This window comes from Hordeum vulgare, chromosome 6H (assembly GCF_904849725.1).
Source record: "Hordeum vulgare subsp. vulgare chromosome 6H, MorexV3_pseudomolecules_assembly, whole genome shotgun sequence".
Classification (NCBI taxonomy): Eukaryota; Viridiplantae; Streptophyta; class Magnoliopsida; order Poales; family Poaceae; genus Hordeum; species Hordeum vulgare.
Genome location: NC_058523.1, coordinates 4,306,010 through 4,377,882, shown reverse-complemented (window position 1 = coordinate 4,377,882; position 71,873 = coordinate 4,306,010). Strand labels below are relative to the sequence as shown.

Here is a 71,873-nt window from a genome sequence, read left to right as displayed (position 1 = left end):
TCGGTCTTGCTTTGCACCACTTGATCTTCATCTGGACTGTCGTCGGAGAGAATGTTCTTCATTTCTTGGTCGCAAATCTCAAAGCCATGGGGTGTCACCTCTCTCTCGAGTCGGCTCTCCCCCATGACTAGGTAGTTACATGTCCGCATGATGTTGGCTCCCAGAGCGTATTGGTTGTTGTCGCTGAACACTTGCCGGCGCGCGCGGACGAGTTGCGCCATGTAGCCGGAGACGAGGGCGGCGTTCTTGGCGAGATCGAAGGATCGCTTTGCAAGGTGGATGCAGATGGCACGCTTGCACATCTTGGCGACGCTGAAGATCCAGAGGATGATGAAGAAGGGCTTGACACCGTCGTGGACGTAGGCGTAGACGAGATAGCCGATCCACGCCATGCTCGCGGCCTCCTCTACTGCGTCGAAGGAGCTATAGCGGGCGACGCCGCGTGTGAAGGCGGGGCCGGCGGGGGCGACCATGGCGTAGACCTTCTTGCGGAGGAGCTCGGCGATGAGCATCCAGAGGAGGATGAGTTGCGCACGGGGCTGGTTGCCCTTGCTCTTTGCTTGGGAGAACATGTAGGACATGAAGGGGAGGAAGAGCGCGAAGGAGGCACGGAAGAAGATGCGGGTGGCGGCCGAGTGGCCACGGCCCCGGCCAGAGAGGCGGCCGGAGACGCCGAGGAAGAAGAGGGCGGCGCCGAGGAGGGTCATGAGGACCGTGGTGGTGACCATGAGCCGCTCGGTGGTGCGCATGTCGGGTGACACAGTGAAGCTTTCCACCATCACGACGCCCGGGGTGGCACACCCCACGGTAATGTTGAAGACGATGCTTAATGGCCGCCCCGGCGAAGCGGCGCTGGAGTTGTACATGGCCGCGGCAGCCCGGCTCACCGGCACCAGCATGCTGCCTTTGCACCCCTTGCCCTGTGTGAGATGCTGATGAATGACACTGGCTGGTTCCACTCAGAAAAAGGAACCACACTGGCTGGTAGTACACATGTGTTTGCATTGCACTTAGATATGTTGTACTACCACTTATATTTATACTTGAGCCCAGGCTAGGGCTAGTGTAGTTTTGGGTATGACGTGTGTGTGTCACAACGGGAAACACAGAATCTGATTAATTTGTCAGCCAGAGTAAACGGCACGGATCGATGCTCTGCTCGTGTGCGCGTGCAAACCCTGCTGCGGCAGCAGCTGCTAAAATAACGACCAGCAATGCTACACGTACATAAATTTACATAGATTTTATAAACAGATGAATTTTAATTGAAGATTAAGAGGAACGAGGGCTCCACCATCCTTGAAAATCAGGGGTGGTTAGTCAGAAAGAAAGTAACGTTATATAACTTTCTGTATGTATAACATTCTTCAATAATGACCAAACACGACCAGCAAAGGCTAGGTTGTATTACTTCCTTTCCGGTTTGCGTGTATCCCTAGATCTAATATAATTTAACTAACATAAAATGAACTGCATAGTCTTAAAATTGTATCATCAGAAAGTAGAAGATTTAAAGTTTCTAATGATATATATTCTATAATATATAATTTGTACTACATTCGTCTATTAGTTATATGTACATGCAAACCTTATAGGCAAGAAAGGAGGTAGTAGTACTGCTTAATTCGTACCAAGCGTACTACACCATGCTGAACAAGATACTTCGTTTCCCATGTGATTAAACTTTCTTTTTTGCGGCAGACATGTGATTAAACTTTGATCATCCATATAACTTGACTAGATGATGCCCTAGGTGTTGCCGTGGAAACCGTGTTAAAACAAATGCGTAAATAGATGCAAATGTCAGATTCACTTTATATTTTAAAAACAATAAAACCTATGAGTCCACTTTCAATGAATTGGTGTTAAGATGGGGTGTTAAGCACATTAAATAGTTTAGCAACTAAAGTTCCCAATGCATAGGGGGTGTTTCTTTACAGGGATTTTTTGCTGTAGGGACTAAAAAAAGTCCCTTTTAGTCCCATGTGGAAGAAATAGGAGGAACTTTTAGGGACTAAAAGGGGGTATTTGGGACTAAAGGAAGAAGTCCCTATGGAAGAGACTTTTTTGACACTTTTTACAACAGTGCCCTTACTTTTAGCATGTCATTTAATGACTTCTAATACATTACTAGGGGTAACATGGTATTTTTACATGTCATTTAATGACCTATAGTCCCTGGAAAAAAACGGGTAGGGACTAGAGACTTTTTAGTTGGGACTAAAAAAAGTCCTAGGACTTCTTAAAGAAACAGGGTCATAGTTGCTTAGCTTATTATAGCTAAGCCTCCTTATTTAATGCTTTTCCAACTAAAGTTGTACAAGCATTGGTCCATTTCTTTCATTTAATTGTTTTACCTAGATTCACGCGTTTAGCATTATTTTTTTTGAGATCATCACACTCATCTCTTTTCTATTAATTAGCTTGTCACATCATATTTTTCGTCTCTGTAGCATCTTTAGCATCTGTACAAGGTGGAGCATTGGGAGTAGCCTGATAAAATCTCATGTAGGAGTTCGAAAAGAGGAGAAGCATTCACTTGCCATGACCACACAAAAACTAGAGCAAAGAATGTAAGATATGCAACGGATTATTTAGATATAATAGGTACCAATTAGTGGTATAATCATATGTATGACACGTAGTCTATGTTTTGTTTATCAAAAATGATACACCTACGTAAATTGCTACTTAATCTTACGTAAAAGTGATATTTCCTTTCTTAATCCTAACCACTCCCCCCTGATTTTTAGGATGAAAGGGCATGCCAGCCAATTAAACAAGCCACACCAGCATGTACGTAACTTTTCATAGAAAATTCACGTAAGTGTAGCATTGCTCTTTGTTTATTAATGAAAGCTAAACAGGAAAAGAGGAGGAGCCATCTTTTCGGATGAGACGACAAACAAATTTGAGCCTGGATGAAATTTAAAGAGAAAAGGCTAATGGGTAAGCGCAACAAGCAAAGGCTAGGAACAGCATCCTATCCTATCATGCATTTGGAGGAGGATGCTGACGTCGGCCGTGCTTACGTCGCTGCTGCTCGCTCGTGCGTGCAGCTTGACGTGCCCACGGCAACGGTGGATGCTCTGTCCATCGTGTGTGCGCCGGCCACGCAACTTTGTCAGATGTGCCGGATCTTTTACAACAACTTTTATCGAACGATCTAAACTGAAGCGCGGTTTATCCGTATTTTTTCATTTTAAGTTGACATGTACGTCCCTTTTTTTTGTTCAGACTGGTCATGCGTATAACACGTCGATCCACTTTTCGTCCATGCGACAGGCTTGCGATTATTATTAATTCTTTCGTTACATATGTTTAAATAAAAATACATGCTAAACGTTAAATTTTTCTAAATACAATTAAAAGTTTAAGTCAAATAAATATCTCATAGTTTACAAGTCAAATAAACATTAAATTGTGTCAAATACATCTAGAAGGAAATGTTGGCGATACATCTATTGGTTGCCGACATAAATTCACATATGCTCAATCAAATTGTTTTGTAGCTGCGTGTGAATTTTCCAATCACGCATCTTATGATGAAACTCAACGAACTATGCAAATGTTGCCCCTTGAACATGCTCAGATACAAACATTGTCTTCCTGAAACTGAAACCTTTGGTCAAACTGACGTTCCGGACGCTCATCTTCTATGATCATGTTGTGCATGATCACGCAAGCTGTCATCACCACTCATAACTTTTTGATGCTCCAAGTTCTGGCGGGATACCGAATGATGCCCCATCGAGATTGAATAACACCAAAAGCACGCTCTACATCCTTGCGAACACTCTGTTGCTCATGGACAGATCTCTTTCTCTTCTCTCCTACAGGATTGGAGATTGTCTTCATAAGAGTAGACCGCTCTGGATAGATACCGCCAGCTAGATATTGGTGGCCATTGATCTCAACATTGACATCTGGGCTATTGCGTTCTGCCATCCTAGTAAACACCGGAGAGCGCTGGAGCACATTGATGTCGTTGTGACTCCATGCCAAAGAAAGAGTGCCAAATTCAAAGATCTTAGGAAGCCACGGTCTCAATTATGATAGTGCAAACTCGGACATGGCCCTTATACTGACCCTGTCAGGTAGAAGGGCAGTTCTTTTACTTCCAGGGCATACAATCTTTGCTACCAAGCATTCCCTAGAACCCCCTGTTAGCATTCAATGCCAGCAACCGTGCTGTATCAGCAGAATTTGGCTCTCTCAAGTACTCCGGCCCAAACACAGCTATGGCAGCTTTGCAAAACCTATACATGGACTCAAGGCATGTGGACTCACTCATTCGGACGTACTCATCAATGAGATCATCGGGAAATCCGTATGCAAGCATCAAAATGGCAGTAGTGCATTTTTGATAAGAGGAGAAGTCAATATTTCCAAGGCCATCCCTCTTGAACTCAAAATAGTTATCTTACTCGACCACCCCCTCCCGAATACGGTTTAATACATGCCTAGCCATACGAAAATGGCGTCGAAACATGTGTTGTTTGAAGAGCGGGTTTGGAGTCTCGAAGTAGTCCTTCCGGAGTAGGAAATGGCCACTCTCCTGGTTGTGATTCATCGTCGGCATGTGCCCCAGTATGGATCCCCTAAACTATGGCCGCTATATACTAAGGTGGTCCTGGACGACCAATCAGTCGTCGCAATCTCCTCATCGTCGGATGAAGAATCATCAGAATCACAGATAACATTGTAGAAGAAAAACTCATCGTCGGAGTCTGATACCTGTGATCTGTGTTGTGTTTTGCGTGAAGAGGAACGGGTGATGCAACACAATGTAGGTAAGTATTTCCCTCAGTGGAGAATCAAAGTTTATCGAACCAATAGAAGTAACAACCAACCCCCGTCTTCAGCGACTGCACACAAAAGCACCAAACACTTGCACCCAACGCAGGTAAGATGGTTGTCAATCCCCTTGTCTTGTTATTTGCAAGCAAGTAAGTAGTGTGGTTGGAAGTTACAAAGTGAAAAGTAAATAAAGGAAGCGAGGTATTGTAGCTTTTTGTAAACTTACAAGTGAATATACCTGAGGGTCATAGTTTTTTCTAGTGGCATCTCATGAAACCAAGCATACGGTGGGTAAACAAATTACTGTTGGATAATTTATAGAAAAGCACATAGTTTTGTGATATTCACGACAATGATCATGTGTATATAGGCATCATGTCCATAAGAAAATAAGCCAACTCATGCCTGCACCTATTACTATTACTCCACCCATCGACCGCTATCCAGCACGCATCTAGAGTATTAAGTAAAACAAAGTAATGTTTGGGGAACGAAAACATGATGTAGACAAAGAAAATTAAATTAATATGAACTAACCCCATTGTTTTATCCTTAGTGGAAACATTACACACGTATCTTGTCCCCCTCTGTCACTCAGATATAAAAATCCGTTAGATTGAACCCACTAAAAAACACCCCTCTGACTTAAGAAAGATAAATTTACTTGGCCAAAGAAAATCAATAGATCCTAAATATTTATGAAGCTATGATGATCACACACATAAGAATCATACTTAGAATTTAGAGATGATTCAAATATTTATCATGAATAATCTGAACATAAACCAACAATTAATCGTATCCCAACAAACAAATCGCAAAAAAGAATTACATTGGATAGATCTAAGCGAAGATGCGATGATCATTGTATTGAAGATCAAGAGAGAGAGATAGTCATCTAGGTACTAACTACGGACCCGTAGGTCTCTGGTGAACTACTCACATATCACCATGGGAGTAGCAAGGATGATGTCGAGGTCCTCCGTGATCGATTCCCCCTACGGCATGTCACCAAGAAAGGGCTCCAGATGGGCACACAGCGATACAGAGACTTGCGGCGGCAAATAGTGTGTGTGTTTTAAAAAAGAATTCATAAAAAACTTGCATTTGAATAAAATATATACAAAAAAGTAAATGAATATGAAGGTTCATATTTTTGAAAAAGTTAATAGATTTTGAAAATAATGTTCTCACATTTGAAAGAAGAACATTTATTGTAAAACAAAAGATTCAAAAATTTGAAAGCTCACAATATTCTCAAATCTGGAAAGCTCCCTAAATTCACTTTTCTCAAAAAATAAAGGTGTTGGGGAACATTGCATGGGAAATAAAAAATTCCATATGCACACGAAGACCTATCATGGTGATGTCCATCTACGAGAGGAGATTAGATCTACATACCCTTGTAGATCGCTAAGCGGGAAGCGTTAAGAAACACGGTTGATGTAGTGGTACATCTTCGTGATTCAAATCACTGTCGTCCTATGATCCGTTCCGATCTAGCGTCGAACGGACGGCACCTCCGCGTTCAGCACACGTACAGCTCGATGACGATCTCGGCCGTCTTGATCCAGCAAGCAAGACGGAGAAGTAGATGAGTTCTCCGCAGCGTGACGGCGCTCCGGTGGTGGTGATGATCTACTCCTACAGGGCTCCGCCCGAGCTCCGCAGAAATCTGACCTAGAGATTAAACTATGTTGAATAGGCTAGAGTTGCACATGGCAAAGTTGTGTCTCAAAGAGCCCTAAACCACCAATATATATAGGAGGAGGGGAGGGGCTAGCCTTGGGGCACAAGGGCCCCAAGGGTGCACCTGCCGAAGGGGTGGAGGAGGACTCCTCCTCCAATTCGGTTTGGGAAGGAGGAGTCCTGCTCTTCCTTCCCACCTCCCTCTTTCCTTTTTTTTCTTTTCTTTGGTATTTTTAGTTGTGGCGCCATAGCCCTCTTGGGCTGATGATACGTCTCCAACGTATTTATAATTTTTGATGGTTCCATGCTATAATACCGGCCGGCTGGAATAATACCACTATCGTTCTTATCCAGAAGGTGGAGAATCCTGAGAGCATAACCCAATTCAGGCCCATCAGCCTTTGCAATGTTCTTTATAAAATTATCTGGAAGGTTCTTGCGGGAAGATTAAAGTTTCTGTTGTCGGAAATCATCTCCCCTAACCAGAGCGCCTTTGTGCCGGGAAGATTGATCACGGATAACTTCCTGGTGGCCTTTGAATCATACCATGCTATTAAGAAGAAGAACTCTGGGTATGGTACCTGTGTTGTAAAGTTGGATATGCATAAAGCTTATGACCGTGTCGAATGGAGGTTCCTAGCATAGATGATGATCGGGTTGGGATTCTCACAGGAATGGGTTGACCTGATTATGGAGTGTGTGTCCTCGGTGCGATACCAAGTGAGTATTAACAATGAGCTGTCAGATTACTTTGTACCGTATCGGGGACTTCGACAAGGGGATCCCTTGTCCCCCTACTTGTTCCTACTCTGTGCAGAAGGTCCCTCGGCTCTATTATCACATGAGGAGAATGCAGGTAATATATCCGGGGTGAAGGTGTGCCGGTCGGCCCGGCCCGTTTGTCACCTTCTCTTTGCGGATGACTCTCTTATCTTGATGAGAGCAGATCAGGCGAATGCGGTGAGCCTACGCAGAGCCCTGCAAGACTATTGCACAGCCTCAGGCCAGATGGTAAGCGAGGCTAAGTCGGCTATCTTCTTCAGCCCCTGCACTCCAGTCCAGGTTCGCGTAGAGGTGTGTACAACTTTGAATATCATGGCCGAGGCTGTTTCTGAAAAGTATCTTGGGCTCCCACCTATTGTGGGGGTGGACAGATCCGAGTGTTTTCAACATCTCGTGGAAAGGGTTCTAAGTAGAATCATAGGTTGGAAAGAGAAACTTCTGTCGGTAGGAGGGAGGGAGATTCTTCTCAAAGCTGTGATTCAAGCCATCCCCTCCTATGCAATGTCCGTTTTCAAGTTACCAAAAGAGATATGCAATGACATAACCTCTGTGATGTCGAAATATTGGTGGGGTGATGATGATCACAAAAAACACATGCACTGGTTTGCCTGGTGGAAGATGTGTGTGCCTAAAGAGCAAGGAGGGATGGGCTTTCGAGATATACATTGCTTTAATCTGGCCCTCCTGGCGAAGCAATCTTGGAGGCTCCTGAGTGAACCTGAATCTTTGTGTGCCCGGGTGCTCAGGGCAAAGTACTTTCATGATGGTGATCTTTTGAACTGCTCGCTAAAGAACGGGAGCTCTTACACATGGCAAATCATCTGGAGTGGTCTTCAATCATTTAAGAAAGGTATTATCTGGAGAGTAGGCGATGGAGCATCAATCAATATTTGGGATGACCCTTGGATCCCTAGTAGTCTGAACAAACGCCTGCTTACGCCAAGGAATAATATTGTTCTCACAAAAGTTTCTGAACTTATCGATGAGGTTACTAGATCCTGGGACGAGGATCTTATCAGGCAGTTGTTTTGGTCAGTTGATGTTGAACGTATACTGAACATCCCATTGGCGATGGGGATGATGGCAGATTTTGTTTCTTGGCACCCGGACAAGCACGGCGTTTTCTCTGTGAGATCGCTTACCACGGAGAATGGGAATTCCAACATGAGCGAAACTTGAGGAGGACGAACAACCACCAAACCTCAGGTAATAACCCAATCTGGAAAACCTTATGGAAGCTGCGGATCCCGGCGAAAGTTAAAATTCATATTGCTTGGTGCAATTCCATGCTATGGCGTCTTGGCGAACCAGCACATTAGGTCCAGCTCGCAGTGCCCTCTTTGTACATCAGATTGTGAAAGCATCAAACATGCTATGTTCCCGTGCCCACGCGTGCAAGAAATTTGGAGAATCCTGGGTCTGTCCAGCCTCCTCCAAGATATCTGCACGATCGAACGGGATGGGAGTGTGGTCCTTCAAGATCTGTTGCTATCTAAAAGTAACGCCCAGTCGCATATCGCTGATGTTGGGAGGGGGGGGAACTTATAGCAACAACTGTCTGGTATGTTTTGTGGGAGAGAAGACATTTCGCCAATGGCGAGAAAGTCTTTGAACCACCCAGGTCTGCACATGCGATATCAGCACTAGCCAAGAACTTCTTCAGGGCCAGGGGAAAGAAACTAGCCGTTCTTCGACAAGGTTGGAAATTACCAGCAGTTGGACTATACAAGCTCAACGTTGATGCTTGCTTCAACATTGACTCTGGGACAGGGAGCACTGGGGCGGTAATTCGCGATGATAAAGGTATCTTCCTGGCGGGCTTATGCAGTGATATCCCCTTTGCTGACGATGCAGGCTCGGCGGAAGCCAGAGGGCTTAGAGACGGTCTCATATTAGCGAATGATTTGGGGTTGGAGAGGATTGTTGTTGAGTCCGATTGCATGGAGGATATCATGCTCAACAGTGGGAAATCGCTTGGACCAGACGCTGCGATATACGAAGAATGTTTCTTCCTGGCTAATAATTTCAGCTCTATTCAATTCCAATTTTGCCCTAGAGAGGCCAATATGGCTGCAAATACTCTTGCTAGATATGCTTAACCCACTAGAACTATAAAGTTGTTGGAGGAACCTCCTGGTTTCCTCGTTGATGTACTAGCCAACGATGTAACTCTCCTTTCACATGAAATATAAAAGGCCATCTGGCCTTCCCCGTTCAAAAAAAAAGAAATCTTTGAAACGGGCATCTTCGTTCAAACATGTAATAAATAATTAAGAGATTAACCTATTGGTAATTATTTAGCATTCTAAGTGTAATAAATATGTCATCCTCTTCTTCCACTCCACCAAACCATATGTCCCGGTCTCTAAGGTTTTGCATGATGGCTTACTCGCGACCCTGCGGAATCGCCAAACTAATGCAGCTTCCGCTCAGCTTGCTACTGTTCTATATCTATTGCAGGACGTCACACCCTCGGTTCTACCCGATGATAGGTTCCTCATCCACGGTGTCACGTTCTCCGCTCGGTGCGCATACTCGCTGCTCTCCTCCGCCCACGAGATCTACACTCACGCCGACTGCATCTGGAGTTTCAAGGCCACCATCAAGGTCAAGATCTTTGCTTGGCTGCTTTTCAAAGATAGGCTAAATACCAAGGCAAACCTACTCCGCAAGACCATCACACATGACTTCTCCTGCCCGAGGTATGCTCACCCCCTCGAGAATGCGTCACATCTGGCCATTCGTTGCCCTAGGGCTCGCCAGGTGTGGGATCTGCTCGGGCTACTACCGACATCTGACCTCAGTCTCATCTGGACCACCGCCACTCCGATTGGCCTCGACATCAACATATGGCCCACAGTGGCCCTCACCATCCTTTGGAAGTTATGGGACTCTCGCGATGCCGAGGTGTTTCATAATGAGATTCCACTATGGACACTATCCGCAATGTAATACCAGACTTCACTCTTTAAGGCTTTAGGTTTAAAGACCCTGTTAATAGGGATGTTGTCATGGCCTGGCGCAGCATTCTCTCATCTCGATGTAACTTCTGATGTAACTATCTGGCGGCGGCGTCTTGCTTTTGAGTAATATTCAGGTGGGAAAACTCCCTCATGATTGTTCAAAAAGAATACCCAGATGTGCTTCGTTTCGTAAGCTTCACATCCTCGACTCTCCGTCGTATTGTCCCGTCAGCCGGCCGGCCATTCCCTCTTACCCGTCTACATATATACTCACTGCCCACAATGCCTCCCTGCTTGCGCGCAGGTTGACCCGTCCCCTTCAACCGGCCGCCATCTTTGTAAATACTCCCTCCGTTTCTAAATATAAGTCTTGTAAAAGATTTCACTAGAGGTCTACATACGGAGTAAAATGAGTGAATCTACACTTTATAGTATGTCCATATACTTTCGTATGTAGTCTACTAGTGAAACCTCTAGAAAGACTTATATTTAAGAACGGATGGAGTAATCAATAAATTAGTTACATGCATCGTTCAGATGCAAAGGTTGAAGGTAATCTTTTTTAAGAGAAAAACATTGGTGAAAGTAATTTGATGCTTCAGCCAGTTGGGTACGTAATCCTGCATGAGGTCCTTCTCCTCCTCACAGGTAGTAGCAGTAGGTGACAAGCGGAGAGACAGCCCACCGCATGCCCTCCTCCTTACACCTCCTGAGTTGACCAGCGGAACCCCCTACGGGCCGGATGATTAAGTGTACGACGCACACAGACTCAAATAGGTCATATCTTTCTTTTTTTTGGCTAGCCATTCAACTACAGGTTGGTTTGTAGTCATACATTTTATTTTATTTTTGAAAATTAGGACACACATGCAGATTTTAATAGAATTATGATAAAAAAAATAGTTTTTTATAGGATTAGACTTGACTTATTGTTTTTAATGTCCATCATGTCCTTAGCCATGAAGAGGTACGGAACGATCCTGGACATCGATGTGTTTGGGGGTACATGAAGCAGAAGCGTTACTCCAGTAACACACCAGAGTAACACACCAGCTCTGACCAAAATCTTTGGGGATACATTGAAATTGAATCAAATTCTCACCGATGGCCCGCCCCCCATGGTGTTGTACGGCTGATACTTTGCCTGCATAAGATGTTCTTCGTGTGAAAAGGCTGGAAGCGTATGCATCTTAGCAGGGACGCGTGCGTGTTTATATAGGCATAATGCCGAAGAGATATACATCAAAGAGAGGTTAGGATCAATCTCCTCTTATCTATAGTTTAAACACAATGAGATAGAAAGAGATCCTAACCAACACAACACGCACTCACACCCTATAACATGTTATACAAGTCACATATTATACAGGAGATATATTGTCTAACACCCCCCTCCATCACAACTGCCTAAGTTGAGATTGCGACAAAAACTTCCAATTGCCGAGCTGTCAAAGGTTTAGTGAACCCATCTGCCACTTGATCACCTGTAGGGATGAACCTGATATTCAACAATTTATTGGCTACCCTTTCTCGAACAAAGTGATAATCGATCTCAATATGTTTGGTGCGAGCATGACATATGGGATTGGCAAACAAGTAGGTAGCACCCAGGTTATCACACCAAAGAGAGGCTGCTCTGGGATGATGCACACCCAATTCTATCAACATAGTTTGGACCCAAATAACTTCGGCAGTGGCATTGGCAAGTGATTTATATTCAGCCTCAGTACTGGAGGGAGACACAGTAGGTTGCTTACGAGCAATCCAAGAGACTAGATTGCTGCCAAGAAAAACTGCAAAGCCTCCTGTCGATCGCCGATCATCTGGACAACCAGCCCAATCTGCATCTGAAAAAGCACTAACCAGCATAGAGGCTGACTTATTGATACGAAGACCATGATTTAGGGTTCCTTGCAAATTGCGAAGAATGCGCTTGACCAGAGACCAATGGACAGTTGTAGGAGCATGCAAAAACTGACAAACTTTGTTGACCGAAAAAGAAATATTAGGGCGAATTAAGGTCACATATTGCAAGGCACCAACAATACTTCTGTATTTGGTAGAGTCCTCATCACAAAGGGGCTCACCATCATAAAGAGACAATTTTTCTGTTGTTGGCAGAGGAGTTTGTACAGGTTTACAGCCTTTCATGCTCACACATGTAAGTAAGTCGAGCAAATACTTGCCTTGTGACAAGATAATGCCATCTTGAGTAGGGGTTACCTCAATGTCAAGGAAGTAGTGTAGAACACCAAGATCCTTGAGTGCAAAGTCCATGCAAAGGTCCTTCAAGAGAGCATCAACTGCTTGAGCAGAAGAACTAGTGACAATTATATCATCAACATAGATAAGCATAATTTTTTTGACTCCATGCCGAGAGTAAAAGAACAATGAGGTATCTGCCTGTGAAGGGTGAAAGCCAAGTGACTGAAGTTTGGATGACAAACGAGAATACCATGCCCGAGGTGCTTGTTTCAAACCATATAGTGCTTTGTCAAGTTTGCAAACAAAAGTGGGTGACCGTGGATCTTTATACCCAGGGGGTTGTCTCATAAAGACATCCTCTTCCAGAAGACCATATCAGAATGCGTTCTTGACATCGAGCTATCGCATAGACCAATTACGGGACACAACAATAGACAGAATTAAGCGAATGGTTGCAGCCTTGACAACTAGACTAAAGGTATCCTCATAATCAATGCCATAACGTTGTTTAAATCCTTTTGCAACTAGACAGGATTTATACCTATCAATGGTACCATCAGAGTTCCGTTTTACCTTATAAACCCACTTGCAGTCAATGATATTATGTCCTTGACTGGGCGGAACCAAGTGCCATGTTTTATTTGACAAGAGTGCACCAAATTCTTCATCCATAGCAGCTTTCCACTTAGGATCACCAAGTGCCTCCTTGAGATTTTTCTGGTTCACCTGTAGCACAGAAAGAGCCCCAACGAATGCAACCATCGGTATGAACTTTGGGTTTTCAAATACCACTTTGTGACCGAGTGCGAGCACGTGTAGGAGGAGGAGCTGCCGGAGCTGGTTGCATGTGCTTATGAAGGCGTTGCACCAACACAGAGTCGGACGATTCACCGGTTGACGAAGCAGCAACCCTTGCATGGAGATCAAAAGCATGCAGTGAACCAGAGTCGACCACGTGGTCGTCCTGGGAATCATCAGAAGCAGCAGACGGCGCGTCAGGCATGGGAGAATCCACCTCGTTGTGGGAGGACGACGCGACAGGAGACAGGGAGGGCCCCGTAGGAGATTCCGCCGCATCAGCCAGCGAGGGCGCGCCACGTCCAGGAGACCGCACCGGTCCTGAAGTAGGAGACAGGGAAGGCGCGCCACGTCCAGGGGACCGCACCAGGCCCAAAGCGGGAGACAGGACAAGGCCCGTTGCTGCAGTGCCCGGGGAGCGCACCGAGGCCGCGTCCTGACGCGAGGACCGCGTGTGGTGCTGATCGGCAGGTGCGCCTGATTGGCGCACAGATCCCGGGACAGTGCACGCCGACCCAGGTGCTGGATCAGCCGATCCCGAGGCCTGCAGCACAGGATCTTCTGCGGCCACGGAATCTGGAGTAGAATTAGGGTGCATAAAATCATGATTACCTGTAGCGGATTCCTGCACACTGTTAGTAGAGGTGGGAGCAGAGGTATGGGAAATTGCTATGTGATCATTCTGGACTGCTGCAGGGTTAGTGACACTGGAAGAATTTAGGAGGGTGGGTGAAAGAAGTACGAGCTCTGCACGAAGTTGGGCACCGGCATTAGGATGCAAAGAAGCAAAGGGAAAAATATGCTCATCAAAGATAAGATCACGAGAAACATAAACCCGCCCCGTGGAGACATCAAGGCATTTATATCCTTTGTGAAGTGCACTATAGCCAATGAATACACACTGTTTGAAACGGTACTCAAGTTTATGTTTGTTGAAAGGACGCAAATTAGGCCAAACAACACTGCCAAAAATACGAAGAAAATTGTAGTTTGGTGTGATGCCAAAAAGTCGTTCTAATGGAGTTTGATTGTGAATGACACGATTAAAAAGGTAGACGGCCGTAGAAAATGCCTCATCCCAAAACTTGAGAGGCATGGATGCATGAGCTAGGAGGGAAAGGCCAACTTCAACAATGTGGCGATGCTTACGTTTGGCAGAACCATTTTGTTGGTGAGCATGAGGGCATGATACATGGTGAGTGATGCCAAGGCGTTCAAAGAATTGATTCAACTTTTGATATTCGCCACCCAAGTCTGTTTGCATAGCAATAATTTTTCGTTCAAACAAACGTTCAACAAGTGCTTGAAAAAGATGAAATTTCTGGAAGAAATCTGATTTATTTTTTTATAAGATAACGCCAACTAAATTTGTTGAAATCGTCGATGAAGCTGACATAGTATTTTTGTCTACCAACTAAAAGAGGCCCAGGGCCCAGACATCAGAAAAATGAGCTCTAAAGGAGCTTGAGATACACTAGTTGAACGAGAGTAAGGTAATTGATGGCTTTTAGCATTTGACATGCATCACACACAAGATGATGATATGCTTTATTTGACACTGGAAGACTATTTTTGCGAAGAATTTGCTGCACCACTGGTAAGGAGGGATGGCCTAGACGTCTATGCCACCTAGATGTAGATGGCTTGATTACTCCAAGGATGTGCCATCCATGAGCAACCGGTTGGCCAGCAACAGGATACAACCCATCCTTACTCGGCCCGTGAAGAATTGTGCCCCGCGTTTGCTGATGGTGAATAGAAAAGAACTCCGGGTAAACAACAAGATATGCATCATTATCTTTAGTGAGTTGATAATCAGAGAGAAGATTTTTGGATTTGGGAACCTGGAGAATGTTGTTCAACTCTAAGGATTTGTGCGGAGTAGGAAGCAGAGAATGACCAACATGTTTAATTTCCATACCTTGACCACTTGCGGTGTGGATTTGTTCCGGTCCAGTGTAGCGGTCATGAACAATGAGTTTCTCCAACTCGCCAGTCACATGATCGGTGGCTCCAGTCTCGAGATACCAGTTGGTATCGACACCATAGGCAGTAGAAACGGTGTTGGCAGATTTCTTGCTACCGCCGCCGCTATTTCCACCACCGTCGCCTTGTCGCTTGGGGGGAGGATTGAAGGTCTTGTCATAGCGTTTGAAGCAGCACCAAGCAGCATGCCCCTCACGTTTGCAGATCTGGCACTTCTCATCCCCCTTCCTCCTGAAGATGGGGCGCCACCATTGTTGGAGAAGAAGCCGCTACTGCCGTCCCCCACCATAGGTAGCACCAGGGTTGTTTCCTCCCCCGTAGCCAGCAGCAGGAGGGCGCCCTGAGTTGTTGTTGCGGGAGCCGCCCTTGGAGGCAACGTTGATGGAGAAGTCGTTGCTGCCACTGCCGTTCTGCGCGTGGATGCGTGCCTCCGCAGTGTTCAGCAGCAAAAAAATTTCCGTAAGACCGATCTTTTGATCAGCTTCGGGACGAGAGGAGAGGGCTGCGACATACGGATTGTAGTCCGAGTCCAGTCGTTCCAAGATGTAGGAGACCAGTTCGTCGTCGTCGATGGGCTTCCCTGCCGCCGCCATCTCATCCGCAAAGCCCTTCATCTTGGTGAAGTAGAGGGCAACAGGTGAGTCTCCTTTCTTGGTGTTGCCGAGTTGCCCACGTAGCTGGATGTGGCGTGCCCTGGAGTGGGACGCAAACATCTGTTGGATCGTAGTCCAGATGCCGGTGGCAAAGACGAGGGAGTGCACCTGAAGAAGAACATCGCAGGACAGAGAAGCAAGAAGGAAATTGAGGACCTGCTGATCCTGCGTGTACCAGAGAGCATGGGCAGGGTTTGGAGTCGAAGAGAGCTCCTTCTTCCCTGAAACCTCTGTCTCGATGATCAAAACAGTGGGCGGCTCGGCCATGATGCCATCGAGATAGCCCATGAGACCAGCAGCGCGCACATGTGGGAGGACTTGCGCCTTCCACACCAAAAAATTGTCCCGAGCTAGCGTTTCGGTAATGGTATGACCTAGCGCAGCAAGGGAGGAAGCCATGGTGGAGCTTGAGGAGGAAAATGACATGTCGATGTGGAAGAGGTAGGCTCTTATACCATATGAAAAGGCTGGAAGAGTATGCATCTTAGCATGGACGCGTGCGTGTTTATATAGGCATAATGCCGAAGAGATATACATCAAAGAGAGGTTATGATCAATCTCCTCTTATCTACAGTTTAAACACAATGAGATAGAGAGAGATCCTAACCAACACAACACGCACACACACCCTATAACGTGTTATACAAGTCACGTATTATACAGGAGATATATTGTCTAACACTTCGATGATGCGTTTTCCATTGTGCCTCATCCTCATCATCGTCATTGTCGTTCTCGTCGTCATCATCATCCTCTCATTACTTAGCACAACTGATGTAACTATGTTATGGACTATGCTATCTGGACCCATGTTGTGGTAGAAGGTCGTAGCATTATGCCAACTAGCTACTATCATTCATCATTGTAAATTTCTTCAAACAAAAGGGGGAACAGCAGCAAAAAGCATTACATTGACAGAAAATTTAAGCCACTCTTTTGAAAAACAGTTACAATCAAGCCACTCTTTTGAAAAACAGTTACAATCAAGCCACTCTTTTGGAAAACAAGAACAAATAAGCAATTGGGTTTTATTGAAATCGCTTGTGATGGGCATGGCTTTGCTGGTGAGCCTTGTGATCAAACTTGATGAGCCTGGTCCTCCTGGTGGCGCTTGGGATCCTGGATGCCGGCATGGGTGAGCATGGTCCATATATGGGTGATGAACTCGCCGCCATTGGCAAGAGCTCGTGCGTGCGCCTCTGGCCCCGCCATCGGCCTACGCGCCACAAACACGAGCAGCTCCGCCCAGAACTCGAGTAGCATCCCCCAGGCCTTCTCGTCCTCGCGCATGTTGTCATCGGCGATGTTGTCCGGCCGCTCTCTGCCCTCCAGCTGCTTCCCCAATTTGACACCCTTGGCTATGACCGACTTCTCCTCCTCCTCCCCAGCTGGGGAGAAGCTCATCAGGGCCTCGCGGCGGTGCACGGTGGTGGAGCAGCTCCGGAAGGAGTTGTTGAGCTCCATCGCCATGTCATTGTACACTTTCTCTGTCCATGCCTCGTCGTCCGGGAGGAGCCCGGGCTCGTAGGCCACCAGGTACGCACAGTACCTCGACAGCGTCAGTGCAGCCTGGCCATATGGTGGTAGCGGGTGCTTCTGCCGGTCCCTTGTCTCAAACAGCGCCGTCGCGACGTGCCACACCATGATCACCGTGGCGCCACCCATCTTGTTCTCGCACGCCCACTCCAAGTGACGGAAGTCGTGCCTTCTCAAAGCAGTTATGCCGTTGCTGAAGCGTGCGTCGGAGCTGGGCGCAAGGACATCCTTTATGGCCCTGACGATGACCAGCTTGGCGTCGTCGGTGACAATGGCGTCGGGCAGCCCGACGACGCGCTTCTTGAGCATGCTGGAGACGAGCACCCACACTCGGCGTGGGTGAAGCTGGCGGATCTTGAGCATGGTCACCTGGTGGACCTTGATTACGGGCCGCGAGCGGTACTTGACCGACAGGGTGCCCTTGACGAGCTGCTTCCGGATGGCCCGTTGCTTCCGGGAGTAGTCACAGATCAAGGAGGCGATGAACCAGTCAGAGAGCAGGTACTGCAAGAACTCGTACGCCTCGACGGAGAGCAGGGTGAGCGTGAGGAGGAAGGTGACGATGAGGTCCGAGGAATCGCACACCATGTCGACGATTGTGCCCACCTTGTCTTTGAAGTGATGGTACTGCGCCGTGTCGAAGGATAGGCCGACGAGTCCCCGGAAAAGGGATCCCAACACTTTGAAGATGTCGCCATGACCGGTGACCAGAAGCACGGTGATACAGTATATCAGGACGAAGACGATGGAGAAGGCAAAGTTGGCTATGAATAGCCCCGGCCTGGGCAACGCCAGCGGGATGATGGCCTGGTAGTACTCGTCCAGGAACCTCAGCTCCAGCTCAACCACCTGGAACGCTCGCTCCGCATCGGCGGGACCTCCCTCGAGGGCGAGGAGGCCACGGAGCACGAGGTCGCGCGCCTGTGGGGTGCTGGCCTCCGCCATGTCCAGGCGCTCCATCTTTCGCCGGAGCAGCTTGAAGAGGGCGAGGGCGAGGCAAATGTCCTCCATCTTGCGCCTCCTGCTCTCGTTGTACCGGAAGATTGGGTCACTCTCAGAGAGATCCCAAATGTTGCACACTCTGACCAGCTTGGACTTCTTGCCTGGCGGATCGCCATCGCCGTGGCCGTCGCCGGCGAGAATGTTCTTCACTGCTTGGTCGCAGATCTCGAAGCCATGGGGCGTCGCCTCTCTCTTGAGCCGGCCCTCCCCCATGACCACGTAGTTGCAAGTCCTCATGACGTTGGCGCCGAGGGCGTCAGCGTCCCCGTGGTGTGAGTGTGACAGTTGTTGTTGTTTGTCGACGAGCTGGGCCATGTAGCCGGAGACGAGGGCGGCATTCCTGGCGAGGTCGAAGGAGCCCTGGGCGCGGCGGATGCAGATAGCGCGCTTGCACATCCTGATGACGCCGAAGATCCAGAGGATGATGAAGAAGGATTGGATGCCGGGGCCATGGACGTAGGCGAAGATGAGGTACCCGATCCATACCATGCGCGCGGCCTCCTCGACGGCGTCGAAGGTGCTGTAGCGGCCGACGCCGCGCGAGAAGGCGTTGGCGGCAGGGGCGACCATGGCGTAGACCTTGCTGCGGAGGAGCTCGACGAGGAGCATCCAGAGGAGGATGAGCTGCGCGCGGTAGTTGTTGCACGCCTCGGCCTTGGCCTGGGAGAAGGCGTAGGACATGAATGGGAGGAAGAGCGAGAAGGTGGCCCGGAAGAAGATGCAGGTGATTGGCGAGTGGCCGCGGTGGCGGCCGGTGAAGCGGCCGAGGACGCCGAGGAGGAAGAGCGCGATGCCGAGGAATGTCATGAGGGCCGTGGTTGTGACCATGAGCCGCTCGGTGTAGCGCTGTCGGGTGTCGGACATGGCCCGGATCCCCAGCTGCGTCATGGCCGTGGTCTTGCACATGCCTGGCGCCGGCGCCGGCGCCGGGGCGCTGGAGTTGTGCATGGCCACAACAGCCCGGCTCACCAGGGACGTGCGCACCATTGCCGAGCTTGATGATGCTGATGATGGTGGTGCATGTGTTTTTGTTGTATTTATACTAGTTTTGGGCATACGCCACGGGTATAGAATCCCGCTGGCGAAGTGAGAGGCACACGCCATGGATCGATGCTCGTGTCCGACCATTGGCAGCAGCAGCCAGCATGAGATGATGACAGGATAATTGAGGGGCCAGAAACATTTTTTTCAAACACACAGCCCAACCGCGTGGTGCATATATATATATATATATATATATATCAAAAACAGAGCCAAGTCCCTTCTATCATACTAGTTTAGTTTGATTTGGTGGGCAAAGCACAGATGGTAGAAGCAAAAGGCTTGCTAGGATGAGCATCATTTGATTTCGTTTCTAAAACAAGCGGTACGAAATGCTGCTTTGAACTTGCCTTTTGATTACATAACGTCCAATCCAATGGGAATTGCATCGCCCATATCTTCACCATGTACCCTCCTTGGGATCATGTAATGCTTTTGTGTTTCTTCAGCATCCTTTCTTTACACGCAAATATATTCATGTGGGGCCACCTTGGTTCAAAGAAAAAGGTGGCTGGAATCATAAGAATAGGGAAATTTTATATGATGGTACTATTAATATGCCTTTGGTTGGGCTCAGCTGTGCTTACAATCCTCTATTTTACTCACGCATTTTCTATCTTAATAAAGCCTTTTTCATATTCTTACATTTTTAAAATCATGCAAACTAAAGGAGCCCGTATTTTATGTACATTTTGCCACAGACCTAGCCTACCATACATGAGTCTCCCTCTAATGTCCTGGCTCCCTGTCCTGAACCAAATATATTGATCTATCTCCCATGTATTCCTCAATACCCCTTATTGTTACCCTTCTCCCGCACACCATGTTGTTATTTCCTCCGCGGTGCTTCTCAAAATGTGAAAAAAAATCAAGAATTTTATTTGTGCTTCGACGAGAAGCACAGCTGAGCCTCCCGGGAAAGAAGTGATTGTGTGATTTATTTTTTTCAAACACACAGCTCAACCGCGTGGTGCATATCTGAAAAACAGAGCCAAGTCCCTTTTTATCAAAATTTAGTTTGATTTGGTGGGCAAAGCACAGATGCTGATGGCTGGGCGACGGTAGAAGCGAAAGGCTTGCTAAGATGAGCATCATTTGATTTCGTTTCTAAAACAAGCAGTACGAAACGCTGCTTTGAACTTGTCTTTTGATTAAATAATGTCCAATCCAATGGGAATTGCATCGCCCATATCTTCACCATGTACCCTCCTTGGGATCATGTAATGCTTTTGTGTTTCTTCAGCATCCTTTCTTTACACACAAATATATTCATGTGGGGCCACTTTGGTTCAAAGAAAAAGTGGATGAAATCATAAGAATAGGGAAATTTGTTATGATGGTACCATTAATTTGCCTTTGATTGGCATGAATGTGGCAAATGAAAATGGAGGAAATATTCCTTTGATCTCAACTTCAAAGGACAAACATATGAATTCTAACATCCAGTTGCACCTCCTTTCCAAATTTATATGGACCAAGAACAATACTAAGATCTTTTGTGCCAAAATAATATTCCAACTATACGTTTTTAAGCGGTTAGACTCTAATTTGACAGTGTCTACTAGAAATTCATGTGTTTGCCGGTTCCTATGAGCCAACCACAACTCAAGTTGATGACAGAACTAATGTGCTTACCAATCCTCTATTTTACTCACGCGTTTTCTATCTTAACAATTTCTTTTTTCATATCCTTACATTTTTTAAATCGTGCAAACTAAAGGAGCCTGTATTTTATGTACATGTTGCCCCAGACCTAGCCTACCATGCATTAGTCCCCCTCTAGTGTCCTGGCTCCCAACTGTCCTGAACCAAATATACTGATCTTCTCCCATGTATTCCTCAATAACCCATATTGTTACTCCTCTCCCACAAACCATATTGTTACTTCTTCCCCGGTGCTTCTCAGAATGTGAAAAAAATAATCAAGAATTTTCTTTTGCGTGAATTTTTTTTGTGATTTGACAAGAAAGCACAGCTGAGCCTCCCAGGAAGGGAGTGATTGTGCGATTTATTTTGCTGGAAAGATAGGGTTTTTTCTTGTGGAGGCACATTTTTGTTCCCCAGAGAAGCAAAATTATGCCTCTTGAAAAGGGAAAAAAGATCATGATATTGTTTGCGTGATTTTTTGCTGCTCTCATGAGAATCCTAAATTTGCTTCTTGTTGAGGCACACAGATTGCTTCCACAAGAAGTACAGTTGCGCCTCTCTGAAATATAAAAAAAGAATCAAGGAATTGTTGGAACTAATCTTGTTATTAGTGCTAAAAGTAGTTGATTAGATCATGCATGCATGTAATTGAGACGTGACACTAAAAGCTGCGGCTGTGTACGAACGTAGAGACGTGATCACGTGTACATAGAAAGCTACTAGTGGTTGTTAGTGCATGCAAGATTGGTCAAGTCGTGGAGTTAGTTAGTAGCCTAGATAAAAGGTCCTAGTAGATTGGGTCCTGAGTGCATGGCGAGATTTGCTGGCCGTTGGAGGAAGTGCTAGTCGTGGGCATGCATATAGCTAGGAATTAGGTAGTGGGTAGGTCAGGTTGTTAGTGGCCGGAGTCTTGTACTCCTATATAAGTTGAACAACTAAATATAAGGAGAGGCTGTGAGGACCAAGAAGAAAAGGTGTAGCCAGCGTGTGCTCACCAGGGAGTCTCTTTGGCAAAGCCAATGCATTCCTCATCCTTGGTGCATGAGTGTGTGTATGTGTGTTTCCAAGTCTTGTGAGATGAGAGTGAAACCACAAAAGAGTTGTAAGAGGAACAAGAAGCGACACGGCAACGAGGGTGACGCCAACAGGAATATCAATATGCACTGGTTTTTTGTCACTCACATGATATGCGTAAATTCTTAAAGCAACTTTTGTGTTTGTTTTTCCCTTTTCTTTCATGCACCGTGCTGGTATGGGATAGTCCTTAGTTGATTTATTTAGTGAGTTAACATGAATTGGTTATTTACATGGTTTGTCATAAAATCTTGCATAAATTTTAGATCACTCAATATGACAAGTTTGATTCTCTGCAATAGTTTTATTATATTGAGGTGATAATATGGGGAAATGCTAGTAAAATAATTAAAGTTGAGTATTAATAATGGTGTGAAGGGAAATAAGTCTTAACGCAAGTAAATACTCACGCATGTAAGGTGGTGACCGTTGACATTAGCGGTGAGGTCCAAGCATAATTTTATCATTGATTGAGTCTTTGTAATTAACGCAAGTAAATACTCATGCAACCAGCTAACCCGCACCACCACGCCGCCCTGCCGCCAAGGAGTAGCGCCGCCACCTCACCCGTCGTCGGCCACCACCAACGGGTCGCCGGACCGCAGGCCGCCGAGCTGCACCGCCGCCGTCCCCTGCCCCGGGAAGGGGGGACGTGTGCGCGGGAAAGGAGGACCCGCCATCGCGGCGGCGGAGGAGACGAAGGAGAAGGAGCCCACGGAAGTGGAGCTCGCGTGCCGCCCCGCAGGCCCGGTCCTGAGGGTGGGGAGGGGCGGTCGCCCCGGGCCCCTGGGCGCAAGGGGGCCCCCAACACACCAGGAAGTCGTCGTGCTAAGGCCTCATAGGATTAACACACCAGAACATCAACTGTCGCAGATGAAGAGTGTAGATCGAAATTATCCAACCTAAAAACATACGAACAAAGAAGAACATCGAGCAGATCCGAGAAAATCCATCAAAGACAGACCCGCGAGAGAACACACCTCCACACGCCCACTGATTATGCTAGACGCATCACCGGAATGGGGGCTAGGCAGGGAGACCTTTATTCCATCTCACAGAGCCGCCACCATCTCGCCTTCCTGAACAGAACACAAATCCTAATATAACTCGATGAAAGATCTAAAAACGGATCCCTCCCACCAGCAAGGGCCGAGATCCACTCTGCCTCCATGGCCCTAAGGCCAACGGAGACAGGGCGGACTACCGACAGCCCCGGCGGGAGGCGGTGGAGCCCTAGCTTTCTTGGGGCGATTTCTTCCCCTAGTTTGCTTCCGGTCTCATCTTTACCGCTAAATAAAAAATGATGTTCAACTTTGTCCCTCTTTTGTTAAGTATTTTTATAGAAATGACCTTGTACACATTTTCCGTCCGATAAAAGGCCTTTCATCGTGAATTGTGCTTATAGAAAAATCTCACGGTCAAAGGCCTTTGAATGGACGAAAGGACATACACTTATCAAGAAGAGGTTTTAGCACTTTTTATTTAGCGATAAAGATGAGGTCAGACACAAATTTTTTTTGGGGGTGGGGGGGATGTAAATGTCCCACTAGAAAAAGGCTATAGTTGTGCTGGAGAAGAAAACTGTACGTAGAGGATACATGCATACATCACACTCTAACGAACAGAAGATAAACTAAAGGATAGATGAGTACATCACACTCTAGGACCTGGTCTATAATAAGACAATACTGTGTCGTCTTAAGTAAAAATGAGATATTAATTGTCCTCATCAATCTGGCTGCTGGCCGGCCGTCCCCCCATCGATCTATTTTGGTACCATTCGCATCGTTATGCACTATCATCCCGACTCTTAATCTTTAAAAAAAAGATGAATATTGGTGTGAGTGCTGGCCGGACTCGTCCTCATCGCATGCTGGTCAATTTTAGTACCATTTGCAACATGGTTGTTGTGTAATGTCAGCATCAGCAATTAGCTAGCTAGTATTGTAAGTATGATAGCTAAGCTGTTTGTTAATGTAAGAGGAAAATCAACCCTCGGTTTTCTCATTGATTGATATGCATAACCATAAATTATTGATTACTAACGAATGTGTCCGAGCGTTGTTGCTACGAGAAAACGCAATGATCATATGATACAATCAATTAGCAACACCCAATCATACTTGTGGTCGCATGATACTTGTGGTCGCTGCTGACTCCACCTTCACGGTGGCCACTGAATTATCAGGTCTCCTCGCGCACGCCTCGCTCGGACACAAAAATATGTCTCCTTCTTATCTTCTCATCGTAGTTTACTTCTCCTCGTCGAGTCATAACAAACTTTTGCTTGGTTGGCAGGGTCAACGATCTAGATTCCATGATAAGGCTCATGACTCGGTGGATCAACACGAGTGTAAGGGAGAACTCAACACTTAGGTCTTTGCAATGATTGGTACGTACAACCATATACTATTTATTATTCAAGAATGTTAAGCAAATGAAGCCCGTTCTCTTCTTCTGCTTGTCGTTGTTGTTGTTGTTCCTTAAGGCGCAAGTTGCGCTCGACAACTAGAAGCTCGGAGAAGCGCCGGAGCTCTGCATCATTGGTGGGTGCATTCTCGTCCTCGACGGTCTCGTACTTCCCCGTGGTCAAGTCCACCATAGCCACCTTCTCTGCCAACAACTTGTCGCCAATGTTGAGTAGGTCAGCCATGTTCTCCGAGGTCGCGTTGTCCATTGGCAAAATGGCCTCCCAGAACAGTGGTGCCTACATACACATGTTTTAGTTTGCAGGGACTACTAGAACGCAATGGGGGATAAGGTGGTTGATCACTTCTACCTGAGCCTGGATGTAGAGGTAGTTCTGCTTCCGCACGTGGTTGCCATTGTGTAAGAGCATGCGAACCTGCCAGTCGGCCAACACGGCGCTGGCATGCGAGAAGGTGCCGGTGACCGGGCTGCGGCTATTGCGCCTGCTGTGAAACCAGTTGAAGCCGCCCCACTTGGCCGGCACAGTCCGTCGTGATTTCATGCATAGCCCCTTTTCGTGCACTGATGCACACCCTGCGCCTACCGAGATGACGAGGTATTTCATGTAATCCACGCCGTTGGAGTGGAACTCCGGGTTCTTGACAAGTTGCTCCCTGGTGATCTTGGATATGGCAGCCATTGTGGGGTTGTTACCGCCGTCGATGAGGTGGTGTTTTGACTGCTCCATGTCACTGACCCAGATATCGAAGTAGTGCGCCGGGAAGTAGGTTGACGTGGCCGTCGACGGCGGGCCAATGCAGACATCCGGCGGCTCTGGTTTGGCCTCTTCAACTAGTTTTTGCACGGCATCATCCTGGAACGAGGAGAAGATGAGAGGCTCGATAATATTGGCGTCGAACGTGTGCTCATCCTTGACTTCCTTGATCTTCTTTTTCTGGAGGAACGTGCCGTCGTACTTGAGCCCCCGCGATGCGCTTAGCAGGTCCAGAGGCCATCGCCACCACCTGTGAATGTGAAACAAATAGTGAACTAATTACATACATATTATCTACGGACGATAAAGATGAAAACTTTATTTCTCGAATACCTACCTCTTGGGAGGGAAGATTTTAGGTCCGTTGTTGACATAGAAATCCTGGATTTCCTGAGGGGTGTACTTTGTCCGTTTGTTCGTGTTCGGCACCGCCAACATTGCCGCGATGGTGGCGCCCGCGCTCGTGCCCGCGATCACGTCAAAGTAGTCCGCTATCCGGGCATCTTCCCCGTCAATAGCCTAAACACATCAGCGGAGATGGATCGGCTTACTTCGTCTAACAACATAACATAACAATTCAAGAGAGATGTGGTTCGTCTAACAACATAACATATCATTTCAAGAGAGAAGTGGTTGACATACCTGGAGCTTTTCCTCGAGGCATTTGAGGACGACCGTCGGGATGAGCCCGTGTATCCCGCAACCGTCGATGCTCAACACCGAGATGAGCTCCCCAAACTTCGGTGGCGGGAGCCGTGGACGTGGTGTCGGCTCCAGTGATCCTTGGTCCAGCAACGGGGCTGTTGGTCCTTCCTCCTCCGGCATGAGAAGTGGTGTCTCCAGCTCGGCATCCTTGTTGCTCGCCATGCCTTAACTAGCCTGCGTGGCAAAGCTGTGGTTGGGAGAAAGAACGGATGGCCGTACAGAAGAAACTTGTTGCTCCAGCTCCTTCTCTTCCCCCAAAGGCCCTAACATCTCTGTATGGATCTGCACAAGGGATCGCCACGGATTAAACAACAGAAAACACAAGGGAGAGATGGCCAACCTCACTTGGCTGCCTAGCTCGGAGGAGATCGGGCTAAGGAAGGCTAGTGCCGGATGACCTTACACTCTCCCTCCTTCCCTACCCCCCTCTCATAGAGCTGTGTTGAATCAATCAAGGATTTATATAATAAAATAAGCGGCATGCTACGCGTTCGTCGGGTGATTTAAAAAAAAAACAGCCGGGCGCGTTAGATTGGACGCATTGAGAGGCCAAGAGCATTGCCATCCATCATTGCAACACATGTCTTCTTGCAAAAGTTTCTTACAACGCATATTGTTGCAGAATTTTTTACAATAGATGTCTTGTTGCAATTTTTTGGTAACAGACATCTTGTTGCATATATTTTTAGATTTTTTTCTCCAACAGCCGTCTTATTGTGATTTTTTTTTCTAACTGGGAACTTGTTGTAGGATTATATCTACAAAATGAAGCTACGTTACATCACAGTAATCATTTGCCGTCAAGATTTACAACAACTCCATTGTTATTCAAATAGATGCTTGCACTTGTTTTTATGCTGAGGATGCATGGCACGCAACGGAGGCGATGGACACACTATGATTATCAGCCCGCTGAGGGAAATCGTTTCCCAGTAAATAAATAAAAATGAAGGAAGGCAAACGTCGGGCCAAGGTTGCGAGAGAGCGACTGACCACCCGCCGGTAACTAACCCTGCTTCTGCTTGGAGGAAGAGAAATGGCATCTGATTGAGAAAAACTCTTTCTTGGCCAGCTGATGTCACACCGTTTGTTTCATTCGATTTTCCTTTGCCGATGGTTGTTGACTGTTTTTTTTTCATTAAACACCTATAACTTTACTAATAACCACAACCATCATGGCTACATTGCTTTAGATCCAAGACGCAAGAAATTATAAAGTACCTCACACAACAAAGAATTACGATAAAAAAATTTGAAGACACCTTCTCCTTGGTATCGGTCTTTGCAAGATGAAACATCGCCAACACTTTAGTAAAGACCCTGCAATTGTGTTGGAGCAGTGCTACTGCTACTCATTCACCTCCATCCCGACGGTATCCGCACATCCGGCGCAGTGGGGATGCCGAAGTGGGCAAGCTCCTCCGCCTCCTCAAGCGTCAGGTTGGGGCACGCCATCGTTGGAGACAGAGGGAGACGGGGCGAGAGAGGGGCGAAAGAGGCGACGAGGGCGTCAGAGAGAGGGGCGAGCGAGTGTGGGAGTCAGGTGTTGGGGGCGTTTATATAGGGCGAGCGGAAGGAGTCGAACGGCGGTGGAGGTTGGAGGCATTGATGGCCGTCAGCGGCGGCCGAAGGCGGGCGGATCGTGGCGAAGGGGGTAGACTGAGGCGACGTGTGAATCAACGCCATGCGCAAATGCACGCGCCACCGTGGCGGTAGACGGGACGCTTCGGCAGTCTGCGCCGGAGTAATGGACACGGCAATCCGCGCCGAAGGAATGGCGACGTTGACGCAGTTTATGGACCTTCTGCGCCACAGTAATGTGGGCGCGGGCGGGGTAGGGTTACCGCGCAGGTTCTGCTGTACATGCGGGACGTATAGGCGGATCCACCTTCGTACGGGGCGCGTACGGCGCGGTGGGGCACGCTACGGCGCGCTAGGGCGCAGACATTTTATTCTCATCCTACCCATTTTACGAAGGGGTATGAGTTAATCTGGACCGTCAACGTGTGTAAGGAGGTTGTACCAAAGCACACGATCAAATATCTGGCAGTGACAATTTTTGGATGAAAATTGCACTAAAATTAGACAACTGTCATGTATTTTGCAGAAATGCCATCCCAAAATCACTAAAACTGCCAGCCATGCAGTTCGCAAATGCTACCACTAGCTGTCGAATGGTCACTAGCTGGAGGGGTCCATAACACATTTTATCCAAGGTTGAACTAGCTAGGGAACTTGAACTCTTATCTATGGAAATAAAAAGTTGTTGGATTCTAACCATTTATCGAGTGGTGGAATTAAGAAATTTGAAATATTACGGGATTCTAAAAAAATTGAAATATCCAGTGGTGAAATTGTTGATCAGTTACAAATTAAACATAAGACCGCTGTCATTGGAAATGGATTATCTCTTGTGAAGCTTACCGCTACTTAATACAGTATATGAGTTAAACCATGCATGTCTAGCATCTTCCTGCTCCATGGTAGGAGTAGGGAATATCTTTGCTTGCGAATCAGTAGGGGGCCCTTTGATACAAAGGAATTTCATTGGATTTTTGGAGGATTTGGATCTTTAGGATTTTTTTTCTATGATGATAGTTTGATTCGTAGAATTGAAATCCTTTGGAATTTTTTCATAGGATTCATTTGTACTATATTTTGGAGGAAAATTTCCATCCACTCAAATCTCTTTGTAGAATTCCTTTGTTTTTTCTATGCTATCAAACACACTTTTAAATCCTGTAGTGTAGAAAAGGACATGCCACTCTATTCCTACGTTTTTCCTATTCCTGCATTTTGAGAATCCTACAAATCAAAGAGGCCCTAGATGGTATCATCATGCGGCCTATGGTTGTAGGGTTGATACTTTGCATATGTAAGATTTCTGCTGATTACTTAGCACATGTGCCAAGAATTGCAGCATTGTGCCAACGGGCTACATATTTATGTAAATAAATCATAAAACGAAAAATCTACAAGGAAAACAACAACAAGAAGAAGTATTACATCACATTACATTACATTGACAGAACAATTAAGCCAGTCTTTTGGAAAACTCTTTTTCAAAAGCATGATCGGCCGGCCACCCTTTCGGAAATAAAGAAGAGATAGGGATTTATGGAAACTGGTTGGGACGAGCATTGCTTTGCTGCTGGTAAGCCTTGTGATCAGACTCCATAGCACGCCTGCTCCTCCCGGCGCCTCTTGGGGACCTGGATGCCGGCATGGGTGAGCATGGTCCATATGTGGGTGATGAACTCACCGCCATTGGCCAGTGCTCGCGCGTGCGCCTCTGGCCCTGCCGTCGGCCTGCACGCAGCAAACACGAGCAGCTCCGCCCAGAACTCGAGCAGCATCCTCCACACCTTCTCGTCCTCGCGCATGTTGTCATCGGCGATGTTGCTGGTGCTGGGTCCATACTCCGTTCGCTCTATGCCCACCAGCTGCTTCGCCAATTTGACACCCTTGGCTATGACCGACTTTTCCTCCTCCTCCCCAGCCGGTGAGAAGTTCATCAGGGCCTCGCGGCGTATCATCAGGGCCTCGCGGCGGTGCACGGCGGTGGAGCAGCTGCGGAATAAGCTATTGAGCTCCGTCACCGTGTCCTTGTACACCTTCTTCGCCCATGCCTCGTCGTCCGGTAGGAGCCCCGGCTCGTAGGCCACAAGGTACACGCAGTACCTCGACAGCGTCAGGGCAGCCTGGCCGTATGGTGGTAGCGGGTGCTTCTGCTGCCGGTAACTTGTCTCAAACAGCGCGGTCGCGACATGCCACACCATGATCACCGTGGCGGCGCCATCCCTGTAAACATCGTACGCCCACTCGAGGTGACATAAACCTTGCCTGCGCAACGCAGCTGTGCCGCTGGTGAAGCGGTAATACTCATCCCCACTATATGGATATGTATATGCGAGGGCTTCCTTCAAGGCCCTAAAGACGGCCACCTTGGCGTCGGTGGTGACGATGGCATCTGGGAGCCAGATGAGGCGCCTCTTCAGCAGGTTGGAGACGAGCATCCACACCCAAGGAAGCATCTGAAGCTTGACTATGTTTAGCTGGTGGACTTTGATGATGGCTCCCGAGCGGTGGTTCAGCCGCAAGATGCCTCAAAAGATTTTACGGGCGAGGACATATCTCGCACCCCGAGCATAGTGGCACACCAAGGACATGACAAACCAGTCAGAGAGCACGTAGTGTACCAACTGGTACGATTGGAAGAGGATGCGCCTCACGATGGAGCGCCGCCGATGGCGCTTGGAGATGCGCCTGAGCATGCATTGTACGAAGAGCCCGGCGACGACCAACACGAGCCCGGTCGCAGCTGTGTTTTGCATGGCTGCTGCCTGCCACCACCCTCTTCCCAGGCAGGCAGTAATTAAGGCACTAGGTTCCCCTAGGCACGCATCTCTTTCCGCTAAATTCTAGCCCGGTTCCATGTGCTTCGACGGAGGGAGTAGTATACATGAGTGATAAGGTCATGCAGTGCCGAGCACGGCAGGAATCCATGCTTAACTACTTTGCCATTTTTCTTGTGGAAGATTAATCCAAGGACTTGTTTAAATATGCTCGAAACTTGTTTGTTGGTTTAGGCAAAGAATTGGTTCGTTTTGTAACTTTCATGCATGCATGGTTTGGTCCTCCTTTGGCAAAAGAATTGATTCGTTTCCTAACTTCCATGCAAGGTTTGTTTGTTCCCTCCATTTCCTTTTGTTCTTCATATAAGATTTGTCTCAAATCAAACTTTGTAAATTTTGATACCAAAAAATAACATCTACTCCCTCTGGTCTTAAATATAAGTCTTTCTACATATTCTACTACGGACTACAGCGGAGTAAAATAAATAAATCCACACTTTAAAGTATGTCTATGTACGTCCGTATGTAGTTTATAGTAAAATCTCTACAACAACTTCTATTTAGAAACGATGAGGGTACAATACTATGGTATTATGCCGACACCATTCTCAGTCAGGACCTGACACGTGTTGTCTCATGTTATCATTAAATGAATGAACAAAATAAAGGTTTGCTCACTAAGTTGAAATGTTTCAAGTCCGGGAAGATAATCGTGTGCAGCCACAACTGATAGTATGTGGAACCCATTTGTGTGCTAGTACAAAATTAAGGAGGCCTTTGGTTACCCGTATTGTTTTTTAGCACTTTGTAAACTTGTCCCACTTGAGCCTGGTTAAGCTAATGCACATAAAAAGTCATCATCTGCATTTAGTTTGGTTGTTTGCATATACTTCCTCCATTTAGTTTGGTTGTTTGCATATACTTCCTCTGTATCGAAATATACGTAGCTGGCGAACACGTCCTGACCAGGTGAAATGGCGCAGAATGACTATAATACTCATGCTTAAATTTGAATTGTGTCAAGACTCCGTGCTCATCGTGTCGGTGCTGCGGTCACCATCCATCGCAATCGCGAGGCACAATATATGTGTTAATTGTATACAACCAGTGTAGTCCCGTGAGCCAATTCAATGCAAGCAATCAAACATCTTTGATTACACATAGATAGAGTAGACCTGTGATTTTCCAAAATAACTGACATGGTATATGAAATCGTAGAATTCCCCCAAAGTCAGGCGACCGGCTGACCACACAGTAGGCCAGTTTACAGAGAAACTTAGGCCAAAAAGAACAAAACAAGCTTTGAAATAGACACAACAATAGATTACTTTAGACCCTTAAAACAAGTGATTCCAAACAAACCAATCAGATACACAATATTTGTCCAGCAATAAAGTAAATGAATATTCAACAACTTAATAATGTTTACAAACGATGTTCCTTGAGAGAGATGGATATTCCAATCTTAGACCACTGCAGCCTGCTCACCAATGTACCAGAACACCGTGTAAACTGCAGCAGCAACTCCAGGACCTCACGGCGGCACCGTGTTTATTCTTGCATATACACATACCATACCAGCATCAGCCTGCTTTGACTTACGTAGCTAGGAACGATGGATTTCATGATAACAAACAAGCACTCAAAACCAAAGGATGGGCAGATTCTCCTGCGCGTAAACCACTTTTCACTAGTTCGACGAGCTGAAGGAAGCTTCGCCGCCCGAGTCGCTCTCGTCCTGCATGCGCTTCATCTCATACGCCCACTCCAGCCCAGAGCAGTAATGGAGGGGTGGGTTGAACCTGTGGTCGTTCAGGTCAGGGGGCAGGAATGCGCCGTTCTCAATCAGAAACCTGACCACCCTCTTGTTCCTTTCCTTGGCGGCAATGTGCAGAGGAGTCCCTGGATCAAGACAGGACAATCATTTTTATACTCCCAGGGTCAAGTAAGTTATGTTGGGTAGTAGACAGGTAATAAATGGGTTGAACCTAGATAAGCTAGGTAGCACCAAACATCACTGCAGACATGTTCAATCCAGATAATAGTACAGTTTTCTGCTATGTAGCTTACATAGGTTACATTTATTGTTTTGGGTTGCTGGTGTTAATCGTGTATATATCTATCTCGTGACATCCAAACATAATTTTGTTTTCCATTCTATGAGAGCTCCATGTTCCATTACTAGGTATGTAGGTGCGGTTACATGTAACTGACCAGTAGAGTGCAATCTTGCACTGTTTTAAAGTATGCAGATGGCGTACGTTGCTCCATGTAACTGACCAGCAAGTAAGTTATGTACTACACAAGGTTCAATCCAAATAATAATAAATGAAGCCATGCACAACATTTAGCTACTTTATTACACCCTCCGTCCCAAAATAAGTGACTCAAAAATGACTCAGTTTTGTAATAAGTGACTCAAAAATGACTCAGTTTTGTAATAGTACAAAACTGAGTCATTTTTTAGTCACTTATTTTGGGACGGAGGGAGTACATAGCAAGATTACAATCTGCAGGCCAGCTACAGCATACAAGTAAACAAAGCTTCATGTCTACCAATGAAACATGGAGCTCACAAGGAATGGTAACAAATTATGCGTGGATGTATGAACTTCCACAGCTTGGCCATATATGTATCATAGTTAAAAAAGGCACGCCTAAGCAGCACCTAAGTGCGTCTAGGCTCTAGGCGATAGCAAAACGACTAGCGCATAAGCATGAGCTTTGATCAGAAAAGCGCAAAGCGGTAGCAAAACGGACAATTAACACCTAGCGCTTTTTTCAAGTATGATATGTACAGACAACTAAGCAGATGCATTGCTACTAAGGGCATGTACAATGGTTGATAAGACAGTTTTATCTTAAGTCTTGCATGTAATTTAGAGATGACAAAATATCATGTCTACAATGGGTTATCTATTGGCCGTATCTTCAAAAATTAGCTATTCCTAAAAACATGATGAGACATAGTGTGCTAAGAGATAATCTCTTAAATAAGAGAAGACAAGTCCTACATGGCACTCTTAAGATAACACCATTGTACATGCCCTAAGGGAGGCAACCGAAAACAATACATGCACAACAATAAAAACAGTAAAAATCTCAACATCTAGAAAGGTAGAACTGATGGAAGAACAATCAAAAATAAAATAATACCACTGGTATTACAGGCATGGACTAAAAGAACAAGTGAACTTACAGCCACAAGCTCCTTTTGTACGGGCATCAATATTTGCACCGCGCTCCAGTAGTTCATCCATGATTTTCACGTGCCCGCCCTGAGCAGCAAGATGCAGGGGAGTAGCGCCAGGGGACTTTGGTCCCCATGCAGGTGCATTGACATCCATCCCTTCATTAAGGAGACGTCTCACCTGAGGAGCAGAGATTACGGTATGGATTATTTCATTTCACGAGGATTACTAAGAAAAAATAAAAAATCTTTCAGGTAAGAAGTGGTATGGGCTTAATTAGTCACCGTACCAATAGGTTTACACTAATAAAACTGTGTTCCTGCTTAAACAGTCAATCATTTATTCATTCATCCAGGTTTGGTTTATGGTGATTCAACACGGTAAAATAATTTTAAATGCTTGGTACTTTAAAGTTTAAAACACTGACAGAAGAAGTGCGGGGTCCTATGAACGGGAACTGAAACAATCAGCATATCTAACTAGTCACTAGCCTGACATACATGTTCTGAACCGCACGACATTCTGGCAGATCAGTATGCAAAGTTTGGCATTGACATGCCCTGAATGACATAAAAAAAGCGATAATTTATTTGTCTTGATCAGCTAAATAGGGCATGGCAGATGCCAAAGAATCTTGTCCACGCAAGGTGACATCATGATACCACAGTATTGGTCGTTTCTCCTTAAAGGTCGGATGTGTAACTCGTTCATGTACTTGATTTGCAGTCTGTTCCAAAGTTGTACACAAAAGTTTTTCTCACAGACATGTTTAAAGTTCCAGGACATTCAGGACACAGGCTGGACCCAACGTGCTAACCTTTGTTTGGAATTCCCAACTAAAACTGGCACGGTATATGCAAAAATAACATCTTCCGTTATCTACCAACAGGAAGGATGCCAGCCAGAGTAGGTGCTAGTTATAACTGAAGCAGGCAGGCCACATGCCAAAACAATCCATCTTGAATTATCCACGCAAGGTGACACAAGATGGTACCACAATTTTGGCCTCTTGTCCCTCCTAATCGGTCGCATCTCACATGTAAACACACGTACGGGTTCACCCCCCAAGTTGCGGTCTTTTCTCAGAAAAAGGGATGCAATCCATTCGTGCGGTCGCGTGACAGAACACATCCTTTCATGGCTGACTAGTTATGCGGCAACGTATAGCGAGGCAAAAGAAGAATTGAAATACGAGAGAAGAGTAGGAGAAAGCGTACCTCCTTGAGGTTGCCCTTGCGGGCGGCGACGTGGAGCTGGTTCCATCCGCGGTCGTCGGCGTCCGAGTCGGCGCGGGCGCGCACGCGGGTCATGCTGAGCGAGCTGCGGAGCTGCACCATGGCCCCTTCCTTAATCTTGCAAGCAGATGCAAACCAAACCAGCCAAGCAAGCAGAGAGAGGAGCAATCCAATCCAATCCAATCAAGAAGGAGAAGGGGAGGGGGGAAGAAATTTCAGAAAGAAACCGAGCAGAGGAGAGGGGGGGAGGGGAAAGGAGGGGGGATTAGCGGGAGTAGTTGCCCATGCCGAAGGGGGCGAACGGATTGAGGCCGGGGCCGAGCGCGCGGAGGTTCTTGTGGAGCATCGGCGACGACGAGGAGGAGGACGGGCGGCGGCGCACCATAGTATGTGGAATCTGGTTGTGGGATTTGCTGGCGGGGGGGAGAGACGGATCTGATCAGAGGAAGGTGTCGACGGAGTTGGGGATCATATCGAAATCCAAGGCGGCGGAAATCAGTCAGAAATCACGAATTCGACGACGAGCAAACCCTAGAAATCGAAATCGAAATCGAAATCGAAATCGAATCCAATCTGTTGGGACGGCTTCTCTCTGCAACCCCCACCGCAGCCTCTTCCTGCCTTATATATATTCGCCAGCCTCCTCTACAGAGCAGGGCCGGGCCGGGCCGTAGCCGCGTATAGATAGAAACCAGGTAAAGGCCGCGTCTGGTTGGGCCGTGGATTTATGAGAAAACACATGCAAATCAGTAAACTTTTGTTTTCCTATTTTATTTTATTTATCTTTTCCTGAAAAGTCAACTGTCGACGGGTCAACTGAAAAACCACAAAATTATAGGTCAACTGAAGATTAATGTGTCAAACGCCCCTAAGAGTTGTAAAACTAGAGGATGCACCGGCGCGTTGCTGCGGAAACCTTGCTAAAAAACGCGTAAAAGTTGCTAAAGAATATCTATAACTAATGGCAAGCAAATCTAAGCTTAAAACTGAATAAAATACAAAGAGTATAAAAAGAAAAAACTTAATTACTATTAAAAGAATGTTATTTCTAATAAAAATGTGAATGTAAACTACATAGGAATGGTGGAAGGGACGAACACATATATTTTCAATAAAAAATCTAATGCAAGAAATCACTTATGAACAACATGCATAAATTAATGATGTGGTGTTTGCATGCATAAAGTAATGCAAAAAATAATGTAATTTATGACTTGCATGCTTGACTTGCTCTTGTGACATAGTTGCATGTCTAGGAAAAATAGCTAGTTGATAGTAGCTATTTAACAATAGAAGATTGGTTGCACGTTGTTTAATGATAATAACATCATCACCGGTAGATTTAGAGCACTAATAAAACTTTATTAAATAGTTATACAGGTCTTATAATTGACATTATATTTTGACATGGCATGAGAGTACCATCCTTTTATCAGGAATAAATACATATCACACAATATAAATAGCAAACAACTTATCATAGGGTTAATTAGCAATTGAACCCAAATATTTCTTTTTTGATCAATACATTAGAATGCTTACATCGTCTATGAGTGAAAGCCCAACAACTAGATTAGTAGGAGCAGCCCAACTTATTCAATACACTTCTACACATATCACAAATATAATAGTAGTTCGTCCATGAGCATATGACAGGACTGAACGACTAATTAGAGTTTATCAAGGAGTTAGCAATTCTATCACGGAATTTGTCCATGTCGATGATATCAAGTATTGCCGAAGCACTATCTTCTTTGAGCGGGGGTAATTTTAAGTCCTCGTTAGAAACATAATCATGATCTTCATCACATTTGTCAAACTCCTCACCGTGCAATTTGATATCACGGATGTAGTTTTGTGGACAGTTTAGGTGGAACCAGTGTGGGGGTTGTGGCTAGGATTTCCTTCGATGAAGTCATTCTCTCATCATGGGTTTATAGGACGATGATTGTGTGCCATTCAAGCTGCGTACTTGGTTGGTCCTCTACATTGGTATAACACAATTAATCGCCTCGCCAACAGGGTGGCGCATGAGGTTGTGAAGCATAGTTTTGACACTAGATCGGATGCCGATCTTTGTGACAGTTTTTCACCCTGCCCTCACATATGTTGTAACGAATGATGATCGGTAACATCTTAATAAGTAATTAACATATGCGTTATTTTTCAAAACTAAATGTCAAACTTTTTCTAGACACAAAACAAAAGGTCAATTTTTTTAGAGAAATAAATCTCAGCTAGAAAAATATAACGTAAAGCTCGCAAAGATCGAGATTTCACAAGGCCGAACAAGGCCCAACAAGGTGGTTCAGCCACCCCAGACATAGATCCAACCGCCGACCCACCCACTCCCACTCAGCCCCTCCGCGCCGCCGTCCCAACCATCCCCGCAACACTGTACAACCGTCCAGCCCCGTTGCAGGCCCCACCCCAGCTCCCAGCTCCTCGGCTAGACGTCGTCGATCCACTTTTGTCCTGGTTGCTCGCGTGCAGTGGAGGGTCCAGCAACTCGCTCGCGGCCTCACCTGCACCCGCTCCCCTCCCACACCTGCAGATATATTTAGTTTTTTCTTTAAATCTTGAATTTATTTGTAAAGAAGAAGAAACTGAAACAAAAAAAGGCAGAAAAAATAATTACTAAAAAGTGGGCATCCAACCCGGCTCATGAGCCAGCTCAATAGGGCGTGCCGGAGGGGAGCGGGTGCACGCTAGCTTTGTTCGCCAGTGCGTCGCGCCCTTTTTAGGAGCTCTCGTGGAGCAGTAGTGTGCACCCCTCGCTCCCTCAACGTGCTCGTTTGGGGTCGGCTAATGTCCGGGTGTTCTATTCTTTATATCATTTTATTTGGTTCTTGTGTTTTCCTATTTAAATATCCGTGATTACATTTTTTTTAAATTCTAAAAAAATGAAATTTTGAACAAAATAATCAAGAAATCAGTAAAATATTTGCAAATTCATTTTTTCGTGATTTCAAAATTTTATCATGAATTCAAAAAATGTTCAAGTTTTCAAAAATATCTCCAGAATTTGAAAAATAATGTTAACAAAATTTTAGAAATGTTCATAGTTTAAAAAGAAAATGTTCATGATTTAAAAAAACCGTTTGTGAATGTAAAACAAATTCAAGGTTCAAGAGAATATTCACGAATTTTAAAAATGTTCACTATTTTTAAAAAATAGTTCATGAATTACGAAAAATGCTCATGATTACAAAGGCATGATGTTAAAAATATTCATAAATTTTTTAAAAATAGTTTCATAATTAAAAACATTTGTGAATTTTAAAAATATTCATTTACATTGGCCTTTTACATCGGATGTGCCCGAATTATCTTTTTCCTAGCTAATTATTAAGGAGGAGAAGCCCGACAAAAGAAAAAGCAGGTCCGGTGTAGGAGCATTGGTAAACTTGGTAGAAAGAATAGAAAGCCTTGGTCCCTTCTTTAGGGTCAATTTCTTTTGATGGTTTTTTTAGACTTTTAGTATGAGTTGTTCCAGCTTATTAGCTAAAAAAATTAGGAGCCTATTTGGTCCTGTTTGGAACCATAATAAATTATAATAATCTGGATTATGAAGATAGATTATATAATCTGGTTTATAAAAATAATCTAGGTGGGCATGTTTGGAGGCCAGATTACATAAACTGTAATTGAGGTTTTATATTGTACAATGACATGTCTGCCCTCTGTATTTTAGCTATAAAGGTAATAATCTAGGTGGGCATGTTTGGAGAACGGTGGCGGTGGCAGTAGGTAATTATCTCAAAGTTTTCAAGGGTAATAGGTCATTAGTAATCCATAATCTGATTTTAGCTGGTATATAGAGTAGATTATGAGTTTTTAATAATCTGGTCATCTAGGTTTTATAAACTGCAATATAATCTGTCATGTTTGGAGACATAATAGATTATAAAAACCGGATTATATAATCTGAATGGTTTCCACAATAGATTATGATAATCTGGATTGTGAAGATAAATTATATAATCTGGTTTATAAAAATAATCTACATGGGCATGTTTGGAGGCCAAATTATATAAACTATAATCCAGGTTTTACATTGCATAATGACATGTCCGCCCTCTCTTGTTTTTTAAAAGAGGAGGGTGGCGGTGCTAGGGATGTAATTATCTCCAACTTTACAAGGGTAATGGATCATTAGCAATCCATAATCTGATTTTAGCTGGTGTAGAGTAGATTATGAGTTTTTAATAATTTATCCGTCTAGTTTTTATAATCTACACCATAATCTATCGCGTTTGGAGACAAAATAGATTATAAAAACTGGATTATATAATTTGGATGGTTCCAAACAGGGCCTTAGTCAGGTCTTAATTAATGCGCTTTCAAAATAATAATTTTATTTGATCTTCTGAAATAAGGTGGATATGGGCAGCTTATTATAGAAGTCAGCAAAAAACTGACCCTTATTCGCAAGAAAGCACAAACACCAATAACTTGGTTAATTACCCCAAAAATCTTGGTTAATTGGTACAGATTTTTTTTAATCTTATTAATAAACTACAGGTATTGTTATCCCAACTAACGAGTAGCTAATTGTCCGAGGATCAACCAAGCAGAGAAATAACAACCAAAACTAGAGCTAGTATAAACTAGCATAACACACACGCATACACATCTCCTCGTACTATCTTTATATATGTAGCTGAGTTTGCTTCTTGCCTTGTATTGATTGGAATGGAATGAGTTTAGAACGATGGAGGTGCAGCCCTTAGATAGGATCTAGTGAATCGACCTAAGCCAAAATATCTACTGAGATACATGCATGCACCTGCACACATGCCTAGTAAATTTCTCAGCTGCCGACATGCAGTCTTCACTCTTCAGAGACAAGTTTGACTCAACAGATATTTCAGAAATCAGAGTGTTTGATTAGACCCTTACAAATTAACCAAACGGAAATAAAATGAACATACAAAAATGCCTTCTTAACACCATCCTTGCGTACAACAATAGTATTACTTGCCGAACTGAAAACACCCAAATGCTTGGTATCCAAACAATTGCTAGCAACTTCAACTGCTACGTTTTCGACAAATATAGCTGAGGTAAAGGCACAGATCCTGGAAGCTTCAAGTAGGATGCAATATAATAAAAGAACTTGTCATAGCTACGCTCATGATCTTGTTCAGTGTCATTGATCTCATGAAGTTTCCCAGTGCTGATGGCGTATGAACGAAGCTTGTTTTCTTGGTCGAAGAGGAACATGACGTCACTCTCCAAGTCGAGAGCGGCAATCCTGTAAGCACAATTGCGGCTCTGTTGAGTGGAGTCATAGTGATCAAGGTCATCTCTTCCAAACACATCTCTCATACTAAGACGATGCTTCATACTCCACTTGTAAGGTTTGGAAACATCGAGACTCCAGATCCGAATCGCGCGCCCGTCCACCTCTGGCAATGCAAAGTGCAAGGCCCCTAGAGAGTGTCCAAAGAAACCTTGAGTGTACATACCAACGGTATGGCCATTTGGAGACTCAACAGAAGGGTCGTTCAGCAACTTGATAGTCCGGCGATTAGGCGGTATGCAGGAACTCATTGCCTCAAAGCCATTCAACACCAAGATCCTTCTCCTTGAATTCCTCCGCAGACTAAACAGATAAAGTGAACCATCTATGAACAAGTGTGGGTATCCAATAACATTGGGCATCCCAGAATTCCACCATGTATCATACACAAGCCATGTGGAAAGGTTGGATGAAAACACCTCGAGCCCGCTCAAGAACGAAGCTAAAGGATCCCGTTTAAAGTTGAGGACATAGAACTGTGGGGAACATGATGGGTTGAAAACCAGCATAGCTTCACAAATACCATGTTCTTGGTAAGGACGGGTATCAGGTAGCTTCGTCCACTCTCGCGTTGCGGGGTTGCACACGATGAAGTGGTAGATAATTGTACGATTGCTCCAATCCATGCTCCTACGCATGCAGAGGACAAGTCCATTGCAAGAATCCATAAGCTTCAGCTGTGGATACTGTGGCAAGAAACTAAGTGCTCCATCAATTTGCTCCACGTTTCGTGGCTGGCCAATAAGCTTGGTAGCTTTCTTATTAAGGTCTTGGTATTGGCAGAAAAGGCCGGTGGGGATTTTCGGCAGGTTCTCATGGTAGTTTGGATTCGATGAGAAGGCGAGCCAGGTCTTGCAGACACATTTGAAGCGGCAAAAAGACTTGAACGGCAGCCGGGAGAGGATTTCCACCACCAGATCATCAGGCAGCGTAGCGGCAACCGTCAGGTCCATCCCCCTATTTTGATAGTAGTAGTTCACTGAAAAGTCCAAACTGGTAATATCAGCAACAACCTTCTTTGAACTTTGATAGAAAGGAATCTGTAGTGAGATCCAATCATTTGATCTAACAAATCGAATTGCAGGTAAGAAAAAGAAGACATACGGCGATGTTGCTGGTAGAGGTTAATTTTAGGTAACAAAACCGCGCTGCAGTATGTAATATCCATTCAATCTGCTTTACCAAGTGAAATGGTGCAAGGAGGAGAGAAATTACCTACCTTAACTGCAGACCCAAATCGATGCAGCAGGAGTAGGGTAGTCAGGCGGCCAGAAGGTACTCAAGTGCACGTGAAGAGGCAGGGCTGTGTAGAATAGAAGGAGAACCTTGGTGTGCTCTTCAATGGAGGAGCACCAGAAGCAAAACGTGAAGGGTGAGAGCAGCGGCTTCTCTAGTTGGTTGTTGGTGAGGTAGGCGTAGTAGGAATAACATAACAGATTTAAGAACTTGGATGGTGGTGGTACGCGTATAGTAAGAACAGACTTAAGAATTTCTTAGAAGGTGGTGGTACGTGTAGTAGACTACTAGTAGGGAGAATAAATTAAGAACTTCTTGGAAGGTGGTGGTGCGCGTAGCGTGTAGTAGGAAGAGCAAATCAAAATAGGGGGAAAGTGGTGGGGAAAGACAAAGGCAAATCAAATGGAAAGAAAGGCAAAAGGGAAAGCAGGGAAAAGGCAATGGCAATGGCAACCAAACTCCCATTTTTAGTTCTCCAAGCTCCCATTTTTAGTTCTTCTATCACAGAAACGATGATCCCGAGACTCGAGATCGGATTTATGTTTTGACAGACTTTAAGTGAATGTGGTCTGCACTTAGACGGAGAGGAGATTAGCATGCCTTGCCTTTCCTATCTCCTCCTCCGTCCACACGTCCTGCAGCTAACTATTGTGGTCAACACGTCCATTGTGGTCACCACGGGCACTAAAAACTACTCCCTCCGTTCCAAAATAAATGCCTCAACTTTATACTAGCTCTAGTATAAAATTATACTAAGCTTGAGACATTTATTTTAAGACGGAGGGAGTATTAGTAGAGAGATATCAGAAAGGTGTGATACACGATTGATGCCACTGACTGACCACGGAACAAAGACGACACGCCATCCACCATCTCGGCTGGTGGTGTTCCATTTATTTTTTATCTTCTTTTGTTGACACAACAAGATAAACTACGAATGTATATACATTACAGGTCACTGACACAATGGCCTACAAGCTCTTCATATTTCGCACTTGTAGAAACAACACTGAAATATAAAATATATCATTCTTTCTTTGCACCGAGCACAAACATCCTTAGCTTGGTGAACTGAAAAAAAAAAGCTTGTTCTACGTGAATTGCACGGCATTACAGTGAAACTAGGGAATTTTCTGTATTCAGACAGTGTTACTTCAGACCCTTACAAAATAACACAATGGAACAAAAGGAAAATATAGAAGACCTTTTTAATATCATTTCTAGACTAGGCCCGGTTCCTTCCAACACTATTACTCTCCAAAATGAAGACATACAAATTATCTCCAGCTTGATTTTCCAACGATTGCAAGCAATTTCGACCGCCATGTCCGCCGATCAAGCCTGTTCGCTTCCAACAACTGTGGGTGAGGTAAAGACACAAAAGCTGGAAGCTTTGAGTAGCACGCCACATAGTGGTAGAACTTTTCGTAGACATCCTCATGATCTTGTTCAATTTCATCGAGTTCATGAAGTTCCCCATTTCTGATGGCGTATGAACGAAGCTTGTTTGCCCGACTGTCAAGGAGGAAGACAACCTCTCTCTCCAAGTCGAGAGCGACAATCTCATAGACACAGTTCCAACACTGTTGACTCGGGTCATAGTGAGCAAGGTCGTCCCTTCCGAATGCATCGCTCATGCTAAGGCACTTCATAGTCCACTTGTAAGGCCTTGAAACATCAAGACTCCAGATCCGAATTGCAAGCCCATCTGGCTCTGGCAATGCATAGTGCATGGCCCTTGGAGATTTGCTGAAGTAACCTCGGGTGGACATACCCATACGAAGGCCAATCGGAGGCTCAAGGGAAAGGTCATGGGGCAACTTAATAGTCTGGCGATTAGGCGGTATACGAGAAGTCATTGCCTCAAAGCCGTTCAATTCCAAGATTCTTTTCATTGAGTTCTGCCTCATACTAAATAGATACAGTGAACCATCTATGAACAAGTGTGGGTAGCCAATAACAGTGCGTATCCCAGAATTCCACCATGCATCATATATGAGCCATGTGGAAAGGTTGGATGAAAACACCTCAAGTCCACTCAAGAATGAAGATAAAGGATGCCGTTTAAAGTTGAAGACGTAGAACTGTGGGGAACATGATGGGTTGAAAGCCAACATAGCTTCACAAACATCGTGTTCTTGGTAAGGACGAGTATCGGGAAGCCTCGTCCACTCTCGTGTTGCTGGGTTGCACACAATGAAGTGGTAAGTAATTGTGCGTCTGCTCCAATCCATGCTCCTGTGCATGCAAAGCACTAGGCCATTGCAGCAATCCATAAGTTCCAGTTGCGGATAGTCTCGCAAGAAACTAAGTGCTCCATCAATTTGCTCAACGTTTCGGGGCTGGCCAAGAAGCTTGGTGGCCTTCTTATTGAAATCTTGGTACTGGCAAAAAATTCCCGTGGGGATTTTCGGCAACTTCTCACGGTAGTTTGGATCAGAGGAGAAGGCAAGCCATGGTTTGCATACACATTTGAAGCGGCAAAAAGACTTGAGGGGCAGCCTGGAGAGGATTTCCACAATCAGATCATCAGGTATTATACTGTCATCCATATGGTCCATCTCTCTATTATGGCAGTAGTACTTCACTGAAAGTGTCCAAAGTGGTAATATCAGAAACACCTTTCTTTGAAGCTGGAAAGAAAGAGATCTATAATGGAATACGATAATTTGATCAAACAAATCAAATTTACAGCAGAAGAGAAAGATAAATAGACATTTGGCTAGCGCACATGAAACTTAAGGAGAAAGACAATGCATTTGGTGTAGCTGGTTGAGGCTAAATTTAATTATGTAGGCACTATATAGCTATGATGTACTCCCTCATCCCAAACTAAGTGTCATAGATTTAATACTAATAAATTAGTAAAAAAATTATACTAGATCAACAACACTTATTTTAAAACGAAGGGAGTAGTAAGTAATTTTATTGAATCTTGTGCAAGGAACGAAATTAAGTACCGTAACTGTAGACCCAAATCGATGAAGCACCAGCAGGTAGCCACTCAGTTCACTAGGGTAGTTGGATCAGAGAGTACTCGAGTGAGGGTAAGGGGAACGGATGGCTAGAGAAGGAGTGATGGGTGTGTCTATGGAGGAACACCTGAAGCAGAAGGTGAAGGGAGAGAGCAGAGCGGCTTTGCTGGTAGGGTGAGGTGCGCATATCATAGTAGGAAGAACAGATTTAAGGGTGGTGGAGCGCGTAGTAACAAGAACAGATTTAAGAAATTCTTGGGAGGTCGTGGTACGCGTAGTAGGAAAAGCAGCTTCAAGAACTTCTTGGAAGGTGGTTGTACGCGTAATTAGTTGGAAGAACAGATTTAAGAATTTCTTCAAAGGTAGTGGTACGCGTATTAGAGGCATCTTTAAGAACCTCTTGTAACGTGGTTCTAGGCTGGTAGAGCCTAGGCAAGGTTAAATGAAAAGCGAAAGCAAGGTAAAGGAAAAGAGAGATAAAAAGAGAAAGCAGGACAAAGGAAACCAAACCGCAGATAATGACCATGGTTCCCTCAATTAATTATTAATGTCCAAACCCAACTACTCCAAAAAGGTGTCTCTCCATCTTATTTTTATATATGTTTATTTTTGGAGAGTATGAGAGAGAGATGAAAGCGTATTATGAAATTTCCCAAAAACACTCTAAAACACCAAATGATGATGTCTCTAAAGCCTGTGCATATCTCGTTTCTTCTCTGAAACACTCTATTTTATTAGTGACACACCAACGGGAAAGGATTGAGGATGATGCAAGACGTATGGCAAACGTCTGGTGAGCTAGAAAAGCATAAGCATTAGATCTTAATTCAGAGTCAACGAGAACAATACAGAAACTGTAGGTATAGAAACTAGTGTGCAAGAGGGTAAAACAATTGTTGACAAAACAGATATATCACATGCTGACAACCTTTTAATGTCACAATGCCTGATCCTCTAAAATTTCCCTGATATTTTTATTGTTGATAGATCACTGTGTTGACTTGCAAATCCTTTTGTCAACACGCTGGTCATCAGTGGGACCAAGCAGGCCAGCATCGGTAGCATATCGTTTCTTGGGGTTGAATGATTTCTTGCACCGCACAGCTTGTAGCAATGCATGCTCGAAGAGTTCTTGTTCATCGATGTGCTGCGGTGATGTCATGGCGGAGACGAACGCAAGACGGGGCGAGACGAGGCTGGGACGGTAACCACTATAGACATTCCACCATTGCTTCTCCTGCCGTGGAATCGCTGGCAGCTGTATATGGTAGTCCCATTGCATTTTCATGGAACCACCACCAGCCTCATGCTTGTTGTTGCTGGTGTCGTACTTGTAAAGATGGTCTTGTAGCCTGTAGCACAACATCTTGTCACCATCATCAAACCAGGCGCCCCTTGGTTTGTTCTGCTTGCCATCATCTTCGACATCCATGTCGAAGGTGTAGCGCAGTTCCCAGTTGCCAAACGGTGGCAATGGCATGACCCAGAGACGGAGCCATCGGTCTCCAGCAAGGCGCATAGCGATGCATAGCTGCCCGCTCATGTCGAAGGCGTGCATCGCCGCAATGACCGCCCCGGTGAACTCCTCTGGGAGGTAATATATGCGGTGCGCCTCGCTTGCCACATCGATCACGATTACCTTGTCTGACGCCTGGTTATACTCGGGCGGTTCAGTCAATACGTATAGCTTGCCGCCGATGAGTACCGGTGGGGGGGACCGACAGTCGTTTCTCGCACGGTGCGGGAGCAGGCACGGGTTCCGACGCCACCCGCCATGGCCGCCTAAAGTGTACACGTCGAGGTAGTGGCGAGCGACCTTTGGGTCGCCGAAGGAGAGGCGGAACAGCTTGTACTGCCGTGTAGATGCGCTGAACCCCATGGCATACAAGCGCAGGCCGGCGCCCTTGATCTCCGGCGGCAGCGGGATCTTGAGCTTATCGCCGGTGACAGTGCACACATACTGGGGCCAGTCCACCTTGTTGGCGGCGAGGCAGATGAAACCGTTGCAGGCGTTGGTGGGGACGTACCCGCCGGCGAGGTCAGCGATGCGGCACATGTGCTTCCCGGACGAGACGTTGAGGACGACCGCCTCAAGGCGTGTGCGCAGGCCGCGGATTTCCGTGACGAGCAGCGTCTCCGCCGCCGCACCGCCAGAGCCGGAGATTACGTGTGCGGCCATGGCGTGGTGCCTGCGGAAGGAAGGCTCTTGGACGACGATGCGCCATAGCCTGGACACGCAGCAGCAGCGGGCGAGGTCCCTGGTCGGCAGCTTCACAAGGATCTCACGCAAAAGCTCCTCCCCCAAGGATTCCATATTGTCACATCAAATCGTGGCTGAATCGATGAAAGCAACGACGACCGGCGGGTGATTCTAAATCGCTATCACACCTTTCTCAATCGCTATATATGATGCGATGGCTTGAGATCCGATTCAAACTACCAAAGCAGTGACCGATTCAAACTCAACTTCATAACCTGGACCCTTCTCTAGATAATTTCCATGTATTTGCTCCCAGTATTTGCTACGTACTAACGGACAACAAAAATCTCGCTAGGATAAAATTACAACTTCTCAAAAAAAAAAAGGATGAAATTACAATTCTACTAATTTTTTTCGTCTTCTTATTCTCCTACACTAGTAAAAAAAATGGTAACTAAACTATTTTTTTTTCTTCCAGGATAGGTTAAATTTCTTCAATTAAAAAATTAGTTTATATAGTATAATAGCGTATTTTGCTTTCAGTGAAACGAAAAGCTGTTCCAGCAACTATAATATTGGGATCCTGTTACAAAGTGCAACTATAACATTTGCACCTTAAATTCGCTTAGATCTAACAAAACGTAGCAGAGGCTTTGGGAATAAGTAGATGTACTAGGTCAAAATGTTTTTTCTACAGGTTATTCTTCAGTCCTTCTGATCGAATGCAATTTCAGGAAATCACTTTGGTTTGTCTTCGTTCAAATTTTCTAAGGAGAGAGGCTACCGGGTCGGTGGTTTCGCTTCCGTCGACGAGTTCCTCTCTCCCTCCCCTCATGACAGCCTTGGTACCGTCAGAGTGGGAGCGGAGACGCCTCATCGATTGGACTGTGTAAAGGTTGGTTGTCATCAACAATCATTGTCACATAAATCCAGTTCTTCAAGCTAATGGAGGTAAAGCAATGTCGGTAAAGGGAGAAGTGGAAACACAGATGTGTCGTTAGGGACATGTGAGGATTTGTTTCTTCCATTGTAACGGGCGGAAACATTTTCTAGTGATAAATAAAGTTCTCTTTTTTTTTCTTCAATACAATGCACATGCAAAATCAACTCACGACTTCATAAAAGAAGATAGAGAAACTTACAGAACGGTTCACGGTTTTTGTTGGATCGTGTCTCATGTGTCGAGTTTGAATCCAATATGGCAACATGTGAGATGGTATACACATGTTGAAATGTTGGTAATTTTAATATAAAATATCAATTGGCTAAACAATGGACCTAGTGTACGAACTAGTCCTACTTATGTGGTGCCCTGAAAGATTCATGGGTAACAGCCATGACTGATTGCAACTTAGCAGTGTGCAGGTTGTCATCGTCCACCAGAGAGGCTTGTGGCATGGTAGAGCATTTTTCCTGAAGTCGTGAATGGATGAGGCTCGACTTAGAGATAAGGAAAGGAAAAAAGAAAGCCGTTTGTGTGCGGGTGGGCCAACGTGATGCGGTTTGTGTGCGCTGTGCAAGCTCCCTCAAATCTATCTATATATACTAAATCACTAAGTTCCCTGGAATTGAAATTGGAGGCATCTCATTCAATTGAGGTCATCAATTTGAAATTGAGTCATCGATTAAGTAAAAAAAATATGAAAATTCAAAGACATCAACAACGCAGCAAAGCGCGCCCAATCCTTCTAGTCTATATCTATCTATCTATACGTATACTAATTCAACACTACCTATCTATTTATGATAATGTTAATTAATTAATATTTGGTCTTTAGAGATTCATTAGAGATTAAACTTTATTGATTCTTTCACATAAATCTATACCTAATAATAAAGAGGCTATTGCTTTCGTCGGAAAACCCACCGCGGCATTTTTATAAAAAAGCCCCTGTAATTTTTGTTATTCAACCCGCGCTCCATCATAAAAAGATTAAAAGCGTGTGGTATTTTTTTCTCCCGTTGCAACGCACGGGCCCTTTTGCTAGTACATTACTAAAAAAATGATGATGGGAGGAGCGCGGGACGAGAAAAAACCAGACGAAGGTGGGAGGGAAGACGGAAAAAACCCTGAAAGAGAAGTTACCAACTTCCCCTTTAGGAGGAAAGATATGTTTGGTGGGAATCCTACTACCAACTCCGAGGTCATCTCACTGCAGGGCCTACTGGTCGTCTTGGCCGCAATGGTCGTCGCGGCCGCCGCCAAGCGAGCACACTCACTGGAGCAATGTTATGCGACATCGATATCTCTCTTTCTTTCTTTATGAGAATTACCACATGTCCATTAAACAAAAAAATTATAATGGATACATACGTGGTCAATTGAAGAGACAAACAAAGCGCCAAGTGTCTTGAAGATTTGCATTAGAGTGCTCAGAAATATAAAATTTACATCTTGACCGTTGGAAATCCATATGCCAATCTAATCATCATACGATTACCGGCCGTCGCACCGCTGGAGAAAGAGATGAGAAGCCTCCACACCAAAATTTGGAAAAACTCCATTGCAGACCATGAAGTTTGTTAGCAGATTAAACGGCCTATCAAAGACAATAAAACCGAGTCAATGCGACACGTTAGCTGGAGATCATCTCCAAGTCTGTCAGATCCCAACGTCGTTATCTTCATCCAACTTGGTATAAGAAGAAGAGTGTCGTCGCAAGCCATCATCCAACATGTAATTTAATAACTTATTAAATAAACGATATGTGTTTAATTGTTATATATGTCCTTTCCTATATATTGTACTAACACGACATATATTACAGTGATTGTTATGCCAATCTAGCAATTGTTTTAACTAACAATATAAAAACTAAGAATGAAAATACACATGAGGATTAAGTAACAAATCTGATAATTTACATACCAAAAATAATTGCTGGTACAGTAGCTTACTATTTGTATTTAGTAATACAACTGCTCGTTTTTACGCAATCTTAATTTTAGTGTGCTGGTTCGTGCGTGCATCTTAATTTTATCAGATGGTATTGGTTGGTCGAGTACCGGATTTTAAAGCATTTATTGCTAACTTACTGACCGAGTTATGCTGACAAATTTCTTACCAACTTAAATCTTCGATGGTTCTCGACCTAGGCAACCAATGTGCATGTTTATACTAAACTCTTGTACTTATATATCGTTCATATGTAATAATTAAACATTCAGCTAACATGTTGTTAATATATCACGCATAAATACAATGACATTTGGGTAGGCTTTTTTGATACATTCTTTTTTTTAAAAGGCATACGAGAACTCTTAATTTGAGAAACTAAATTATTACAAGTTGGCATGCATTCTCTGATACTTGCATCAAGATTTATGCATGTATGTGTCTACCATAGGTATTTGGGTAGAGATATTGAAAGAGAATGGCATGAACAATTACTTTATTGGGGTTTCTAGTTCATGATTAGGTGTGTACAAAAAAAAGTTCTAGAATCTAAAAATGTTTCCAGGACCATACCATCGAACCATTAGCACATTTCATCACATTGTATTGGTAGTATTGATTCATAGAGTATTAACTCGCTTTTTTTAAGTATTGCCAAAGTTTTTCATGTACATCAGATCAGACAAAATATATATTACTACACATAATAAATAACTGTAGTTATTTAATTAGTACGATCATCCCAGATAACTTGAATTTAGAATTGAACCCTGGGGTCTTGGTTACCGGTGAAGATTAGATTTTATTAAAGAAGAATAGTATCAATCAGAACTTGCATTTAGAATTCAAGTGAATGCTAGAAAAGCATCCAGTGTCACCACTATATGAGAAGGTCAAGTGATGTCTTTGTGAGGCAATGCACTACTTCAAACATATGGAGGGCGGCCGGAGGTCTATGGTGATGCATCTCCCTATCCTCTTACTGATATGCTCATACCGAGGCACGGATGATTTCCATAGAACCTAAACATGGCCTAACATTTGATGAGATCGAGCAGGACAAGGCGTGGGTAGTGGTCGAGGAGGGTGACAAGTAGCACTTTCTTGAAAAACCCCGTTCCACAGCTCGAGGCGCTCCAACAGGAAGAGCTTCTTGATTATCATTACGATGAGTTTTGTGTCACGGGTAGAAGGCCATCATGTGACAACAAGCTTCCTCTGCGAAGGCGCTCTGTAGGCAGGGCGAGTAGGATAGGCAGTCAGGAACATAGGAAAAGTAGACTACATATGAAAGGCATCGAAGTCATGAGATGAATGTAAGAGAGAATTAAGTGCATGTTGGAGAGGTGGTCTAGGACATGGGCATCAATGTCGCCGGTGAATGACTCACACCGGACGGAGTTGTGCTTCACTGCGACCTTCCATCATGTCGGGGGGGGGGGGGGGTCGTCCAACTGAAGACCCACAACATTGATGTGCCGCCATAGCAGGGTCTCATTCAGGGCTAACCGCCGCAAGGGCGAGAACGCCAGCCCTGCTCAATGGAGGATGTCCGTCTATGGGAGTTGGCTGAGGATGTCTATATAGATTGTCGTCGGCCAACTATGCCCAATCCCTCCAGTCATTCGGGGTGGCAGCATGGTCCTTCGGAGAGGCTACTATTTATCTTATGTTGCTGCTGAAATACTATGTTTGTTGCTTAAATATGCCCATTTCCCCGTGGGTTTAGAAAACCTACATGTTTAGGGGACGGGCCAAAAATAGCCCCATCCACGGTGGCAGGGACGAGGACAGGCTTGCGATTTTCTCGTGAGGACGGGCCAAACGCGCTGGGTTTCATCCACATTGCCATCTTCACTCAATATTAGATTTTTCTCGAAGAATAGTACTAAGCAAATAAATCTTAAGTTTAGAATTGAAGTTAATGCTACAAAATCATCCAGTGTCACCACTATGAGCGGCTCAAGAAATAATTTGGTCCATATGCCACGTGGCCTTTTGAGGGAATATAAATGTGAGTTGAAGGAGTTGTTGGGTCAATGCTTCCTGATTTTATCATCGCGTCATTTCGAAGATCTATCATGACTATGCTTGTGGTGAAATCTGATTGGTCGTGGTATACTAACTGGACACCGATAATTTTTTTCTAACGAGGACTCTAGGTATTTTGTGACAAAACTATTCTTTATGATCTTGTCAGCAAGAAAAATATTCGTAATTTCTGCTTTCTATTTGAATGATCATTCTCATCTAATCCGCAAATACTGGAAGCTCTTCGACCTGAAATCCAAACAAGTACTCATTTTGCAGAAACAACAGATTACTTTTTTGCTGCTTCATTTGACCGTTCTTATTTGAAATGACGACTGTTATGAACGAAAAGATCGTACAAACTGATAGTATTCCTTGATACAATAGTAACTTGCTTGTTTCAAGTATTGCCCAATTTTTCCAGTGCTTTGGATGAAACTATACAGTATTACAGTATATATATTACAAATTTTATCTACCACCGGTGGTAGTTACCACCATTTGCGTTTTGTATGTTGTATGTAGTATCTATCAAATCGGAGAGTATGTATGCGTAGTATGTAGTATATAATCATGTTTAGGTAGTATATATACTATTTTTTGGTAGTATGTATCATATTTTGTGTATGTTCTTTTTTACATACACAAATATATATGTATTTCACAAATATAATAAAAACTATGGGTCAAGCTGTAATTTTTTCATGTAACTCACTTTCAAAAATCTTCTATATAGTATATGAACATAATAAAAATGATAAATTAGTATATATACTCCCGCGTGGTAGTATATGGAACATGTGGGGTAACTACCATTGGATGGTAGGATGTATTTTTCTTATATATATATAGGGTCACGCTATTCGCCACCCTGGGTGAGGAATAGTTATTTTTCACCCCCTCCGTTTTAACATCAATGCATCGTAATTTTTCGTTCCGTAATTTTTTTACTTATTCCATACGTAAAAACAGACCGTAAGAAAATATATAATCACCGTAAAAAATATATTTGTTATGTAAAATTACAAATGTAAAAATATAGTGTAAAAGATACATAAAATGCATATTTTCTTGTCTTACAGCCTATATTTTTTTAAAAAAATTATGCCAAATTTTACATAGTGGGTCAATATGAATATAACTATTTGTATTTTAAATGTAATTTATTTATAAAAAGCTTGTAAGTTTACCTCGGGTGAAGAATAACCTATTCTGCACCCTGGGTGATGAATAGAGTTATATATAGGTAAATTGTTTGGGGCACCTAGGTGCCTAGGCACCTAGGTCCGTTATGGCAAGTCATATTCATTACTGCATGTAATACAATCCACTAGATAATGGGTTTTCATATTTTTCTTGCATGCACTACTACGCTCAACGGTCAATGATTGCTTTCCAACACTAATACTAATCGCTGTCACATATGTTTACTTTATATTTATCACATTTTGACCATCGTTGCATATTAATATACCCAAGTGTATGACATGTCTGCATGTATGTATATACCCAATATATCCTTCATATTTATCACTTTTCTTACTTTTAGGTATGTATATACATGTATACTCATTCGAGTCATACCCGTAAATGATAGTAGACATACCCAAAAAGGATATACCAGACGAATATAATTGAAATGAGATATACTTGGAAATTATATACCCAAAACCAATATACTCAGCGTGTGATGTATCCCAAAATCAATATACTCACATGTAATGTATCGGTCAAAAATATGTCGAAGGTAGGTATATACAATATGTATGTGTATATATAATATGCATGTGTATTGCACACGCATATCCCATAAAAATACTAACGTTGTATGTATATACTCTATCAGAGTTTCCATTCTTCGTACAATGAAATAAATTAAGAAGAAATTGCATTTATTACTTTCCAGTATAGTTACATGTGATGTATTAGTCGAAAATACGTCGAAAGTAGGTATATCCAAGAAATTAGTGCGTGCGTAAATATAATATGCATGAATACTGCATACACATACCTCATACAAATACTAATGTTGTATATATATACTTGATCCGACTTTATATTCTTCATATAATAAAATAAATTAAGAAAAAATTGCATTTATTACTTTCCTATTCAATGCATGATGTTAAGACACCTAAATCAGAAATTTATTGGTACTTGTCATTTACTTACATAAAGCATATATGGAAGATGCTAAATATACTCACACCCATTACTATGTGCATGCATCAATCTAAGACCAGATGGTCACGAGGTAAGGAGCCTGGGCACCTAGGTGCCCCAAACGGTCATCCTAGGTGCCTGGGCACCTTGCCTATAAATCATTAGATTACGTCGAGATGTGTGCATTTGTATTAGTAGTAGTAGTACGTTTCATTAGGAAAGGATTATTACCAATTATTGAATGATCTGGACATTTAATACCCACGTTAGAATGGAAAGTGAAAATGAACATTAATGGTTACATGCGTGGTACGTGCACTTTTGTATAGAGAACAGTATCTTTAGGTGTGATACTTTTTTGAGAGAAATGTAGCTCACATGACACCATATTCATATTATAATTTTAGAGAAAATAGTCTGTGTGTATAATATCTTAGGTATATATACATACCCCCAAAAAAGAGTATATCGTTATTAGGTATGTCCTCATTAAAAATATATTATTTTTTAATATATTTCTTCAAGGCATATACATGTACTGAGGAATGAGTTTGCACGTATAATATCTTAGGTATATGTACATACCCTACATCTTAGGTATATGTAAATTATACAATTTTTGGGTATATCTCAAGTATCATTCACATATATGTTTCAAAAGAATATGCGTGTATAAAAATAGTGTATCATTTTTTGGGTATATCGTCCAAAGTATATTAGTTTTGTTTCAATCTACAAACATGCATATATTGAAACATGATATGCGGGTATGATATCTTAGCTCCACATATTTACGGAAAAAATATGTGTGTAGTGACGTCCAATATCCGTTTCTATAAATAAAAATAATTAAGTGTGGGTATATATACGCACGAAAAAATTTATATGTGGGTATCGGCACGCATCATATTTTCATAAAAGAAAGATAATAATTAAGACCACATTTTATATTATTTGGCCAGCTTAATTTGTACATAGGCATTAGGAATTAAAATGTGTGACCCGTCCTATTTATTTTGAAATACTAGATACCTAGAAAAATAAACTTTGGAAAAAAGTCATAAGAACGTCCTCATTATACATCCAAACTTTTTGCACGACATTTCATATTATTTAACCGTATATACCTTAAAAAATTAGGACGTACATACATACCCTCTTTCTTTGGAAAGAAATTATTACTAGAAAACCAATAGTATATTTGTTCTTTGGAAAGTAATCAATGACTATTGATGGTGGTAGTGAATGCAAAGAAAATTTGGAAGGTCATTTTGTCATGGGTTGTACTGCCATATAATGGCCTAGGTGCCCGGGCACCTAGGTGCAGATTAAATTATTCCTCACCCGAGGTAATTTTACGACCATTTCATAAATAAATTAAACTTGAAATGCAAATACATAGGTTTACATTGATTCACTACGAAAAATTTGACATAAGAAAACAAAAATATAGGTCATAAGACCAGAAAAATCACATTTTATGTATAATTTACACTATGTTTTTATGTTTGTAATTTTACGTGACGTAAAATATTTTTTACGGTGACTATGTATTTTTTACGGTCTCTTTTTACGTATGAGATGACATTAAAATTTCATAAACATAAAATTATGATGTATTGATGTGAAAATAGAGAGGGTGAAGAATAACTATTCCTCATCCAGGGTGACGAATAACGCGACCATATATATATATATATACCGTTTGGGGCACCTAGGTGCCCAGGCTCCTTAGCTTTCCACCACTAAATTGCATTTAGATGCGTACCATCCTAACGGGTATATTTGTTAATGGATTATTTATTTAGAAATCGCTAATGAAAAATATGATATAATCACTAATTGAATGCCATAATAATGACCCTTCATACCATGCATGGCAAGGTTCCATGTTGAGACATAATAGGAGAAAGTAATCAATAATTAATGTGTCATGATTAATTGTCTCTTCTTTCTTGCCATATTTCAAAGATGGAAGGTACGTGATATTTATTAGTACTAGAGAAAAATTATTTGTAATTATATGCATGCGTACTTTTATTGAAGTACCAACACGTACACATGGATATCTTTAGTATATGTATATTTCAATTAGATAGAATACCCCGAGTATGTGTATATTTTAATTAGGTATATACTCATTTGTTGGATACTTACAAGATTGTATTTAGTCCATATTTTACTTTAGGTATATATTTAACTAGGTATAAGACTAGGATATGTGTATATTTTCATTTGGTATAGTAGCTCGGGTATGTTAATATGTTCAATAAATATAAACATCTACTATGTGTATATTTTCAATAGATAAAATTACATGTGTATTTTTAATAAATACAAACAATATGTCTAAATTTTCAGTAGGTATAACACCTGTGGTATGTGTATTTTTCATTAGGTATAACACCACGGATTTGTCTATATTCATTAGATATAATGTCCTAGGTACATGTTTATTTTTCATTACTAAAACACCCCAGGTATGTGTGTGTGTGTGTGTCTTTATTAGGTATAATACTTAAGGTGTGTGTATTTTTGTTAGGCATATCATCAATGCATATATAGTTGTATTAGGTATAATACCCAACAAGTAATGTCGTTGTCTAATTTCATGTACAAGTGTATATTGTAATAACTAGTGTCGCATCTAATAATATGTACGTGTGTGTATGATGAATTTTGATTTTGTATGCGTGGGAGTCGCCTCCAAATAGAGCAGACACATAAATTTGGAAATAAATTGTAAATGCTACAAGCATGCAAATGTATTAGGAAACAAATAAAAACTAATACATTATGTTTCCAATTAAATGCCTTAGCGGATTGGACCCGAACAAGGTGTCTAGGCACCTAGGTTCCCCAAACATTGTGTGTATAAAAACTAATATATATATAGGAAGTCTATTAGAGACCCACGGTGAAGAATAACTTATTCCTCACCCTGGTCGTTCGACCGACTGGCAGACAACCGGCTCAACCAGGTCAAATTATACCCGGTGCCCGCCGTCGTAATTTAAGTTCACGCTGGAATTGTTTTTTTGAGAAAAAAACTAACGCTGGAATGTGTTAGCTGGTCGTGGGAATTTGGAGGCTTGAGCGGTTTCCACTTTCGACATCGGATAGTGTGCGGTCACCGGCTGGTGGGATCTCACAGCGTTATGCTCGGCGGAGGATTCACTCGTTTACCGTCCTCCTTTCCTTCGATCTTATGGATCTAGATCCGATGCATGCCCACGAAAGAAAATAACGAGTGCTTCCAAATTTAGGGATCTCCCGTACTTATTCTAGGCCCTCCCCTAATTACTTCATTCATTCTTGGAAGCTAAATTAATAGAGTTCCCATTCTTGTTTTCTTGGAGACTAATGGTTCCAAATTGGATTGTAAAAGACCCTCTTCCACATCTTTCTAGAGATGAGTATGCTCTAGGTTCTCAGATTAGCAATTTTATTAGCCCGACTCTTATTTGTGTGAAATAATAAATGTGGACAGTGGTGGTGCTGCAAAGGAGCTGCTCAAGAAGGGGATCAAGAAGAGGCAGGACCAATAGGATGGCAGTATGGCACCATGTCATTATGTCAATGGAGGAGAAGGAGGCCATATCAATGGCAAAGAACAAGAGGAGCACAAGGCCTGTGAGGAGGAGGAACAACACAGGATTATCTTCTTTGATCAAGGTATTATGCAGCTCCACTGTTTAGATGGATTGTTCCTTCTTTCCAGCTGCACTGTTTTCGATACTCCTGCTAGTAGCTTACAGTAACCTAACATAGACATGCCGATGCAAATGTAGCCTCTTGCATTTTTTGTTTAGCTTGTAGTTTAGGTACATGCTAGGTGTTATTTTTGTTGGCATGTTCTTCTACTGTATCCTGATTCTCATGGACGTACAAATATCCAATTTTAAAAGAAAGGTATTCCAACTAGTGTTGCTTCTCGATGGGGTTTCTGTAAATTGAAGTGTGGTTCTTTCTTTAGTTCGGTTTTGTTGTTGGGGTGATCCAGGTGACGCTGCACCATATAACTAAAATCTAGTTATTGTCGTCGATCATGATGAACTGCATGGAAACATACCGTTTTCTCCTTTTTGCAGAATTCCCCTCGTGTGAACCGACTTTAGGGCTATAGCATAATTGCCTTAATAAAGTCACCGCTTGAATTTGCCATGGTTTTTTGGGTAAGGTATGTGAGAAAGGATATTTTTGTAGAACATACCTTTGTACCATAATACGTGATGGGCAAAACTCGTTTATAAATTTTGCGCAATTCTGGTTCATCGGCTGCAACATATGCAAATACGCATGCACTTCTTAGAAGTCGATTTTTTAATTGCAAGTGTATGTGATTTATATATCTCACTGATCAACGTTGTATTACTTTATTAGAAAAATCGCAAATAGGGATTTTGCTGTAATCGAGGAAGGAAGACGATGTTTGCAAGTGCCTTGGAGATGAAGTAGAGGCGCTCATGTGTATATTACAACGTGTGCCACTTTGAGTTGTATAGTATCAATGCATGGGAGATATAGCTTATAATCCTGCCTGTTGCACGAATATACAGAAAATTGTTTTACGGACCAAACTTTTACGGGAAAACGAGGCCATTTCAAAAGTTCTGATGACAGTGTGATTTTAAGAGTATTGGAGGTCTTGCAGATAATTCTTGTTTCGTGTGATTTTATACTGACAAGTACAATTAAGCAATAAGATATAGCTGTGTATCTTTAATTGTGCCTTTTTGTCCTGATGTGTGCAATATCGGTTTTATAAATACTACTCCTAGTATAAATGATGGATTGCTTACATTTATCTGTGTACAACTTACGTTGGCATCGACAATTTTACGTGGGAAATGTCACCGGTGTTGGTTCGTGACGGCTAAAAAAGATGGAATTTTGTATGTAATCTGGTGTCACAGTGATGGTTCAGTAATACATTAGCGTGCGCGGTGGTTGTATCGATTCCTTCCTTAGTTCTTACATATGTACACGCCCTAGAAGAAATTGCCTACTCCTAGAATTTTCGTTTTTCTGGAACAGACATGGCAAACTTATAAGATGTTTTTCACATGGAAATATCATTGCAATTCATATTCTGCTAAACCTCTTGGTGATGGAAAAAACTCTTGCAATGTCTCCAACCAATTCGTTGCCATATCGCCAACAAAATGTTTGCCAATGGCAAATATCTTATAACTTTTGCCATACCGCCGATACAAATTTTGCCATTTCACATACACAACATGAAAGAAATCTAGTACGTTTTGGCATGTCACCAACACAAAGTTTTCCATGGAAAAAATCTAATAACTTTGCCATGTCATCAACACAACTTTTGGAATGGCAAGAATCTTAGTACTTTTGTCATATCATCAATAAAATGTTTGCTGTTTCACTTTGCACTATGTTTTTCTTTGTCGCCGTCACAGGTACAACTCAAATGGTAGAACTTAGTTTTGTTATTTACACATTTTTCCATGACAAATTAAAGGTAACAATATTTTTCAAAATTAGCATATGTGACATTTCTATACCTCTACATATAAAAAACTCCAGCACTTCCCATGTCACTATATATCATATCCAACACCTCATTATTGTTGCCATCTACACAAAACAACAATACATAAAAGCTTTTTGAAACAAAAACTTTCTAAAACAAAATCCTTAATTACAACTACACACTTCTTCACTAACTTTTCCATTATATATATAGAACATTTTCCATCAAAGTTGGCATGGCCCATGGCAAAAAAACATTAACTCTGCATGTTTTTTGTTTAATACCATGGCAAATTTTATGAATATATCGCTTTTCTATTTTTACCATCACAAAATTATTATATATTCTACGACAAATTCATCAAGCATACAATGTCAATCTTTTAATCGTGTCATGGAAATTTCTCTATGTTTATGTTTTCAGGTTGCGTTAAAAAAATGTAGGTAGTTTTGTTGGTTTGAAAGATTTTATAGTTAAGAACTTTTTGATCTATTGATATGGCATTTGTTAGAAATATGTTATAAATTTCCAATCGAAATTTTGTAGGAAAGCTCTTTTTGTTCTATTTTTATATATGTCCATTTGTGTGACCTTTTTTTCTTAATATCAGGAAAATTACACAACTTTTTATACGTATGTCCTGGCAAAAAACTTGTTTCAATCGCAAGCGTTTCGGCTTGATTTATCATTTTTATGGACATTCGGTATTTGAATTGTGGTTTTCCTTTTGGTAGAAGGAATTCACGCCAGGGAAGGCCCAGCAGAGCAAAGGCCTGTCAGGCCATGGGTCACACTAGATTGTTGTCTCGTGAACGAAAATCTTCAATCAATCAAACCTCCCAGATGGAACAATAAATTCACTGGGGTTGTTCCCACATTGAACATCTCCGCTCTCCATCCTTTTTTCTTTTTGTCGAGACATGCCAATGGTAGCTCCGATCCAAACACAAACACATTTATCTCTATGAGCGGATGCCATCACACATAACTATCCCTATGAGCATCTCTGACTGAGCAAATCATCACAACTATTTCTTAGTTAACGGCTACGCCATACTGCTGAAACAGTAGGGCTGAAAAGTTTAGAACAAAACCAGAAAAATACGACCACCCGTACCAAGTCTAGCACTTAAATCCCGGTGGACAAGTTCCACGAGCACGAGGAAATTAAGTGCCCAACTAGCGCCATGGTACATATATAATAGGACGTAGCTACCGAGCGCAGCAGCGCCCCCTCGCAGTACCGGGTGCATCTCAGGACAACCAACGAGGTGCATTTATTTGCGTTTCAAAAAATTCAAAAAATCATAACTTTTGATCCGGGCGTCGTAATAACTATCCGTTTTCATGGCTGTGTTTCTTACGACGAGTCTTCAAAACAAGATCCCATATGGATAGGTTTCGACAAACTTTTTTTTGAGCAACTATGTGTGCAAGATGAGGCAACGTTAGTCCTATAGGCAAGGAACTCCTTTCCCCCCTTAGTATGACTATCTACCAGCAAACAATTCTTCTAAGTTGGTTACCACGACTAACAATTGACTAGATTCACCTTTAAAATCTTTACGTAGTTAAACAATGATGATCAGTTGCCTACAAATACTGTGAAATTGTTCAATTTTGACGCTCAGTTGCCTACAAAAAAGTATGAAGTTGCTCAATTTTGATGCTCAGTTGCCTATTACTGATGGTAAATTGCCTACGATTAATGTTCAGTTGCCTTCCATTAATGTTGAGTTGCCTCTATTTGTAAATAGATGTCATAAGTGCACTCGAGTATCACAAAAAAGTAAGCAACTTTTAGTGTGTTTTTCATGCAACTCCAGTGCATTCAACAAGCAACTCATGTGTATACACACGATGCAATACGTCTAGCATCAAAGTACTTCTGTTTAGCACTAAAGTTGCACTACAAGAAACACACTCATTTATGACAAAAATTTATTGACACCTGTCTAATTGGTCATAGATCTATGACCAAAAATCACTAGTTTGTCGTGGAGAGTTTACGAGGGTCCAAACCTTAGAGTTTTATGACAATTCACGCTTGGAAGGTCATAACCGCATTGCATCAAAATCATAGTAATACAAAGTGATGTCAAAGACCTTATTTCACTCCCTCATGACCAAATTATACGGTCATAGCACTTGTATGGAGGTGACTGGGCAGACACGTCATCAATTTCGCACACGTGGCATGTCTACTTGTTAATTTTACATATGTGGCAACCCATTTAATATAATATTTACCATATTGTCTATGCGTCAGTGGGACCCATAAAATTCGCAGCCAGCTAGCGAGTGGAACACACCCACACACCTGACCGGGTCACGGTATCAACGAGAGAAACAAAATAATTATATGCCTAGGGCACTCAAACCCAAAACATGCAAACCAACACACAAGTAGTTGCAAGCAGACCACCTCTCTTCCTTGTTCAAGTGTTGGCGAAGCGATGGGAAACTAAACATGTATCTCCCCTAATAATAAAGCGATGATCGCTTCTGTCGCCCGTCGTGCATTTTTGCAAAAAGGCCCGTCCGTTTTCAGTTAATAAACCCACAGTCCTTTCTTTAGTGAGGAAAACGTTTCACTTTTATATAAAAACCCGTGTGGTTTCCCGGTGCTGGAGCTGCGACGAGCCGACGACGACCAGGCCGAGCTAGGCCTTGGGGAGGGCACGGCCAGGCCGTGGCGAGGAGGCATGGCGGCGGCAGCAGGGGCCCACGCGCGCACGAGGAGGCATGGCGGCGGCAGCAGGGGCTCTCCGGCGTTGATCTCGGCAGAGGACCGCGGGGATAGGTCGGCGGAGGGGCGAGGCGCCGCCGCCGCCTCCCCGGCCCCCCTCGCGTCGTCCGTCGTCGCCGCCGACGATTCCCAGGTCACGCCGCCGCCGCCGACGATTCCCAGGTCACGCCGCTGCTCCCCTGCCTTCTCTCTTTCCTCTCTCTCTCTCCCTCTCTAATCTCATTTTCTCTCCTTCTCTCCAGGAGCTCAGCGCGCCAGGGCATCTCCACCGGCCAGATCCGGTGCCTCCCTCCCGGATCCGCGCGCCATCCACCTCCTCTACCCGATCCGGTGCCACCCAACCCGCCATGACCTTCACGATGGCGCCCGCCGAGATCCTGTCCTCCTCGTCGACGCGCCATCGTCGCATGAGGACTTGGATACCTGGCTCGCTGACAACCTCCCCCAAATCCTACAGGTCGCCAGCAGGCCCTGCTCGCGTGGTCCGAGTTTGCCGTCACCGGCCGCGTTCGCCATTCGTGAGCATGCGCCACCATTACCTGTCCGCCGCAGGCCGCGTTCGCCGGCCATGAGCACCGTCACTGAAACTGATAATTTAATTCCTGAACCTTGAGGTGTTGTCAAGAAAGCATTGCCTGCGATCTCTGAAAAATGAGGGTCGATGGATTTATTGGTGTTGTCATTGTTTTGCAGTTAGAATATCAGTATGATTCCCGTTCATTCCAGATTTTCGGTTTCCATTTTCACTTCATTGTCTTTTGTTTTCCCCCATATGTAAGTTAGTACTATGTTATTGTAGTTCAGTATTTTATATCTAAACTGTGCTTAGAAAATATGTTTCTGTTGGGTACCTTTTATGCCTTTTGATTTCTTTCCCCTTATCCTTCTAAGATCAATTATCTTTGTTCCTAAATCCTGTAACTGAATTTTACTTCTAATGAGGAAACTTTCAATCTTGAAAAGGCTGATCAGTTTAACAAGCAGCTTGCCAATGGGGATGACATCCGTCAGTCTCCTAAAGCAATGGCTAAGTTGAAGAAGCAAGTCAAGCGCACCAAAGAAATTTTGAGTGCAAATACTGCTGCTCCGATCTCAGTTGAATCTCTATATAATGATATTGATTTCAGGTGCGTCCTTCCATACATGCATAATCTTCAGATGACCATTAATATGAAGCTTAAAGATAAACCAAACTGTACAAACAGGCTCACATGTCCCGTCTTATGTCGTAGATTGATTCTGAACACATGAGCCTCTTGCTTGTAACCAAACATAATCTGGAGTAGCATGAATGACATGCCCTACTGTTTCATATTTGTCAAATGGTCCGACCTTTGATAGATCAAGTTGATTTCTTTGTCTCTTGTAAAGTACGTAGATGCAGTATCAATTGAATAAAATTTGTTTTGGTACTGCTTTTGCATATCTCTTGTGAATAATTTCTACTCTACATTGAAGTTCGGCATCCTTTTTCATTGCATATTCATGATATGTGGACCTTGCAAGATTATGATTCATACCAGCTTCTTAACTTGTCATTGTTGGTATTTACCTTAGGCCCACTGCTGCCCTTTTCCCTTACCGCTTTCTTCTGTAATGGTGGATCTTTTCCCCAGCTCATGCTTTCAGCTTTCCCTTACTTTTTCTCGGCATGGAGTGAACCTGTAATCTTAAATCATGATTAGGAAATTATTTCAAGGTTTTATGAGTTGATCGACACACTGTTTGTTACAGGAGCACCATAACTCGTGAAAAATTTGAAGAGCTTTGTGAAGATTTATGGGAGCAGGCTCTCACTCCAATTAAAGATGTGCTTGCGCAGTCAGGCATGAAAATTAGTGACATCTACGATGTAGAGCTAATAGGAGGAGCTACCAGGGTACCGAAACTGCAGGTGATTATTACTCTCTCATTCAAGACTTACACTTAACTTGCCATTGAAGGGCTGTAATGAAATGCAGGACTGTTGCATTGTTGAATTTTGTAAACTTTTGTTGTATATCCTCGTACAAACTAAACTGATTTTATAACCTGGGTGCATGCGGTTGCCTGCTTCTTATTTCACCTTTCTATCTCTTAAGAAGTTTTCATCGTGAATGGAATTCAGTATTTGGCACGTCTCACATTTGTATTCTCCTGTTCCAGGCTAAGCTGCAGGAATTCCTGGGACGGAGTGAGCTAGATAAGCACCTTGATGCTGATGAAGCAATTGTTCTTGGTGCCTCGCTGCATGCTGCTAATCTAAGTAATGGGATTAAGTTGAACCATAAGTTGGGGATGATTGACGGTTCTCCTTATGGTTTCGTGTTTGAAATAGATGGCCCAGATTATGTCAAAGATGAAAGTACTGATCAAGTACTGGTGTCGAGGATGAAAAAATGCCAATAAAGGTAAAAAGGATATTAGTCAATCTCTTGCTTTTACTTGTCCACAAACTTTGCCTATTGTTTGAAGAAATATATCTGAAGACGCTTTTTATTTGTCTGTTGTCTACAGTTATTCAGGTCCATCAAACATACCAAGGACTTTGATGTGTCTCTCAGCTATGACAAAGCTTCTGAGTTGCCCCCAGGTGTTTTATCACACAAGTTTGCGGAGTATGCTATATCAGGCCTGACAGAAACCAGTGAAAAGTAAGCACAATATTGATGTTATTTTGGTGCGCATAGTCTCAAGTGTCAACTCTCAACCCTGATCATAGTCAACTTAACAGCCTGAAAGGACCGTGAACCAATATTTATTCTGAATAGTCTGCCTGTGAATTTGTAGTACATATGTATATATGGTCATGTCAATATAATTCCAACTAAAAAAAGGGCTCTAGAAAATCAAGTGACACTGTCATTTTGTTATTACGATTCACCTCATGTTTTGGTTCATTGCATCAATTTAAGTATTTAACAATGTGCATTTTTCAATCAGGTATGGAAGCCGCAATTTATCTGCACCCATCAAAGCAAATCTACATTTTTCTTTGAGTAGAAGAGGAATTATTTTTCTTGATAGGGCAGAAGCAGTGATTGAGATAACTGAATGGGTTGAAGTTCCAAAGAAGAACGTAGCACTAGAGACTAATACCACCGATCAGACTTTGTCTGCTGAATCAGGAACATCTGATAGTACAACGGATAGTAAGGTATCATTTTTGTTATTCAACCCGCACTACAGTTTGAAGTCCATGGCGGGGAACCGGCGCTGCCCACGGGTTAAGTTGGGTTCTTCACGTCCAAACTTGATTATACAAAAAGCAATAATCAGTTTTACCTTGTTATTGATGTCTATTAAAATGATACACAATGCAATATAAAGCTGGTTGCGCCTCTTTCTTTGCCCGGTGCAACGCACTCGTGTAACAGGCGATGGTTAAAGGGTGTGATGATTTTTTCCCGGTGCAACGCATGGGCATTTTTACTAGTATTACTAACAAAGTATACGGTGGCGTAAAGGTGGAAGTAGACAGTAAAATCACCCAATGATCAAACTATGGAGGGAGAAAGTAAATAATGTGCAAAGAAACAAGACCAGAGGGAATACATTTTGGAAGGCTATTTTGTTATATTTTTAATTTTTCTGGGGTTCTCATGTCTGCTATGGCATAAAATACTTAAAAATTTAATGCGACTATGGTTCCTATAAAACTCTCCTTCTCTTTAGAAAAGGGTATCTTTTGTGGTCATTGTTAATAGACAAGATATGAGTCAGTGTTACTTTGTGGTCGTAGTATTGTTTTGTTGGTTCAGAATTCAATTAACATGACCTATTTTCACACAAATTAAATATTAGTATCAAATAAAATTGATTGAAGTAATTTTGTTGTAATCAAATTCCACAAATATTATTGAAGTCTCACTCTATATATGCATATGCTTGCGAAAAAAAAGTTTGAAATATTTTTTATTAGTTTTAATAACCCTGGATGTAATAGCAGGATTTACTATATGATTTTGTTATCACTGTCACTGGGCGAGCGGTCTATATTTCAATTCCCGCCATGCGTTTCCTCGTGTTTTCTTCAATTTTTTGATCCCGCCGGCACATACCAAGTAAAAATAAAAGTGTGATTTAATCCCACCGCATAACCCTTGCAGTCGAACAAACACCCGGTCATCTCCCCCATCCTCACCGCAGCCTCCACCACGAGGCCCAGTCGTCTCCTCTCTAGCATCCTCACCGCCGCCGCCACGAGACCACATCCACTGCCTGCCGTCTCCCCCACCCACGGCCTCTGTTCGACACAACGTCGCCGGCTACCTACCTCGCCTCACGTTCATCACCCCTGCCATCCTGTCCCTCTCCATGTGAACACCGTCAGATCTAGTCGATTCAGTTCTTCCAGATCCGCCGGTGGCCGGCCGGAAGAGGTAATCCTATTCATCTACGGTGCAACAAGATCCACACTGAATCCTACTTGAGTCGGTACCGGCTGGCGTCCTTCTCGTCCAACCCACAGGCGGTTGGGTCCTCAATGGCATGGAGGACCTCTCGAGCTCGTCTCGAGTGACTAGCCTCCTCTGGAACCACGCATCACCCAACATCTTCGACCCCGCCGTCACTGCCATGGAGGGCTTCTACCAGGAGATCCATGTCTTCTTCGACGGGGTCAACACACTACCTGGCCTCGCGCCTCCTTGGTTAGTCCCTCCTCATCCTCTTACTCTTCTGCATGAATCGTCTTCCTCATTCGGTCGTCATTGGTGCACTGCTCACAAAGCTTCGTGTTACTTCATGTCCACAGACTGCGTGGTTGTAGGCTGGGTGAGGATCCAAGAGCTGGTCTACTGGCAGGATGTGCCTCAACGAGTAATGCCATTTTCTCTCTTGTCCACAAAGCTATTATTGCCATATCACTCAAGCATAGTTCAATCTGGGACTCATTTCACTTTGCAGTATGATTACAATAGTTGTGATTCCAAGAGTTTGTAGTAAGATTACTACGGGAGGTTCTTTTACAGAGGCTGCCCGACGGCCGACGACAACGACGCGGAGAGCAAGCAAGACACGGTCGCCTCGCCGGAGATGATTCTTCATGTACGTGATCTACTTCAATCCATCCGCTTGCGTGAGTTTGATCAGCGTTCTAAATTTCCTGTCCTGAATCTGGAGGTAAGCGTAGACTAATTCTTATATCAATTACCATCTCTTGCAGTACGGAGGACAGATCTGGCGGGGGGAATCAAATAACTATAGTATTTCTGAAATTTTCTGAGTCCCCGTTTGTTGCATCAAAAGGGTCTTCTGTCAAAAGCAGGTAAAAATCTTCTGAAGAAAGGTGTCTTCACGCCCTGATTTAATTTCTTGAATGGTAAGTGGCTGGTTGTATATTGCAATACAACATTCCATCCACCAGTCCGTTACTGTACTTGTTAGATTTAGTTCCTTAGTGGCGAAAACTACATTCTATGCTCACATGCTCAAATAGTATGAACATGCAAACAACTCAGCATTTCAAATATTGTCATACTGGAACACGATGTTGTATTTGTACATGCTTTTAGATACATAACTCAATTATGCGTACTGATTCTGTAGTGTAGTTATTTTTCACCAAAGTTAGTTTGATTGGTCTTACTAATAGATTAATTCAAAAATATTCCGAGTATAAAAAAATTGGGTACACACCCTCATGGTTGTTATCTATGTTCGAAAACACTCACACGTGTAGTTTTATTTTTCTTTCACTCTCTCATTGTTCTCCAATCCAAAAATCCTATGTCCTCGTTCTCATGTATATACTGTGTTATGTCACGTGATCACTACATTTGTGTGAACAACATATTTCCAACAAACCATATTTTCCTTCATCAATCATTATTTTACTACTTTTTTTCTTTCTCGAAATAAGTTGCATTTGCTGAGCTAGCTTCAAAATCTTACCATTCAGTCAACAATGCTCCTTAGAAGTGAATTGGGCAGTGCTTTATGATGATGCCGCAAAGCACGCACACAGTTTCCTCTCTTTGCGAAGAAACAATAATTATTTTAATTGGAAATGGTGACAACATGTAGATACTTTGAATCATATTCCCCGTCTTAACCAACCTTGAAAGAGGAAAGAGGAAGGAAGATTTTCTTGGCCCTTTCAGTAATTATCGGCACATAATAAGACCAGTCTGGCATTGTACCAGGACAGGCCGGTTGCTTGCTAGAACTCGCTCCGTAAAGAAATATAAGAGCGTTTAGATCACAACTTTACTGATCTAAAAGCTCTTATATTTCTTTACAGAGGGAGTAGTAGCAGATGTAAATACTCCACGAGGTCTATCAAAATGTCTTAATACGTGCTGGGGGTGCTTGATGAGCATCCGCTCGAGCCGGTCCTTCTCCCATCCGATCCCATGGTCTGCTTGATATATTTAGGGTTGTGTACATGTGGTACTTGGTTTACATTTCTGAACCTAAACTAATTCTACATTTTGTCAGAATCAGTTATGCTTTACAGTTCACATGTCAGGTGGAAGTGTATATAAAAGGTCGGATATTTTTTTTGACAAAATATTTGGCCATGAAATTCTGCTAATGTGTTGATTCACATCGTGTCTTATCACTTATATATGGTTGCATATCTAGAGGATTCATATGTTAAATTAGCAGTTCACCAAAGCAAAGTACTTATGTATTGGGCTGTACATATCTTGTTTCTCAAACATGTGGGAGAAATAATTGAGAAAGTTCCCTTGTAGCTGTCATTGCTCTCTTTTTATAACAGCAACACCTGCTCCTTTGTTGTGACCCCAGCAAATCAGATTATCACTTTGACTTCCATTTTTGTCTGGCACAACTAAATATGTATGGGGCAGGAAACAGACGATAACAACAGGGGATGTTCAATAGTCACGCTCAACCAAAAAATAGCACACTATTTTTACGCTATAGCGTATGTAGGGGAAAGCTACATGTGTGCAATTTTGGCTGCTTCGGCGCTACCCATGTCATAGCTCCTGAAATCCTTGGATTATGTGATATTTCAAGCCACTATTTCAAAATACAGCATGCGGCATGCTAGTCGCATGCTATAACTTCTGTAGCATGAGAGAAGGGGGGCACTATATCTTGTAGCACACTATTATTTCATTGGCCATGATAGATGGAGTTAGCGAACATGCCTTTTAATTCTTTCTCCATGATGAAGAAATATTCTCAGGAAAAAAGATGTAGTCTGTATCTTATTTCTCAAACCCACGGCGGAAATAAGAAACTTCCCCTATATCGCTTTTTAATCATCATTTTATTGCAGTAGCCACAGCTCCTTTTTTTATAATAGTAGCGCATGCTCCTTTGTATCGCTTAGGAATGAAGAGTCCTAATCCAAGATTGAATCTCCCGGACTGTATTTTGCATCTTTTGTCCGCAGAAATCCCTCCCTACTTTGAATAAATATAAAAGATTGGTTGAATTAAAAAAAGAATTAGGAGTTCTAGTCCAGGACGTTTCAGGTCTAGTCTAGGAAATTTCTCTAATATTGACGCGTATTTTACTTTTAGTATATAATAGGTTAAATTATTTATCTTGCATTCTTTCAAATTTTCAAGCAACTTTTAGTTTCCAATGATAATACCATGCCTGAAATAGGTTCTAATTTTTTCATGTATTATAGGTGGATGTATATTGCGACTACATCATGGTGATATGCAAAAGCCTCCATGGAAGGACAACAACTTCTAAAACGTGCTATTATGCGCCCTACCCCCTTGGACAAAATTTCTTTCCATTTCCATGGATTCACATCCATCCATGTACTGCCTCGGTCTTGTTTTTTATCTGGCAGTGTGAAATTCAATCTCACATTTGTTGACATGTTAGTTTTCTTATTCCAGATATAGTTTGCACTGTCTAGGTGGTAAGTTACTTCTGAGATCATGTCCAGGTAGTAATGCTCTTCCTTCCCCATTCTGTTCTGTAAGTAAATATTGATGTGAGTGTTCTTCATGGGGTGGTATATATGTTGCTTGTTCGTTTGGTTTTGTTTAAGCTCTCTATATTGAGTTCATCCATAGTGCTAACAGTATGAGCTTTTAAAAGTTCTTATGTTGAGATGGTTATCTGTATACGTTGGCTTGAATCTGTTAACCTTTTGAGGCAACACTTCCAGTTAGGAAGTCAGTATGTTGGGATTAAAAGAATCTAGTAAAACGAATTAACATGTGTATTGATCTAGTTGTCAGTGCTGAGTTGTTTATTACAATTGAGAAAAACGTTTAATGTGTGCTGGTTTGGTTGCTTACGTTCTTCCATTTTTTTTATTAGTATCATTTTTTGCTCCAACTAAGTTGTTTTGTATGAGCGGTACAAAAAAGATGGTCCTTTGTTGTTCCATTGCTGAGTGAAAGTATTGTTTGCATGTGTGAACTAACTGGACATTTTTACATAGCTTTGAGTTTCTTCCTGTCATAACTTGTATCGTTTTGATTCAGTGAAATTTTGTATTATGCACTCAAAAGTTTCAAACACATTTAATTTTAAATGATTTTACCATTTGATATGATGCTAATGTATTCATCTTGTAATATCGTTGCATGTACATTACGCATATGAGGTACATGGATGACTAGCTGCTTCCAAGGATAGATACAAAGGTGTAGCCATCTTGTAAGAATATTTCCTGGGTCAATATCGCTATATACTAACTGCACATGGCTTCATTTTCCTGAGAATATTCTTACAAAGTATAGCTATATTTGTTGCATCAGTATGTGAATTGAACCGTATTGAATAATATTTAACCACATCAAATGACATTTCTTTATTTGATAATAGGCATGTAAACCACAACCTTCTGGCCATTATGTTCTTCTCATTTGTGTTCCTTTTAATGTCAGGAAGTTCCTCAATCCAGAATTGGCTACTCAAAAGAATTGGAAACTCGAAGACGGACGATGCTATGGTTTCTCAATTTGCTGTTACATGTGAACAATTTAATTTTATGTTTTTTAATGTGTTCCATTGAAGCGATAGTGGTTGTATTGGTCGTATAGTACCAACACTTGTTGGATTTGTAGTGGAGTTGAAAGCTAAACTATTTTATGTGATGCATGTTTGTAAAGTATCTTCCATGATGTGCTGAAATGAATGGAACTATTTATCATAATGTTCTATCGTTGGAATTATCTACAATGCTTTATGTACCAAAACCGTGCAATAATAAGACCTCACCATAAATAAAAAATAGTAATGGAATGAAATATCAAATATTGGTTTATGAACGCAACACAAAATTTGTTGGGCCAGGGCTAGTAAAATTGTGACCTTATTTTCCAGTCACCAGTGATCCGCCATGTCAGCTCCTGCATGGTTCAAGTACACAAGTAATGACCAAAATTTTTGGTCAAAGATTTTGTGACCTATTTCTTTTGGTCAAAGAATACTTGACCAAAATCTTAAAAATGTCATGTTTGTTCATTCTTGACGGCCAACTGTTGACCCTCTAAATTTGGTCAAAAAAAGTCAACAATTGATACCAATGATGATTATTTGACCAAAATGGAGGGTCACACTACAAGGAATATGCTAATACACGACGCTATATTTCCATCGCTACATCGTCACAGTTTTTAATTTATGACGATCTCACGACGAAAAACCAAGCGTCAAAAACGGAGCGTCACAAATGAACAGGAGCGGCGTTTTGTTCAAAATCGTCGTAACCTTTACGACGATTTCTGAATCGTCGTAACCTTTACGATGATTTCTGAATCGTCGTAACCTTTACGACGATCCTAAATCGTCGTTGGCAATCTAACCCAATCCTACGTGGCAGTCTTACGTGGCAAAATTACGACGAAATCAAAACGTCATTGGCTGAAATCAGCCCAGCACATTTCATTTGATCACATGGGCTGGTTATATTTTTTTCGCCTTTTTCTATTGGGCTTCTTTTGGGGCCTTAGCATATTTACATCCACTTCTAGTATTTTTTTCGAATTTTGGTTTGTGGCCTTTTACTTTCTATTGATTTTCTTTTTTGGCCATTTTTA

General features: G+C 43.0%; 5 protein-coding genes and 1 long non-coding RNA gene across 8 annotated transcripts; 1 reads left to right on the top strand and 5 right to left on the bottom strand.

Annotated features, from left to right (window-relative positions):
* Positions 1-24,177: 24,177 nt before the first annotated feature.
* LOC123403725 (patatin-like protein 2) lies at positions 24,178-26,480 on the bottom strand. Its single transcript, XM_045097638.1, has 4 exons — positions 26,004-26,480; positions 25,699-25,880; positions 24,957-25,611; positions 24,178-24,884 (listed from the first exon to the last, which is right to left on the bottom strand). Exons 1-4 carry the CDS (start codon positions 26,226-26,228, stop codon positions 24,594-24,596), a joined length of 1,353 nt encoding a protein of 450 aa, XP_044953573.1. The 5' UTR covers positions 26,229-26,480; the 3' UTR covers positions 24,178-24,593.
* Positions 26,481-29,233: 2,753 nt separating this feature from the next.
* LOC123404842 lies at positions 29,234-30,082 on the bottom strand. The gene has a single exon (XM_045098790.1). The coding sequence runs from the start codon at positions 30,080-30,082 to the stop codon at positions 29,234-29,236; it is 849 nt and encodes a 282-aa protein (XP_044954725.1).
* Positions 30,083-31,722: 1,640 nt separating this feature from the next.
* LOC123402134 (phytochrome-interacting ankyrin-repeat protein 2) lies at positions 31,723-35,444 on the bottom strand. The gene is made up of 3 exons (XM_045096015.1): positions 34,830-35,444; positions 33,621-33,792; positions 31,723-32,323 (listed from the first exon to the last, which is right to left on the bottom strand). Exons 1-3 carry the CDS (start codon positions 34,947-34,949, stop codon positions 32,112-32,114), a joined length of 504 nt encoding a protein of 167 aa, XP_044951950.1. The 5' UTR covers positions 34,950-35,444; the 3' UTR covers positions 31,723-32,111.
* A 4,089-nt stretch (positions 35,445-39,533) lies between these two features.
* On the bottom strand, positions 39,534-41,553 carry LOC123403308 (F-box protein At5g65850-like). Its single transcript, XM_045097259.1, has one exon. The coding sequence runs from the start codon at positions 41,103-41,105 to the stop codon at positions 39,888-39,890; it is 1,218 nt and encodes a 405-aa protein (XP_044953194.1). The 5' UTR covers positions 41,106-41,553; the 3' UTR covers positions 39,534-39,887.
* An 848-nt stretch (positions 41,554-42,401) lies between these two features.
* On the bottom strand, positions 42,402-44,634 carry LOC123402990. 2 transcript variants are annotated; one of them, XM_045096965.1, is made up of 2 exons: positions 44,349-44,634; positions 42,402-43,975 (listed from the first exon to the last, which is right to left on the bottom strand). In XM_045096965.1, the coding sequence occupies exon 2, from the start codon at positions 43,947-43,949 to the stop codon at positions 42,666-42,668; it is 1,284 nt and encodes a 427-aa protein (XP_044952900.1). In that variant the 5' UTR covers positions 43,950-43,975; positions 44,349-44,634; the 3' UTR covers positions 42,402-42,665. The 2 variants fall into 2 exon arrangements, with proteins under 2 accessions (XP_044952900.1, XP_044952899.1); XM_045096964.1 differs by having other exon boundaries at positions 42,403-44,021.
* A 22,002-nt stretch (positions 44,635-66,636) lies between these two features.
* On the top strand, positions 66,637-70,987 carry LOC123403299. Of its 2 annotated transcripts, none has more exons than XR_006611451.1 (5): positions 66,637-66,702; positions 66,790-66,930; positions 67,049-67,150; positions 69,497-70,488; positions 70,719-70,987. It is a non-coding gene; the product is annotated as an uncharacterized LOC123403299 (long non-coding RNA). The 2 variants fall into 2 exon arrangements; XR_006611450.1 differs by having other exon boundaries at positions 67,049-67,204.
* The last annotated feature ends 886 nt before the right edge of the window (positions 70,988-71,873 follow it).

Coding starts and splice junctions, on each gene's coding strand:
- LOC123403725 (XM_045097638.1), bottom strand. CDS start 26,228: ATGGCGAGCAACAAGGATGCCGAGCTGGAGACACCACTTCTCATGCCG. Junction 25,881..26,003: donor GCCTCGAGGAAAAGCTCCAG/GTATGTCAACCA, acceptor TGATGTGTTTAG/GCTATTGACGGGGAAGATGC. Junction 25,612..25,698: donor AAAATCTTCCCTCCCAAGAG/GTAGGTATTCGA, acceptor TCACATTCACAG/GTGGTGGCGATGGCCTCTGG.
- LOC123402134 (XM_045096015.1), bottom strand. CDS start 34,949: ATGGTGCAGCTCCGCAGCTCGCTCAGCATGACCCGCGTGCGCGCCCGC. Junction 33,793..34,829: donor GCAAGGGCAACCTCAAGGAG/GTACGCTTTCTC, acceptor TCTGCTCCTCAG/GTGAGACGTCTCCTTAATGA. Junction 32,324..33,620: donor TACAAAAGGAGCTTGTGGCT/GTAAGTTCACTT, acceptor GTCTTGATCCAG/GGACTCCTCTGCACATTGCC.
- LOC123404842 (XM_045098790.1), bottom strand. CDS start 30,082: ATGCTCGTCTCCAACCTGCTGAAGAGGCGCCTCATCTGGCTCCCAGAT.
- LOC123402990 (XM_045096965.1), bottom strand. CDS start 43,949: ATGGACCATATGGATGACAGTATAATACCTGATGATCTGATTGTGGAA.
- LOC123403308 (XM_045097259.1), bottom strand. CDS start 41,105: ATGGACCTGACGGTTGCCGCTACGCTGCCTGATGATCTGGTGGTGGAA.